This window comes from Meriones unguiculatus, chromosome 15 (genome assembly GCF_030254825.1).
Source record: "Meriones unguiculatus strain TT.TT164.6M chromosome 15, Bangor_MerUng_6.1, whole genome shotgun sequence".
Taxonomy (NCBI): Eukaryota; Metazoa; Chordata; class Mammalia; order Rodentia; family Muridae; genus Meriones; species Meriones unguiculatus.
Window position 1 is genome coordinate 1829772 of NC_083362.1, and position 65806 is coordinate 1895577.

The 65806-nt window shown below is 50.5% G+C and overlaps 8 protein-coding genes and 2 long non-coding RNA genes across 19 annotated transcripts in view; 4 read left to right on the forward strand and 6 right to left on the reverse strand.

Moving 5' to 3' along the window:
• Positions 1-3537: 3537 nt before the first annotated feature.
• On the reverse strand, positions 3538-4862 carry Mblac1 (metallo-beta-lactamase domain containing 1). The gene has a single exon (XM_021661807.2). The coding sequence runs from the start codon at positions 4685-4687 to the stop codon at positions 3869-3871; it is 819 nt and encodes a 272-aa protein (XP_021517482.1). The 5' UTR covers positions 4688-4862; the 3' UTR covers positions 3538-3868.
• A 470-nt stretch (positions 4863-5332) lies between these two features.
• Positions 5333-11518, reverse strand: Cnpy4 (canopy FGF signaling regulator 4). The gene is made up of 6 exons (XM_021661809.2): positions 11278-11518; positions 8879-9005; positions 8695-8791; positions 7129-7251; positions 6261-6378; positions 5333-6176 (listed from the first exon to the last, which is right to left on the reverse strand). Exons 1-6 carry the CDS (start codon positions 11390-11392, stop codon positions 6028-6030), a joined length of 729 nt encoding a protein of 242 aa, XP_021517484.1. The 5' UTR covers positions 11393-11518; the 3' UTR covers positions 5333-6027.
• Positions 11519-11669: 151 nt separating this feature from the next.
• Positions 11670-20830, forward strand: Taf6 (TATA-box binding protein associated factor 6). 3 transcript variants are annotated; one of them, XM_021661798.2, is made up of 15 exons: positions 11670-11685; positions 14783-14995; positions 15360-15446; positions 15564-15717; positions 15870-15926; positions 16042-16161; positions 16720-16865; positions 16969-17046; positions 17157-17258; positions 17364-17546; positions 18088-18162; positions 18260-18385; positions 19512-19685; positions 19861-20058; positions 20318-20830. In XM_021661798.2, exons 2-15 carry the CDS (start codon positions 14840-14842, stop codon positions 20696-20698), a joined length of 2037 nt encoding a protein of 678 aa, XP_021517473.1. In that variant the 5' UTR covers positions 11670-11685; positions 14783-14839; the 3' UTR covers positions 20699-20830. The 3 variants fall into 3 exon arrangements, with proteins under 3 accessions (XP_021517473.1, XP_021517472.1, XP_021517471.1); XM_021661797.2 differs by lacking the exon at positions 11670-11685 and adding an exon at positions 11751-12262; XM_021661796.2 differs by lacking the exon at positions 11670-11685 and adding an exon at positions 11751-11932.
• Ap4m1 (adaptor related protein complex 4 subunit mu 1) lies at positions 20755-26068 on the reverse strand. Of its 2 annotated transcripts, none has more exons than XM_021661799.2 (15): positions 25816-26068; positions 25629-25717; positions 25144-25250; positions 24971-25067; positions 24119-24229; positions 23956-24036; positions 23303-23365; positions 23149-23215; positions 23013-23066; positions 22796-22902; positions 22605-22699; positions 22301-22345; positions 21519-21569; positions 21314-21425; positions 20755-21219 (listed from the first exon to the last, which is right to left on the reverse strand). In XM_021661799.2, the coding sequence occupies exons 1-15, from the start codon at positions 25871-25873 to the stop codon at positions 20995-20997; spliced, it is 1362 nt and encodes a 453-aa protein (XP_021517474.1). In that variant the 5' UTR covers positions 25874-26068; the 3' UTR covers positions 20755-20994. The 2 variants fall into 2 exon arrangements, with proteins under 2 accessions (XP_021517474.1, XP_060223948.1); XM_060367965.1 differs by having other exon boundaries at positions 25629-25721; positions 25816-25830.
• Positions 26069-26195: 127 nt separating this feature from the next.
• Mcm7 (minichromosome maintenance complex component 7) lies at positions 26196-33367 on the forward strand. Of its 3 annotated transcripts, none has more exons than XM_021661792.2 (15): positions 26196-26352; positions 27539-27618; positions 28298-28462; positions 28552-28676; positions 28749-28929; positions 29182-29319; positions 29493-29642; positions 29815-29929; positions 30014-30145; positions 30357-30440; positions 30549-30942; positions 31217-31300; positions 31852-32020; positions 32773-32882; positions 33024-33367. In XM_021661792.2, exons 1-15 carry the CDS (start codon positions 26322-26324, stop codon positions 33223-33225), a joined length of 2160 nt encoding a protein of 719 aa, XP_021517467.1. In that variant the 5' UTR covers positions 26196-26321; the 3' UTR covers positions 33226-33367. The 3 variants fall into 3 exon arrangements, with proteins under 3 accessions (XP_021517467.1, XP_021517469.1, XP_021517468.1); XM_021661794.2 differs by lacking the exon at positions 26196-26352 and adding an exon at positions 26907-27149; XM_021661793.2 differs by lacking the exon at positions 26196-26352 and adding an exon at positions 27161-27232.
• Positions 33368-34078: 711 nt separating this feature from the next.
• On the reverse strand, positions 34079-37016 carry Cops6 (COP9 signalosome subunit 6). The gene is made up of 10 exons (XM_021661787.2): positions 36864-37016; positions 36540-36662; positions 36221-36352; positions 35773-35861; positions 35621-35683; positions 35208-35255; positions 34813-34927; positions 34643-34735; positions 34452-34552; positions 34079-34326 (listed from the first exon to the last, which is right to left on the reverse strand). The coding sequence occupies exons 1-10, from the start codon at positions 36952-36954 to the stop codon at positions 34186-34188; spliced, it is 996 nt and encodes a 331-aa protein (XP_021517462.1). The 5' UTR covers positions 36955-37016; the 3' UTR covers positions 34079-34185.
• LOC132648016 (uncharacterized) lies at positions 37017-40834 on the forward strand. 2 transcript variants are annotated; one of them, XR_009586366.1, is made up of 3 exons: positions 37017-38718; positions 39602-39693; positions 40154-40834. It is a non-coding gene; the product is annotated as an uncharacterized LOC132648016 (long non-coding RNA). The 2 variants fall into 2 exon arrangements; XR_009586365.1 differs by having other exon boundaries at positions 37017-37208.
• LOC132648015 (uncharacterized) lies at positions 39684-44017 on the reverse strand. Its single transcript, XR_009586364.1, has 4 exons — positions 43812-44017; positions 41952-42805; positions 41101-41197; positions 39684-39846 (listed from the first exon to the last, which is right to left on the reverse strand). It is a non-coding gene; the product is annotated as an uncharacterized LOC132648015 (long non-coding RNA).
• Positions 44018-44078: 61 nt separating this feature from the next.
• On the forward strand, positions 44079-58846 carry Znf3 (zinc finger protein 3). 3 transcript variants are annotated; one of them, XM_021661810.2, is made up of 5 exons: positions 44079-44206; positions 47152-47284; positions 49120-49211; positions 49650-49776; positions 51031-58846. In XM_021661810.2, exons 2-5 carry the CDS (start codon positions 47230-47232, stop codon positions 52068-52070), a joined length of 1314 nt encoding a protein of 437 aa, XP_021517485.1. In that variant the 5' UTR covers positions 44079-44206; positions 47152-47229; the 3' UTR covers positions 52071-58846. The 3 variants fall into 3 exon arrangements, with proteins under 3 accessions (XP_021517485.1, XP_021517486.1, XP_021517487.1); XM_021661811.2 differs by lacking the exon at positions 44079-44206 and adding an exon at positions 44519-45441; XM_021661812.2 differs by lacking the exon at positions 44079-44206 and having other exon boundaries at positions 47158-47289.
• Positions 58847-61601: 2755 nt separating this feature from the next.
• The window catches only part of Zscan21 (zinc finger and SCAN domain containing 21), a 12737-nt gene continuing 8532 nt past the window's right edge, over positions 61602-65806 (reverse strand). For both annotated transcript variants that reach the window (XM_021661789.2, XM_021661790.2), the window contains exon 4: positions 61602-62840. In XM_021661789.2, coding sequence (XP_021517464.1) covers positions 61996-62840 — 845 coding nt within the window. In that variant the 3' untranslated portion in view covers positions 61602-61995. The remainder of the gene's footprint in view (positions 62841-65806) is intronic.

Sequence of the window (65806 nt, forward strand, 5' to 3'; positions counted from 1 at the left end):
TAATAAATAAATAAAATAACAAAACAAAAAAGCAGCAAGCAATGTGATCGATCAGAGCTTCACTGCTGTGTGTCCCAAGTGGCTTAAGGACCCAGAAAAGGCTGCTCTATCTGCTGTATGGTCAGGGTGATGGACAAGTTAGCTTGAAGGAGAACCATGGCTCTAGGGGACTAGGGGGCTGCGCCCAGGCTTCTCTGCCCTTCTCAAAGCCCCTTGAAGGAGAGATGTTTTGGAAGCACCAGCACAAGATGAGATGTGGTGGCACACACCTGGGCATTCCAGCACTTGAGAGGCTGAGGCGGGAAGATGGAGGCGGTGAAACAGGAGGACCTGAGTTCAGTTCCTGGAACTCACATGGTGGATGGAGAACACAGACTTCTATAGGTTGTCCCCTGATCTCTACATACTTGTCATGCCACATTCACACCAGCACACACACACAAAACCCCCCCACATTTATAAAAATATAATTCAAAAATTTAAAAGAGTTCTTGAAGCCTATAAAGAAAATGAAAGAAGGAAGGGAGGGAGGAAGAAAGGGAGGGAGGAAGGAAGGGAAGGAGGAAGAAGGAAAGCTTTTCAGGTAGCCAGAGAGGTTGTGGCATTGCCAGGCAAAAGAGGATACTGGAGCATGGAGCCCAAGAAAAACAAATGCTGACAAGTGTCCATAGCCTCAGGACAGCTGGCTTCCTCCAGAGGACAGGACAAATAGTTAAAACTAACACAGAACTCGTTTGCCCCTAACATCTGGGCTTAAAAAAAAAAAAAATCCACGGTCTCACATTGCTTGGTCTGGCCTCAAATTCAAAAATTGCTAAACCGGGGGTGGTGGCCCACACCTGTAATCCCAGCACCCAGGTCCCAGAGGTGGTCAGATCTCTGTGTTCCAGGCCAGCCTGGTGTACAACTCGGAGTCCAGGACAGCCAGGGCTACACAGAGAAACCCTGTCTCTAAAAATCAAAATAGTGATAATTAATATAATAATAACTTTTAAAATTGCTGAAGATAACCTTGAATTTCTGATGCTTCCACCTGCCACCGTGCCATTTTAGGGAGTGCTGGGGAGCCAACTCAGGGCTTTGTTCATGGCAGGCAGGGACGCCAGCAATCAAGACACACCCTCTGCTCTCCTGCTGCCTTTGGGGAAAGATAAAATCTCACTGTGGAGCTCAGGCTGGATTTGAATGTGAGCCTCGTTCAACCTCCTGAGCGCTGGGATTCCAAGCATGAGTGACCACCTGTGCTCCTTGTTCAGAAAAAGAGGAATAAATCCTTTTTGCATTGTTGATAGGAAATAAAGTCACGGTCTAATCCAGAAGCAGCCGCAGCCGGTCCTGTGCTGGGAAACCCTCAAGAGCACGGTTTCCTCCCTGCGCCAATGGTCATCATGTCTCAATTACCATTTAGCTCACTCTAAGCCAGCGGTTCTCAACCTCCCCATGCTGAGACCTTTTACTACACTTCCTCATGCTGTGGTGACACCCCGACCATAAAATTATCTTCGCTGCTACTTCATAACTGTAATTTTGCTGCTGTTATGAATCATAATGTACACATCTAATATTTCTGATGATCTTCGGTGACCCAAGGCTCTAACATTCCCTGCTAATTACCCAATCCTGTTCTTACCTCACACTAAGGCCTTTTCCACTCTGATCAAACGGTTGTTTTACTTACTGGTTGCACATAGTCCAGGCTGGCCTCAAACGCACTACGCAGTTTGAGGATAACTTTGAACTCTTGAACCTCCTGCCTCTACTTCCTCAGTGCTGGGATTAGAGGAGTGAGCCACCAGGCCCTGAAACAGTGATCATTTGAAAACACATGAGATCACTTGTTATAGCCTGTTTTCCAGCCAGCGGCTCCCGTGTTACTTGATTACAATGATTCCCAGGTTTGTCCAATGTGAATCCCCCAAATCTTGCCACTTTCCCCTGGCCCTTTGCAATGGGTCTTCATTTATTTTTTTGGCTTTTCGAGGGTTTGTCTATGTGGCTCTGGATGTCTTGCTTTGTAGAGCAGGCTGGCCTCGGGACTCATGAGATCCCCCTGCCTCTGCATCCCTAGCGCTGGGATTAAAGGCATCCACCACCACACCTGGCTCCTTATTTATTTCTGAGACTAGGTGTCCTGTTGCCCAGGCTGGCTTCATACTTGCTCTGTAGCTGAGAATGACCTTAAACTTCTGATCCTCCTGCCTCTACTTCCCAAGGCTGGGGCTATGGGTGTGTGTTGCTACACTCAGTTTTATGCCATGCTGGAAACTGAACCCCGCACTTTGTGCATGCTGGGTAAACACTGTACTGTGCTACACTCAGTTTTATGCCATGCTGGAAACTGAACCCCGCACTTTGTGCATGCTGGGTAAACACTGTACTGAGTTACTTCCCAGCGCCCCACAGGTCTTCCTGCTGCTCCAATGGGTCAAGCTGCTGCGGATGGGCATGATCTGTCCACTGCTCTGCTGACACACACACACACACATACACACACACACACGCTTCCGGTGGATCCCCTAGGAAGCAGCTTTCTCCGCCTTCCGTTCTTTGGTCACACACCTCAAAAGCTGGATGTGGTGGCCCACCCTGTAATCGAAGCAAGCAGAAGGCTGAGACATGGGGACTGAGAATGTCGAGGCCAGCTGGAGTTACACAGTGAATTCTAGGCCAGCCTGGGCTACAGAACAAGACGGTCAAAGAACGAAAGAAGGAAGTTATGGTAGTATTCATCTGTAATTCCAGCACTTGGAAAGTTGAGGCAGGAGGATCAGTTCTTCCTCAGCTACATGGCAAGTTCAAGGCCAGCCCACTACAAAAGACCCTAATCTAAAACAAAAACCAGTGGCCAGAGAAATGGCTCAGCTGATAAAGGTACTTGCCGCCAGGCCTGATGACTGATGACCAGAGTTTGACCCTCCTGCAACTGGTCCTGGCATCCATGCACAAGCCATAGCTCACGTGTGCCCACACACAAGCACACACACCGCAAAACAAATAAAAGCAAGAAGCAACATCTTTCAGAGGCTTCTGTAACCTCTCAACATCAAGCCAAGCAGCCTCTCTCCACCCTGCTCTCCATCCTTTCCTCATCCTGCACATACGTGTGTGTGTATGTGTGTGTGTGTATGTATGCATATTGCAAGCCACAACCTATAATTATTCAGTTGCTACTACTGTTGTCTGTCTCCTGAATGGAATGTGACTCTCCTGTGGGGCAGGGAATTTGTCATTTGCTCACTGTAATAGACACAAGACCTACATCAGTGCTTGGGACGTTACAGGTGTTAAGTAATTATCCACCGAGTGAATCAATGAATGAATTAGTCAGGTGAAAGCCAGGTGGGGCAGCACATGCCTGCAATTCCGTAATCCCAGCATTTGGGAGGTTGAAGCGGGAGAAACCGGAGTTCAAGGCCAGCCTCAGCTTCAAAGCCGGACTGGAGCACATGAGACTGTCTTAAAAAAAAAAAAAAAGAGTCAAGTGATTAAGAGGTCATCTCTGTGTCTGTGTTTTCCAAGGAGAAACAAGCTAGTGGCTATTAGGCCCAAGTCCCTTTATTACAAGTTCGAGCTCAGGCCTACACCATCACTGATGCAAATATTCGTCAAAATGGCCCCGTGGGTAAAAGCGCCCGCTGCCAAGCCTGATGATCTGAACTCAGTCCCGGGTGGGACGCTCAGGGTGGGGAGAACCGACTCCTCCAAGTCGCCTGCAGCGCTCCACGGACACACACATATTCCAAATAAACATTTTAACTAATGTTTCCCAGCACTGTGCTGAGGCTCACAGAGGTTGCGCGGCTGAGCCAGTCTTCCTCCTGGGAAGGCTGCACGTGGCGAAAACCTTGCTGGCTCTGCGTCCTCTGGTTCAGTCCTGCTGGAGGGGCTTTCCCGGCGGGGGTCCGGTCGAGCGGCTTCCGTCGTCACTCATCAGATCCTCCGCGCTCTCCGCGGCGGCCCTGACCACCCGAAAGGGGGCCCCGTGGCCAGGCACCACCACGTCGGCCACGCTCAGGACCTTCTCCCGGCTGCGCTGCTGGGCCAGCGGGTCTTCGCTCAGGGCCTGCCAGGAGTCCTCGTCACCCAGGCGCTCGAACACATCGCCGGCCACCACCACGGTGCCCAGGCTGGTGCCCTCCACTACCACGCTCACGTCCCGCTGCCCCCCGTGGCCCGGCGTGGCCCAGACCTGCAGTCCGGAGCCCAGTACCAAGGGCTGCGTTTCACTCAGCCCGTGGGGCAGATAGAGGCCCCCGGGGAGGCAGAAGTCATGGGAGACTAGCAACGCAGCCCGGGGAAACAGCCCCAGGTTCCCGATGTGATCCGAGTGCCCGTGGGTCCCCACCACCAGAGTCACGTCTCCGGGGGTCACGCCCTGCCCGGCCAGGGCCTCCAGAAGCGCATCCCGGGCCCAGGGTCCCCCCGTGTCCACGAGGATGGGGCCCCGCGCCGCCCCCTCCAGGGCGGTCTCGGCGTCACCGTGTGCGGGCGCGGCCACTCGGCGGCTGGGGTCCGAGGCCCAGGCCCGAGGCAGGACGAGCGTCACCGAGCCGTCCGCGCGCACCGCACCACCCGGCCCCTGCGGCTCCGCGTAGCCGCGCTGCAGAACCAGCACCGAGTGGGAGCCGCTGAGCGCCAGCAGAGGGGTCTCGGCGGGCAGCGGCTCGGGGCGCCCCGGGCCGCTCATGGCAGGGAGGAGCCACGGCCGACCCCCGAGAGTCGGCCTCCGCGCTCCCACCGCTCTTTCCACCCCCACTTGTGGCACCGCCCGCCACCACCACCCCTGCCGAAGATGGTACGGTCCCACCGGCCTTTCCACGCCCGCCGACCTCCCCTTCCGGAGACGGTTTGGTCCGGGTCTCTGTAGGCTTGCGGTTGGTAGGTATTCACCTACCCACGTTTTAGGAAATTAAGCTATCGCTGTCCCCAAGTCTTTAAAAAAAAAAAAAAAAAACTCAAGTCGAGAAAACCGAGGAATTTTTGCCTTTTGCGGGCTCCCGTGCAAACTGGAGCCCGAGGCGCTAGCCACGCTGTATTATCCTAATTCCTGTGCAGTTCACACTGTGTTGCACAAATTTCAGGGATTTTTGCTTGTGTGTTCTGATACAGGGTCTCACGTAGCCTTGAACTTGTTACATGGCTGAAGACCTTGAAGTCCTGTCATCCACCTCACAAGCGCTGGGATTATAAACGTCTATGCCGCTCTGGATTTCAAGCCCTGTGCTGCAGCTTCCCCAACCATACCAACGCCACTACCAGCTAAGAGAAAGCGGACCAACGTCCCCACTAGTCCCCATCGATAACGTGCATGTTTGGAATGGGACCCCGCTGGTTCAGAGAAAAGGTTTAATAGCGATATAGAAAATACGGCACCTCTGAAGTATGACAGGCCACATGCCTACCCCCAACCTATGGGCACTGCTTCGCTCCCTTCCAGTATCCTGTGCTTGCTCACAGGCTGACAGCATACAACCTCATGTTCGCAGTGTCTGCTGGCTGTTGGGAGTCCCCTTTTTGGCTGCTTTGAGACACAGTCTCGTTTAGCTCCGTTTGGTCATGTGCTGCGTAGCTGGATGATGGCCCTCACTGTAGCCCTGCCTGCATAGATCTCATGTGGCCCAACTCACATCACCGTCCACTCTGGGCAGGCATTCTACCAACTGAGTCACATCTCCAGCCCTTCTCCGGCCCCCTGAAAGGATCTAAAATAGACCCTCCAAAAGCAAAGCGATTTCCCCACAGCTCGTACCATCACCGACCAATGGGTGCAGGTGAAGACCAGCGAAACGTACAGAAAAGTTTCAACACTGTCACCACACACGCTCAGCCAATGAAGCGGCTGCAACTGGCTCATCGCTGAAGCAAAACTGGCTCCCCTTCTCCCCCTTCTCTCACGTTGCCTCTCCCGGTCCCCAGGATCATGCCTGAGATCATATGAAAAGGACAGTTACAAGCCTTGGGATGGGGAAAGGAGAGTTCAGAGTTTAGAAAACTCTCCATGACCCTTCCTTGGGGTTCAAGTAAGGGTCACAGATCTTCTGGGTCACGCTTGGGAGTGCCTGAAGTCTTGGTTATCTCTTCTTTCCCCTCCTCCTCTTCTTCCTCCTCCTCTTCTCCTGCCTTCTCCTGCCCATCACTGATCTTCTCCTTTCCAGTCCAGGTTTCCTGGAGACAAGCTAGACACAACGAGAGAAAACAATGTCAGTGTTAATGCCGGGGACATGGAAGCTGGGGGAGCAGGGCCCAACCTCTACGCTTACCAGTTTCAGAGGCAGGAAGCACATGACCTTCGCAGAGAAAGTTCTGTAGGGGCTGCTCCTGATGGTGGAAGTACCAGTCTCCCACAACCTCTTCAAATTCTTCCAGCATGGTCTCACACTGGTGAAGAGCAAGGATAGAATCTGCCCTGACGGCTTTGGAAGGCCTCTGCTTCTCACTCCCTGTCTTCCTGCTCCACTGACTGCTTAGAGGCAGGCAGCCAGAAGGTTGCACTTGGCTTACTAGATGTGAGATTCTCTTTACTCAGCATTTACCAGTATCTGTTACTGTCTAAAAATCTAGAATACCTACTCTGCTAGGGGCCAAATGCATGTAATTCCATTTAGGAGGCAGAGGCCGGAAGGTCATATATTCAAGCACATTGTCAACCAAGTAGTGAATTATGTGTAATCCTGACTCAAAACCTCAGTATGTCTCAAATTTTAACCCACAAAGTGGGAACTGGTAATCATACCCGTGACCCGAGAGTTAAACAAGGCAACAGGCAGAGAGTATGTGGCCCAAAATCCAGGACATAGTAGCTGTCTAGTACACAGTGGTGGATATTATTACTATTCCTATTATTATTATTTGGTTTTTCAAGACAGGGTTCTCTGTGTAGCTTTGGCTGTCCTGGACTCCCTTTGTAGACCAGGCTGGCCTTGAACTCACAGAGATCCACCTGCCTCTGCGGGAGCTAGTGGTGGATCTCATTAAGCACCCAGTGTTACTTCTTGATGCGCTGTTGAGCCTGCTTTAATAAATGGCCCAGCCCTCACTCTCCGTCTTCTCCCTGCTTGGAGATAGGCATCCCCCACATCACATCACGGCCTTTAGGTCTTCTCGTGGGCAAAGTGGTGCCCATCCTACCTGCTTCTTGAGGAATGTCACCTCCACGCTGGGTTCGTCCCACAGCTCCAAAGGGATGCCCAGATCCACAGTCACCCCCTTCTGCACTAGGCCTTTCAGCGTTGCCATGGTCTGACTCTGACCCTGAGGGGTGGAAAATTTCCTGTTAGTCCAGCCCACACTCATCTCTTCTTTCATCACCACATCAGCTTTATCAGCTGCTGGAGACTGTGGTGTATACTGAGTCTGGCCGACTGGGTGTGATCCCAGCACTCCCAGTGAGTTCAAGGCCAGTCTGGTCTACAAAGCAAGGCCAGGCTAGCCAAGGTTACACAGAGAAACTTAAGAGTTTAAGTTAGCCTGGGTATAACTCCATTTTGAAATAAAGAGCCATCTTGACTAGGAGCTGAATTCAGGTACTAGGAAACATCACAGAATATGCACTTGGCAGAAAACAAAGTTAACTCTCCTAGCAACAGCCTCCAGGAAATATCACAGAATAAATACTTCATAGAAAATAGAGACAATCGACCTGGCAAAGATCAATGAGAATCAGTTGGGAATCTGCTGGGAAAATTCTTCCCAATGTTTCAGATATAGTTTAGAAGAATAGCATTGTGATCATATGCCTTAGGAATTGTGATTATGTGCCTCAGAGAAGGTCACCTTGCCCCTCTAACTTTTACCTAATCCTGTAACGCCAAGGCACGTGCCCCCCCTGCTCACAGACTTTCCCGTTAAAAACTCTGCTCACTCAGAGCTCGAGGTCCCACTTCTCTACTGCTGTGTCAGTGAGACTTGGGTCCCGAGTTCAATCGCTCTCGTAATAAAGATCTCTTGCTCTTGCATCCAGTCGTCTCCTGGTGGTCTCTGAGGGTCCCGTGATCCTGGCATTACAGAACCAACCAAACAAACATACATACATACATACATACACACAAAGTCTGAAGAGTCTGGCCATCATAGGGGACACTCAGGCTTGGGGGGAGACTGGCAGATATTCCCTGAGGATCTTGGATGACAACAGGTCTCTGTTCTGAGAAATAGGGCCTGGGCTGGCGAGATAGCTCAGTCGATGAAATGTTTGAGGACCTTAGTTCAATCCCCACATCCACAGTGAAAATAGAACAGGGCTGGAGAGGTGGCCCTGTGGTTATCAACACTGGATGCTCTTCCAGAAGACCCAACACCAAAATGGCAGCTCACACCTGCTTGTAACTCCAGCCCCAGGGGGATCTGACACCCTCACACATAGATGCAGGCAAAACACCAATGCACATAAAAATAAAAAATTTCAAAGCCTGGCATGGTGACACACACCTTTAATGCCAGTACTCAGAGAGGCTGAGGCAGGTGGAACTCAGCCTGGTCTACAATATGAGTTCCAGGACAGCTAGGGCTACACAGAGAAAACCCTGTCTCAAAAAATTAAAAACAAACCAAAAAACCCAAGGTGGATGTATCCAGGGAACAACAGCCAAGGTTGTTCTCCGTCCCCTCTATATACTCACATACTTGAACATAAAAGGACATATGCATGGCTTTCGGGGAAGACGGGGAAAGCAAGGCTCTTCCCAGGAGACTGACCTTGGCATATCTCAGCGAGCCCTTGCGCTCAGCATGCACACTGTAATCCAGGATCCGCTCACATAAATTCTCCAAAGCCTCCTCCAACCTTGTCTCACTGTGGGAGGAAGGGAAGTGAGACATCCTGATTCAGGCTGTTGCAGCTCCCCGGGGGCCGGCCTGAGGCGGAGAAGCCCAGACTCACGAGTGGCTGTAAGGCACGTGTCTTTTCCTCTTGCCCGTGTCCAGCACCTGCCCCAGCTCCAGCACTTCTCGAGAGCGGCCAGTTCGACTCAGCTCTTCCTGCAGCTCCGTGCTCAGCAGCTTACACACTGGTGGTAAGGAGACAGCCAGGGAGGTGAAGAAGGCCAGTGCTCACACCAGCAGCCTTCGAGCCAATGCGGCAGAGCGTGCAAGCATACACTCTGGAGCCAGAGTGAACAGGAAAGAACACTGACTCAGTCTTAGGAGCTGTGTGGCACGCTTGCTGTGTCTCAGCTTCTTCACCCATTTCAAGGGGGTAAGACTGTGTCTTTTTCTTTTTTCTTAGGTTTCATGTTTATTATATATACAGTGTTCTGTGCTGCATGCACACCTGAAGGCCAGAAAAGGGCACCAGAACTCACTACAGATAGTGTAATGTGCAACCACATTACAGATTACAGATGTGGTTGCTGGGAATTGAACTCAGGACCTCTCTAAAAGCAACCAGGGCTCTTAACCTCTGAGCCATCTCTCCAGCCCCCAACTGTGTGTCTCATACAGAGGTGTAATGAGGATTTAAGTACATCCATATATAAAAAACCCCCAAAGTCATGTCTGGCACACAGAAAACACTGTAAGTCCTTGGTGTCACTGTGATTTTATTTACTGAGCTACTTTCATCCGTACTTTAGAGTATAGAGAACATAAAGCCACCATGATCTGTCCATGAAACACTGCCTGGATAGTCTGAGACTGACAATGATGGTTTGTTCCAGGGTTACAATCAAGAAACCTGTTTCCATTGGGGGGTGGGGGGCTTTAATCCCAGAACTTGGGAGGCAGAGGCAGACGGATCTCCGTGAGTTTGAGGCCAGCCTGGTCTACAGAGTGTGTTCCAGGACAGCCAGGGCCACACATAGAAACCCTGTCTCGAAAAATCAAAAGGAAAAAAAAAGTGCCAAGAGAAGAGCAGGGACATAGGTGCAAAAGGAAGTGAGAGATTAAAATCAAGCTAAGAGTTAACAATGATAATAAAGTGCAGCTGGGTGTAAGGTGAAGTGATCCAACATAACTCAAACACCAGGTCAATGCAAATGACAAAAAGTTTCTGTAATGAAGCCAATACTGATCGACCAGAACAGACTTGAGAGCTGAACTGTGACCCTAAAGAGATGGTGTACAGCACATTTAGAGGATGAAACCATAGAGCAAGGGGGAGCAGGGTGGGCTGTGGCACTGTCCAATCACATTCTGACGTAAGGGATTGAGCATGGGAGTTTCCATCAGTCAGGATAGGAGTAGGTTCCTGGGCCTGGGAACATGAACTTAGTTTGATCCTGCCAGCAAGCCGGAGACGGAGAAGTTGTCTCCCACCCCATATCCCCAAAGACAGGGTTTCTCTGGGTAGCCTTGGCTGTCCTGGGCTCACGTTTTAGACCAGGCTGGCCTCGAACTTCGAGATCCGCCTGCCTCTGTCTGCCTCCCAGAGTGCTGCTGGGATTACAGGCCCCTCGAGAAGCTGTCCTTGGGACGCCACAGACAACAGTCTCCTTACAAGTTGTTCCGGAGGTGCCTGCACTCAGACAACTGTTTCCTTACAGCAGAAGCTGTGCAGCTATTGGAAGACCCCAGCTCTCCTAAGGGACCTTGAATTTCCTTTCTCCCTGTGATTAAATGGAGTCTGAAAACGAGATGTCAGTATTTTGCTTGTTCCCAACAAAAGAATCCAATGAAAAAAAGTGAATGTCCAGAAGGGAGCAACCCGGGGAGCCCCAGGGTTTTCGGTGACTTCCCCGCTCCCGGTTGGGGGCCCAGTTACTAGCGCAGCCCGAGACGACGCTGCTTGCTGTGAAGTCCCTACAGTGCACCCCATCTGCAAAGCCTCGGACGAACGGCGGCTTCTAAGGGGTGTGGCGTCTCCGTGTTCTGTTTATGAGCTTCGGCCGCTGACTGACTCACCTTTAAACCCCTGAAGGGGGTCACCAGGCCTGTAATTAGAGAGCGTCTCTGCCAGGGCGGAGCACAGGATGTCAGAAGGTATGACCCTTACACCCCACCCATGCAGGCTGTCCAAATTTGGGTCTGGAGGTTAACGAGGCGGGAAACGCACTGAGGAAGATGCTCTAAAGAGTCAGCTTTACAGGGTCTCGAACTACAATTCCCACAGTCCATTAGGGGCCAAGTCCGCAAGAAGAACCTGGCTCCTTCTGGATGCCGCCTGGGAAATGTAGTGCCCTGACTCCCTCCCCTGTTCCCATTCAAGTGTTACCAAGCTCCACAAGAACCTCTTTCAAGGCGGTCGAGTGACCCATCTATCGTAGTCCATTTGGTCCAGCCTAGAGTTAGAGAGGCGGGCGGCGGGTCAGGGAGATGCACATGGGAACTGCTCCGTCTCTGTACCTTCGCATTTGCTGGGCAAACGTTCTGGGTCGTCGTCCTCCTCTTTCGTCGTCCCAGCCCAAGCACCGTACGCTGCCAGGAGGAAAAGCAGTCCTTCCAGCCGCACGGATGCCATGGCAAAGCACAGCCCACACAGCCGCGCAACCGCCGCCGGCCTCCGCACCAACTTGGGGAGGACGGCGGGCCCTTTAAATCCAGGCGCAGGCGGCCGCCGGCTCCTGGAGGGCGGGGGAAGCCCGCGTGGAACGGTTAGCGCACGCGCAGAGCTAGCCCGGGAGTGGGTGGGGCGTCGGGCGCTGGGCTTCCCCGCCCCGGTTTTGTGGCGCGTCCCGACGGTCCTGGCAGCTGAGTAGTGAAGACACCAACTGAAGGAACTGGGAGAGAATGATGCTGTCTCTGCGCACCCGCGTACGGCGTAATTTTTGTGTAATTGTGGACTGTGGCACGGCGCGGTTGTCTCTGACGTGGAGAAGAGCACGGAAAAGCTCCTGGCCTCTGCCAGGACCGCTCCTACCGGGGGGCGGGGCCAAGATGGCGCCGAGCGCCGGGTGAGCGGCGCTGTGGCGGCGGAGAGAGGCGTCTTCTGCTCCCGGCGCTCGGCTGGCGGGGGACGCTCTGAGGTGTACCCGGGAGGAGAGCCTTTGGAGGGGCCCATGTGAGGACTGGGAAGAGGGCGGTTGGTTGTGTGTCAGTGCTCGTGGGGACCCTGTGCGTTTTCTCACTGGAAGGATGGTGCTGGGGAGATGGAGTGGATTGTGCACCTTCTGTAGCGCTGCCTGGGGAATCTTCGGATCGCTTCTCCGCTGAGGAAAAGGATGCACAGATCTAGCTCAAGCTATCGGTCCTCTGAGAAGTCTTCCTGTCGCCCCCACGGGTCTGAGGAGCTCCCGAGGCTGTGAGAGTGTTTTATGAACACTTAGTGGCAGAGGGTACCGCGGGGGACTGGGACCCCGCTGCTCCTTGTATGCCAGGCGCCAGGCACAGAGTATGTACTGAAGAATTCTATTTCCTGTAGACAAGATTTAACAAACGTCTGACAAGACTTGGGGTGGCTTGAAAAGAACCGGTACCCTTGGGCCTCTTTTTCCCCATCTCCTTAGCACTCTGAACACACTTGAGGTTGATCTTCCTCATCCCTGGTGTCAGGCAGGCTCCTTTCCTTTTGACCACAGAGTAAACTCCAAGCTTGAGTCTGTGTCCTTTTCATTTTGGTAATTGCTATTCCAAGTATTTATTGAACACTTACACCTTTAAGATGCATTTATTTAACAATGCCCCAGGTATCAGTCTAGGCACCAGATAGGTCAGTGAACATAACAGACATATTCCTGTCCACTGGTGGGTTAGGGATGATAAACAAGAAAGGATATCCAGGCTCCATGGTTCACAGCCGTAAAAGGCAGGAGGAGCTCAAATTCATGGCTACAGAGGGAGCTGCAGACAAGCCTCAGCAACTTACTGAGACCCAGGGGTAGAAGGGTTGCTTAACATGTGGAAGGCCCTGGATTTAATATGGAGTAATTTTATGTATGTACATATATACACTTGGGAGGCGGAGGCCAAAGAACCAGGAGTTAAGACCAGTGTTGTCTCCATAGTGAATTTGAGGCCAGTCGGGGCTACGGGCGGCCCTGTCCCTAAAGAAAGGTAGGTGGGGTCAGCTAGTCAGCCAAACACATTTAGGAAGAACACAACAAAAGCTATAAAACTGCCAAGTGTGGTGGCCCACACCTTTAATCTTAGCACTCAGAGAGGCAGAGGCAGGCAGATTGTGAGTTGGAGGCAAGCCTGGTCTACAAAGGGAGTCCGGGAGAGCCAAGGCTACACAGAGAAGCCCTGACGAAAAAAAAGAAAAGAAAGTGTGATAAAACCAAGTGCGTGTCTGTCAGATTTAAAGGACAGCAAAGAGAGTGATGTGACAGGATAAAGTGGGAGAAGGAATCAGAGATAATGATGAGAAAAGTGAAAAGGAAAAAACACTTTAGACAAGAACTTAACTGCATAGCCCAGGTTGGCCTCAAACTTGCTGTCTCCCTACTTCAGCCTCCACAGTGTTGGGATTACAAGTGGATACCATGTAGGAGCTCACTCTGAAACAGTCTGCTAGGAAACTCAAGGCAGCCCACTGAAATGAGAAGTCTTAACCCCATGCCTGGATAGGAGATAGATTTTAAAGGGAGAGCCTTGGAAGGGATTTGGTTTGGTTTGTTTGTTTATTTGTTTTCAAGACAGGAATTCTCTGTGTAACAGCCCTGGCTGTTCTGGAACTCACTTTGTAGACCAGGCTGGCCTCACAGAGATCCACCTGCCTCTGCCTCCCAAGTGCTGGGATTAAAGGTTTTACACCACCGTGTCTAACCTTGGAAGGGTTTTTATGGCAAAGGAGAACAATTACAGCAAAGAAGTAGTAATCTAGTTTATTTTTTTTTCTAGTTTATATTTTGACAGCAACACTTTGGTTTTAAGGAGTAAATGCAGGAAAGCTAAGAAGTAAACAGCAATGCCTTTTCCAGGGACTTAGAGTTCAGCAGGTGATAGGTGATGGTCACCTAGGCCAAAAAGGGTCTGGTTAGGCTGCCTGGCAGGTTTTGAAACAGTGCTGGAAGTCAAACCCAGGCCCTTGTGCATGCTAAGTACTCTACCACTGAGCCACATCCTGCAGCCTTTACCTGGTGGATTTGACTCAAGGGTCTAGATAGGAATGAGTTGTGTTGGATGTGGTGGCACATGCCTATAGTCCCAGCACTTAGGAGGTAGCAGTACCAGGAGTTCAGGGACATCCTCAGCTACATGTGGAGTAAGAGACTTGCCTAGGCTACCAGAAGCCCTATTTAAAAAAACAAACAAACAACAACAACAAAAAAAAAAATCCAGAACTGAGCATGGTACAGTTCCTTAATTCCAGCATCCAGGAGGCAGAGGCATTCAGATCTCTGAGTTTGATCTCTGAGTCTGATCTACAGAGCAAGTTCCAGGTCAGCTAAGGCTGTACAGAGAAACCCTGCCTCTGGTGGGGATGGGGGACAAATTGGTCTGGAGATGAACCTCAGTTGTTCAGAGTATTTGCCTAGCACACACAAAGTCCTGAGTCTCATCCCCAGCACCACAAAACTGGATGTGTTGACGCATGTCTATAATCCCAGCATTAGGAAGGTAGAGGCAAAAGGACCCAGAGTCAAGGTTTAAGGTTCTGGCTACAGAGTTTAAGGCTGGGCTACAGAAATCCTGTCCCAAAGTAAGACAAAACAAACAAAAATGTCCCTGGGCATGTTAATTCATGCCTATAATCCCAGTGCTTGAAAAGCAGAAGCAGGAGGCTGGAATTACAGTGTTTGGGCTACATAGTGCTCCCCTGTGTCAAAAAAAGAAAAAAAAGGACAAACCAAGTTGTTGGATTCCTCTGCTTTGCTTTGAAGATGAGCTGAAGTTGAAGCAGGCAAGGAGGGAACTCAGATTTAGGCTTTGAATTGTTTTTCTTTTTATCCTGCCTCATCCCGTTTACCAGGCTCTCCATCTCCACCCTGAGTGGCATCCTTCCAGAGACAGGAGCTGACATTCCAGCATGGCTGAGGAGAAGAAGCTGAAACTCAGCAATACCGTGTTGCCCTCTGAGTCCATGAAGGTGGTGGCAGAATCCATGGGCATTGCCCAGATTCAGGAGGAGACTTGCCAGCTCCTGACAGATGAGGTCAGCTACCGCATCAAGGAGATTGCCCAGGTAACCAACCCTTGTGCCCAGCTTTGCTTTGTGTTAAAGATCCAACCTACTCTGCAACTGAGGATAACCTTGCGGTTCTGATCCTTCCCCTCCATGGCTTTGGCATGATGGTGGGGACCGAACTCAGGTTGCCTGTGCACGCAAGGCATGAGCTATACTCACTGAGCTATATTCCTCAGGGTCTCTCCTCAGCCCAGGGTGGTGCACATCTTTAATTCCCTACTCACAGGCAGAGGCCTGGATCTCTTGAGTTCAAGGCCAGCCTGATCTACATAGTAAGCTCCAGGACAGCCAGAGCTACACTGAGAAATCCTGTCTCAGGAGGAAAAACTAAAACAAAACAACTCTTTCCTTCCTCCTCTAGGATGCTTTGAAGTTCATGCACATGGGGAAACGACAGAAGCTCACTACCAGTGACATTGACTATGCATTGAAGTTAAAGAATGTGGAGGTGATTTGGAGAGACTCAAAGGACTCAAGAGGCTTGAGAGTGGGGAGACAACACGCCTGTAGCTGTGTCTCCCTCGAGCTATTCCTCATGTCTTTCTCTGCCTCTCTCCTGATACAGCCACTGTATGGCTTCCATGCTCAGGAATTCATTCCCTTCCGTTTTGCCTCTGGTGGGGGCCGGGAGCTGTACTTCTATGAGGAGAAGGAAGTGGACCTGAGTGACATCATCAACACCCCTTTGCCTCGGGTGCCCCTGGATGTCTGCCTCAAAGGTTGAGGGAGGGTGGAGCTGGGGTGCAGGGAGGAGGGCAAGGAACATCCAGTGTGAGATCCCTGGGGAGTAGAACACCACAACCCTTCCCTCAGACTGGGTGACTCTCCAGTGTGCGTGCCCAGCCACTCAGCTTGCCCATCTTCCTTACAGCTCATTGGCTGAGCATTGAAGGCTGCCAGCCAGCTATACCAGAGAATCCACCCCCAGGTAAGTTTGTCCATGCCCAGATTCCCCTTACTGCCCTTGTTCTCCTCCCTGTCCCTGGTCCCATAGGGTTCCTTCTACCTTCTCAGTGCCCCTACTGTGACCGCTTTCCCTCCAGCTTCCAAAGAGCAGCAGAAGGCTGAGGCCACAGAACCCCTGAAGTCAGCAAAGCCAGGTCAAGAAGAAGATGGACCCCTGAAAGGCAAAGGTCAGGGGGCAGCTGCAGCTGATGGCAAAGGTCAGTATCCAGGCCAGGTCTCTTCCTAATCTCATCCCAAAGCCAGATGGTCCTCTGTGAATGGGTGATGTCAGGGACAAAGGGACCCCGGAAAAGCCCGGAAGCCTGTAGAGGGGCCACACGTTGTAGTGAGGGTTTGTCCTATACAGAGGCCTCTTCTGGAGCCTTCTGGTTAGGGTACGTGTGTGTGTGTGTGTACCAAACATACGTACACACACACACACATATGAGTATGTACGTTCGTGTGGGAAGGCCAGAAGATCCTCACAGCCATCAGTTGTCATGTGCTGTCTGCCTTGTTTTTTTGAGACAAGTCTCAATGGCCTGGAAATCTTCAGTTAGGCTAGCTGGCCGGCCAGCAAGCCCCAGGGATCTACCTGCCTCCACCTCCCCAGCCCTGGGATTACCACCATGTCCACCTTACCTTTTTGTTTTTTAAATGCAGGTTCTGTGCAGTGAATTCAGCTTTGTGGTTATAGGGTATAAGGCAAGCATTTGACTGAGCTGTCTCCCCAGCCTGAATTTTCTTTTTCAAACCTGTCTCCTCACCCAACACAGGAAAAGAAAAGAAAGCCCCCCCTTTGCTGGAGGGGGCCCCTTGCCGCCTGAAGGCCCGCAGCATCCATGAGCTGTCTGTGGAACAGCAGCTGTACTACAAGGAGATCACAGAAGCCTGTGTGGGATCCTGCGAGGCCAAGAGAGCAGTAAGCCTGCCCTCCCGGCCTGCCTGCACCAGAGGGAAAATCCTGGAGCAGTGGTGGTTTTCCTACAGTAAATGGTGCACCTAACTCATTGCCCCTCCCACAGGAAGCTCTGCAGAGCATTGCCACAGACCCAGGACTCTATCAGATGCTGCCACGGTTCAGTACCTTCATCTCAGAGGGGGTGAGAGAACTGGGAAAGGCCCGACCACTGATGAGGCTCCAAGGGAGGGTGAGGCAAGGAAATCTATCTGAGGGGTCTCTGCACCTTATCAATCCCCCTCACCCCTCCAGGTCCGAGTGAATGTGGTTCAGAATAACCTGGCCTTGCTCATCTACCTGATGCGCATGGTGAAGGCCCTGATGGACAACCCCACGCTGTACCTAGAGAAATATGTGAGTGGTGTTGCCTACCTCTTTCCAGGGTCAGGGCCCCTCTGCCAGCTGCAGCACAGGAGGTCGGGGCAGTCAAAATGGCTGACAGAGCCTGGTCTCCCGCAGGTGCATGAGCTGATCCCAGCAGTAATGACCTGCATCGTGAGCAGGCAGCTGTGCCTGCGGCCAGATGTGGACAATCACTGGGCACTCCGGGACTTTGCTGCCCGTCTAGTGGCCCAGATCTGTAAGCATTTCAGCACAACCACTAACAACATCCAGTCCCGAATCACCAAGACCTTTACCAAGGTGAGTGCCAAGGATGTATCAGATAACGCAGATCACCCCTCCAAGGCCACCCCAGGAGAGAGAGCATCTACCCACCTGGCAATGAAAACTAGCCCGTAGGGCAAATACTAGAGCCAGGGAGATTGGGTCCAAAGGACTTGAACCCCTATGCCTTGATCCTTTATAAATGTTTATAGATAATTGTCAGTCTGTAGCAATTAGCTCGTTTTCTTTTTTCTTTTTTTTGAGACAGGGTTTCTTTGTGTAGCATTGGTTGTCCTGGACTCCCTTTGTAGAGTAGGCTGACCTCAAACTGAGAGATCCGCCTGCCTTTGTCTTTGAGTTCTGAGTGCTGTGAGGTGCGTGTCACCACCGCACAGCAGCTTTTTTTTTCCTCATCCGGGCTTTAAACTTGCTGTGTAACTGAAGGTGGCTTTGAACCCCTAATCCTCCTGTCTCTGCCTCTGGTGTGCCAGGACTACCATCATGTACCACCAGGCCTGGCTCAGCAGTTAAAGCCTTTCCAGACCTTTTCATCTGGGTCTGTCTTCTCTCTCTGCAGAGCTGGGTGGATGAGAAGACCCCATGGACAACTCGATATGGCTCCATCGCAGGCCTGGCAGAGCTGGGGCATGACGTTAGTCCCCTGGGGGAGAGCTGGGCGAGGGGCAGCCCCATGCGGTGGGAGACTTCTGCTGACCTGGCCTGGGCTTTCTCCCCTTCCTTCCTGCCAGGTGATTAAGACGCTAATTCTGCCCAGGCTGCAACAGGAAGGGGAACGGATCCGCAGTGTCTTGGATGGACCCGTGCTGAGCAACATTGACCGTATTGGGGCAGACCACGTGCAGAGCCTTCTCCTGGTGACGAAAGAACCCCCACCATGCTCTTCCCTTCTTCCTACCACCCCCAGCTCCCACAAACACAGCTACAGTGTTTAGCAAGCACGAGGCACATCTTACTCTTTTACCCTTCAGAGGCCAGCACTGTTGTGCACATGGGAAGCTAGGCACAAACAGAAACAGCCTTGATAGTCACTTCTGGACTGCCCTGCCCTCATCCTGCCTGTCCCACCCTGCGGCTTTCTGCACGAGCACATAAGCACCCCATGTCTTCAGTAGACACAGCAAACCTGCTCCCACCAGCTGACCCTTACGGAAGGAAAGGGTCTTTGTTTTGTTGACTCTTACAGTGGGAACTTGCTGCATAACCTTGGCTAGCTTGGACTTGAGAGGTAGACCATGCTGGCCTCACGGCAGTCGCGCCACCTGTCTGGGGTGCTGAGATTACAGGAGTACACTGCCACGCACGCCCACTGAAGTCATTCCTTTTTATTTTTAAAAGGGTTTTTCCCCCCTTGGTATGTTTATGAATGCACACCATGTGCATAGGCGCCCACAGAAGCCAGAGAAAGGTCACAAATTGGGAACTGGAGTTCCAGGCAGCTGGGACCAACCAACCTCTGGAAGAGCCTAAACATAAGCTACCTCTCCAGCCCCCGTTTATTTATTTATTTATTTATTTATTTATTTATTTATGTAATGCTGCTGGGGATTGCACATAGGGCCACATGCATGTTTGCAAAGCACTCTACCACTGAGCTATACTCTTGACCTCCCCCTTTTTTTTATTCTTTTGAGACATGCAATCTGTCTGGGCTAGCCTAGATTTCAATGACCCTCCTGCTTCAGCCTGAGTGCTAGGACTACAGGCACAACCTGCCACACCCAGCTCAAATACACTCCCTATGGAAGAACGGTTTCTCTGTGGAACAGCCCTGGCTGACCTGGGCTGGCTTTATACCCCAGGCTGGCCTTGAACTCACAGCGATCCACCTGCCTCTGACCCCCAGAGTGCTGGGATTACAGATGTGCAACGGCTGTGCCCGGCTGAACCCCACTCTTCATTGTGGCTTCTAATAGTAGGAGTGGATAAGCTCATCTCTCTTTCGCCAGAAGAATACCAGCCCTCACTTTGTCTTTTCTGCAGAAACACTGTGCCCCAGTACTGGCAAAGCTGCGCCCTCCACCTGACAATCAGGATGCCTACCGGGGAGAATTTGGGTCCCTTGGGCCCCTTCTCTGCTCGCATGTGGTGAAGGCCAGGGCCCAGGCTGCTCTACAGGCTCAGCAGGTCAACAGGACCACGCTCACCATCACACAGGTCAGCTGAGGGAGGAGGCTGACAGGAAATGTACAAGGATCCAGGTTTGGGATAGGACTTGTCATAGTCAACAGTGTCAGGGAGCCTGACCCCACTACCACCCCTAATGAAAAGCTACTAAGAGCACAAGCAACCCAGGTCTACCTCCATGTTGACATTTCTTCTCTCTCCACAGCCTCGGCCCACACTGACCCTCTCACAGGCCCCTCAGCCAGGCCCTCGTACTCCTGGCTTATTGAAGGTCCCTGGCTCCATCGCCTTGCCTGTCCAGACACTGGTGTCTGCACGAGCTGCTGCCCCTCCTCAGCCTTCTCCTCCTCCAACCAAGTTTATTGTAATGTCCTCATCTTCCAGTGCCTCAACGACCCAGCAGGTATGTAGAGCCAGGGTGAGGGATGTGAGAAGCACCCTGGAAGCCTCCAGGTGGAGGCCTAATCCCTCCAGGCCCAGACTCAGAAGGGAGAAGGGCTGCTTGTCAGGATCTTGGAGGCAGCAGTCTCCTGGAACTTGACCACTCACTGGGGGCCGCAAGGGAAGGTGGGAGTAGAGGTTTTGGTCAATAGCAGGCACTTAGAAGATGATTCTGGGGGAAGCAAGGACAGCCTGACCCCAGGCCTTCCTTTCTCCCCCAGGTCCTGTCCCTTAGCACCTCAGCTCCTGGCTCAGGCTCTACCACTACCTCTCCTGTCACCACCACGGTTCCCAGCGTGCAACCCATCGTAAAGCTGGTCTCCACTGCCACCACTGCACCCCCAAGCACAGCCCCTGCTGGTCCTGGCAGTGTTCAGAAATACATTGTGGTCTCCCTTCCCCCAACAGGGGATGGCAAAGGCGGCCCCCCCTCTCATCCTTCTCCAGTCCCTCCTCCATCTTCTTCACCATCCCCACTTGGGGGCAGTGCCCTCTGTGGGGGGAAGCAGGAAGCTGGGGACAGCCCTCCTCCAGCTCCAGGGACTCCAAAGGCTAATGGCTCCCAGCCTACTGGACCTGGCTCCCCTCAGCCTGCTCTGTGATAATGTCACATCTGCAGATTCCTACACGCACAGAGAACGCGTGAGGGAGGAGGGAGTAAGCTGTTTCCCCTAGTGACTTTTCTTTTTAGATACTGTACAGTAAGTTCCTCAGAATAAAAGTTGGATTTGTAAGTTCGTGAGCCTCCCTGAGTCACGTAACAGCAGAAGGGGTGAGTCCATGGAACCTTCCTGGTCTTGGGACTCTTCCTGTCCAGATCCAAAGTCACGAGAAAGAAAATGTCTTCTTCCCGTTCAACTGTGCTGAGATTGCTGTTCATATCCTTGTTTGGGGAGCTTCAAATCCGAATTACGTAGGCATTGCTGTGGCTCAGATGTCGTACCCACTTGTGAGGGTTGGCACTACCACAAGTGCTAAAGGACAGTCTGAGGAACCGAACCTGGAGGCCGGAGCATGTGTGCCGAGGGAGTTCAAAGGAGAGGCTGGCAGGACCCAGGCCCAAGGGTGGCGCCGAAGGGGAGGGCCCATGGCTGGGAGGTCCCTGCAAGCCAGGGACATCCATCTGTAAGTAGAAGATGTCAGGGCAGATGGGAGGCTGGACAGCCACCTGGCACCAGCGAGACTGGGCGGCAGCCAGCAGCACTAACAGTGCGTACCTGGAAAAGGCCTGAGAGCTGAGAGCCTCCTTGTACCCGGGGCAGGTCCCAGTGGAGGGCTCCTTCTCCCAGCTCTGCCTTCTGATCTGGGCTGCTCAGTTCCTGGGACAGGCTAGGGTTGGACAGGGAAGATGCTCAACTAAGAGGCTGCTTCCTTGGGAGAACAGAGGCCGCACCCGGGAGTCTTCCCAGCGAGCATGCTGACCTGATTGCCCCACGAGGTAGGGGGAGATGCAGGTGAACATTGAGGGCTTGGCTGAAAGGAAGAAAGGCAGAGTCAGCCCAAGATGGCAGGGTCTCACCCTGTACCTTTTTGTTTGCACTGTTCTTAAGACAGTCCTAAGCAACTGAGGATGGCCTGAAACTCATGTTTCTTTCCTCTGGTGCTAAGATTACAGGAATGCACCGCTACACTGTTTATGTGGTGCTGAGGATCAAACCCTAGGCTCTGTGCATGCTAAGCAAGCATTCCACACACGGATCTACAGCCCCAGCCCCTGCGCTATTCTTCCTTAATAATACCTCACAGGAGTGCAGCACAGATGCCTTCTCATCTCTACCCCAAATGCCACAACCTCTGACTCAACTGGAATTTAAAGTGAGTGGAAGCAAACACTGGTTTATTTTGAGATGTCTCACTGTGAAGACCAGACTGGCTTCAAACTGGTGAATCTCCTGTTTTTCCAGCCTCCCAACTGCTGTCCACACTACACAACAAAGCTGTAGTAGACCAATCAGGAGGACAAATTAGCAGGTCGTTGGGCCCTGTTCTCTGCCCTATACAGTTGAATTGGATAGGCTTGACTAACCCGACACTTTTGTGTGTGTGTTCTGTGTGCTAAGACAGGGTACTATGTAGCCTAACGAGGCCTCAAACTCCCCATGCATTTGAGGTTGGCTTTCAACTCGTGATCATTCTCTGTCTCCCAAGGGCTGGGATTATAGGTGTGTGCCACCATGCCCAATTCGACCAGCTCCAACTCTTACCTCTTTGGGGGCAGGTCACATCGTAATTTCAGGTAAACCTGGAGTCTGGAAAAGGCGGCATACAATCACTTACTTCATAACCTACTGGTGCCCCAACACTGCTTTCCAGGGGCCTCCAAGGAAGGCTGTGTAAGTTGTACCCCAAGAGGGAAAAGGACTGATCTTCATCCCAAAAACACTAGCCAATACTTTTCCCAACCTGCACCCTATTTTCTCTGCCACTACCCTTCCGTACTAAGCCCTGGGAACATGTGAGCCTCAGTATGGCTCACAACAGTTCTAAAACATCAGGAATCAGTCTCACCTGCCTGAGCCCCGGTCCCACTGTATAGAGGGAAAGAGCCGAAAGGGGAGTGGTGAGGGGAGGTCATCAGAGAGTTGGTACCTCATCACAGTCAGCTGCAGCCAGAGAAGAAGAGGTCAGCTTGGTCTTGCACAGGCACTGCCTCCCTCCCCTTGGTGAGTGGAATACACCAGGGCCACCCTAAACCTGACCTCGCCCTGCGGTGGCTGCAGGCGGAGGATCCGATGAGACTCAAACTTATCTAGATTGACAGAGCTGTGGAATGACACCTCATCAACTCGAACTCCTGGCCCATAACCTGCAAGGTGAAGGAGATGTCTCTCCTGACCCATGTCCTAGCAGGGACAGACAGTTCCAGCTTCGCTCCATAATAGTTTTTGAGAAAAAAAAAACTTGTGTCCTCCTTACCTCTCAGTTCCGACTTTCCCACACAGAATTCTTCTGTCAAGCCAATGCACATCTCTGTGGGAGGAAAGAACAGGAGAAAAGGGCAACAGATAACACATCCAGGGGAAGCCTGGACCACACCTAACCAGGGCCTCACCAGAACCGCTGGGAAGGAAGCTCTTGAGCCGGATCTCTCCTTGGACATCCACCTTCAACAATGAGCCCTGGGGGGCGGGGGGAGTAGGAGGTTAACACTCAACCTTCTCCAAGTAACATTTTCCTTCCACACCAGGGTGAGAGCCCAGACTTACATTAGACGCAATCAGCACAGACAGCCTCTCCACAACATCTAAAAACACTTCATTCTTCTGGCTCTAGGAGAGAGAGGTTTGAGTTGTGGAGGCTGAAAACCTGTTTTAAAATAATCAGGCAATGTTGGGCACAGTAACACAGGTCTGTAATCTCAGCGCTTGGGAAGCTGAGGCAGGAGGACTGCCAGTTCAAGGCCAGCCTGGGTTACAACGGGAGAGCCTTCGAGACTCTGCCTCAGGAAACAAAAGAACAGGGACTGCAGAGATGGCTCAGTTAATAAAGAGCTTGCCGCAGTGCAAACCCAACGATCTGCAAATCCCTGTGAAAAAGCCAGAGGTGGAGATGCCTCATCAGGGAAATGAAGACAAGCAGATCCCCGAAGCCAGTCCAGCCTAGTCGGCAAGCTCCAGGCTGTTTCAAAGAAGCTGGACAGCATTCCTGAGGATGACTTCAAAGGCCTGGTCCTTTGGCCTCCACACAAAAGCATGCACTGTGCACACACACACAGCAGAAGCAACAGGGTGGCTGAAATAGAGCCCTGGAGTGGGAATCCAGGGCTAAAGGAAGGGAGTGAAAAGAGAAGCCAAGTTCTTAGACCCTGGGATCCTAGGATTAGGAAAATCCAGTCTGGCCTCACCAGACCCTCCCTTACCTGGTCAGAACGGCTGGACAAGACCGGGCGACTGGCTGCACTGCTTGGGGCCACTCTGCTCTGCTGTGTCTCCGCCCCAAACTGTAAAGCACCCAAGACAACCAATCCTCAGTTCTGATGCTCTTGCCAATCCTCCCGAACCTCCTCTTTTCCTGCAACTGACCAGTCCCACACTGCTGAGGTCAAAGAGGCTGAAGGGCTTGCTGACCACGGCTTCAGTTTGGATGAAGTTCCTCAGCATTTCTGTGGATGTAGTCTGCACATAGCCATAATCCTAACGGACAGAAAGAAATGTGGAGGACTTAACCTCCCAAACTCAAAACTCCATGGCAGAGGAAAGGGCAACCCTTCAGAGGAGCACAGAACAAGAGAGGATCATCCTTGTGGCTGGGGAGATGATTCAGTGAGCAAAAGGCTCTCCAGACAAGTGTGGGAACCTCAACTCAATCCCTAAAATGCAAGTTAAAAAAAAAAAAAAAAAAAAGGCTGGACATGACAACAAGCACCCGCAATTGCAGTGTTCCCATTCAAAGATGGGACAGGAGAATCCCAGGAAGCTGGCCGGCCGGCCAGCATTGAAGAGCAAAGGCACCTTGCCTTTTTCTTTTGTTCTGTTGTTTTTCAAGTCAGGATTTCTCTGTGTAGCTCTGGCTGTCCTAGAACTCAATCTGTAGCTCAAGCTGGCCTTGAACCCAGAGATTCACCTGCCTCTGCCTCCTGAGTATGCTGCTATGCCTGGCTTCTTTTTTGAGATAAGGTCTCACTATGTAACCCTGGCTGGCCTCAAATTTATTCTGTAGACCAGGACTGCCTCGAAATCAAAGTGATCCAACTGTCTCTGGGAGGTGGTATCAAAGGCATGCACCACATGACAGCCAACACCAAGGTAAGGGCTGACACCCGCTACTGCACAACGGGGAGAGCGAGATCCAGGGAGATGGCTCAGCCGGTAAAGGTGCAGGCAAACAGATACACAAAAAGTGAATGATTTTTTTAAAAAGGGAAAGAGCTTTACCAGCACTTCATCCAGAAGTTCGTAGACGAGAGCCACATTGCGTGAGATGGTCCCCTCACTGAGCGAGCCACAGTAGTCACCCAGCAGCGTGGCTAACCTAAAGAGGAATACGGAGCGGTGTGTGAGTGCACCTCTCTGACTTCCTTCCTAGGTGCCTGGCCAGCCCCACTCACCGGGAAAGCAGCTCCAGGAGACTGAAAGGAGAGACGTTTTCTGAGGTGGTGGCCACCAAATAGAGACCGCTGTGTCTTATGTGAATGAAATGACGGTCATCGTGATACTGGGGCAGCGGTGGGGAGAGAGGAGTTAATGAAAGACCACAGCTGTAACATAGCCCAAGAGATGGCACCCTGAGGTCTTTCCTAGTGACAGTATAAAGCGAGGCTTTGGCCGATCCCTGAGACCTCTCTAAGGTCTGGCCTCCTGAAGTGTGAAGCGACAACGGTGGCGCCTACCTCGAGAGTTGATGACAGTCAAGAGATGGGGGTGCCAGGCTCTGTACCTGTCGTCTTGTTAGCACTCAACTCGTTTACCTCAATGGAGAAATGCATCCCCTCTTCCTGAAAGCTTCCCCTCACGCAGACTTTGACAGGGAGAGAAGGGGTGCCCGCCCAGCTCCACAGGCCTAAGCCCCTGCTAGCCCGCCAAGAGGAGTTACCATGACAACCGGGGACTCGCCTCCAGGCAGTCCCGTCAGCTTCCGGTAGAAGAGCTCGGCCACATCACGACCACCGCTGTCCCCGCGGACTGGCCGGGTGGAAGGACAGTTAAGGAGCGGGCGACACAGACTGTCTGGGCGCGATGCCTACCCAGCTACTCCGTCCCGTCTCGCGGGTCAAGGATACAGTCTTTGTAGATGAGCGGGTCCCCCTTGGACGACAGAATGAAGAACTGGGAAATCATGGCCGTTCCGGAGGGCAGACAAGAAGACGGGGAAAGTTGAGCCACCCCGCCCTGCGGTCGCGGAACAAAAGGACACACGGAGGCTGGCGCTTTAAGGAACACTCCTCCCACACACACACACACACACACACACACCCTCGCGAGCAGTAACTTCAAACCGCGGGAAGCCAGCTGCCCGCCCCGCCAGGGCCCGGCAGTCTTCCTCCGGCCCGCCCCCTCGCCTCCCGTCACTCAGCCTGGACTCGGCCAGTGACTGGTCGGACTCGGGGGCGGGCCGCGGCTGGGAGCCCCCTCTCTGATTGGCCCGTGCTCGGCGGCGCGGGTCACATGGGGGAGGACGTTTCGCGCCAATTTCGGTTGGTCGGCTGCATCGCCCTGCGCGCTCGCCCCGTGCCTCCCGCCGAGAGACTCCCGCGCCCGCCGACTCCTGCCGCGCGGCCCGGCAGCGATGGCGCTGAAGGACTACGCGATCGAGAGAGGTGCCGCTCTGTAGGGCTGGGGGGCGCGAGGAGGCGAGCCTCGCCCTACAGCGGCCGAGGGGCGCCGCGGTGTCGGGGCGGGGTGCGCCCGGGACAGGGGAGGCGGCCGTGCCGCGGAGGGCCCGGCCGAGGGGCGCCCCGGGAGGCGCTCGGGGACGCGGAGCCTTGGCGCGGGCCCCGGGTCCCGCACCCCGCGCCAGCCCGTGCGCCTCGGGCACAGGCGAATTCCCGCGTCTGCTCGAGACGCGCCGGAGCCCAAGGGCGGGGCCTGCCGGGCCGCTGCGCGCCGCGATTGGCTGTTCGCGGCCGCTCTGCGGGCGGAAGCAGGGGCGGGCGGAAGTGGCGCTGCTCCGCCGGAGGGAACGGCGTGTGTAAACAGTGTCCTTCCGCGCGGCGGCCTCGGAGCCGTCCGCTGTGGGTAGGGGCGTGCCTGGAGTTGGGGCGCTGAGCGCCGGGCGGCGGGAGGTGGCGGCGAGGCGGACCCGAGCGGCCCTGGGCGTCCTGGCCAATGGCCGCGCGGCCGCCCGCCGCGGGCGGAGGAATCCTGGGCTGTGAGGCGGCTGGAATCCGGGCCCATGTGCTTCTTTGTTTACTAAGAGCGGAAGCTGTGGCGGGAGCGGGGCGTGGGGTGCGGAGGAGGCCTGGTGGCCGTCGGCCTGGCGGGACCCGAAGGGGAAGTGCCGTGCTGTGGGAGGGAGAGCCGAGGGTCTTGAGGGTCGATTGTGTGCGAGCTGAAGGAATTGAAACTGGGATTGCTACCTGAGGCAGAGAGTGGAATTCTCTCGAGGGAAGCTTGGGTAAGACTTGGAGCTGCCTGGGGACCTGCGTTCTCCAGGTGGAAGCGCACTTGTGAAAAGGAGACTGCCTACTTTGGGGATAGGTAGGTAGGCTGGTTTTGAATGGTCATTTAATTGATTGGTTCATAGGTCCCGTCTTATTTGAAAGTTGGTTTCATAGGTTTCCGTTAAAAATTTGAAGAATCCAAAAGGAAGATTGTTTATGAAATGTTTGGCTTTGTTGGGTGAGACCCCGTGCATGTGTTCTTGTTAGCTGGACACCGGCACGCAGCTGTTCTCTTCCAGCCTGTGGGTGGGCCAGGGGTTGAACTCTCGCCCTCAGGTTTGGCAGCTGTGGTTTTCACCACTCACTGCCCCTAAACCTTTGTTTTATTGTTTTATATTTGTAGAAAAAGTTAAGAAGTTTCTACAAGAGTTTTATTATGAAGATGAACTTGGAAAGAAACAGTTCAAGTATGGGACCCAGTTGGTAAGTACCAGGATTGGTTATGGGGGCTGGGGTGTCATGTAAGAACTTGTGTGATGTGCTCTCTCGTGTTAGAGCAAGTATGGCTGTCTGTGAATGACTTGGTTTTGAGTGTGTTGTGGATTGTTTTTTTTTAGCTTACCTGTTTCATTCATGTCTGGAGGCCGCTCACAGGGCATGCCATATAGCGTGTGTGGAGGACAAAAAGGACAGTTTGTGGGAGTCTGTTCTTTTTCCATGTGTGTCCTGGAGATAAAATTCTCATTTTTAGGCTGGATGGCAAGTACCCAACCTGCTGGGCCATCTCATTCATTCCTAGCTCTTGGTTTTATAGATAGTCTTTGTGTGGCGCAGACTGGCCTCAAGAATGCCCTGTGTAGTTACATAGTTGAGGTTGGCTTTGAGCTTCTGATTCTCCTGTCTTCCACATCCCAAATGCTGGGATAGCAAACACCACCATTGCTGGGCTGTGGTGACTAGTTTAGCAGAGGACTTGACTGGTACGCAAACATGACACCGTATTCATAAACACAAGGTATTTGTAGGAGTCAGCATGTTCTAAAAAGTGAGTGTCTCTCTGCTCTGTTCCTTCCCCCCTGAGGGATGGCCAGTGACTTCAAAGGGCTTTTGTGGGTGCCGTAAACTTGATTTTTAAAGTGTTGCTGTCTCTTCCTCACCTCAGGTTCGTCTGGCTCATCGGGAACAAGTGGCATTGTACGTGGACTTAGATGATGTCGCCGAAGAGGACCCTGAGTTGGTTGACTCAATTTGTGAGAATGCCAAGCGCTACTCGAGGCTGTTTGCTGATGTTGTACAAGAGCTTTTGCCTGAGTACAAGGAGAAGGAGGTAGGTGGCTGGTTTCTGAGCTTCTCTGCCTGGTGCCCTCTCATCTCCTTTGTTTTACATGCTGCCCCTTGCTTTCCTTTCTTCTGTAGGTGGTGAATAAAGATGTCCTGGATGTTTACATTGAGCACCGACTGATGATGGAACAGCGAAGCAGAGACCCCGGGGCAGTCCGCAATCCCCAAAACCAGTATCCTTCTGAGCTCATGCGTAGATTGTAAGTATCTCTGTGGGAGAGGTCAGGGAGTTGTTCTCCAGGGCCTTGCTGACAAACATTTCCTTCTCCTAGTGAGCTGTATTTTCAAGGACCAAGTAGTAGCAAGCCTCGAGTGATCCGGGAAGTGCGGGCTGATTCTGTGGGGAAATTGCTAACTGTGCGTGGGATTGTCACTCGTGTGTCTGAAGTCAAGCCCAGGATGGTGGTGGCCACATACACTTGTGATCAGTGTGGGGCTGAGACCTACCAGCCGGTATGTGCACCGTGGGGAGCAGGAAAGCATGCCTGTGCTAACTGTCCTAGAGAAGGCTTATTCTGATGATATAGTCTGTATCTCACAAGGGTTGCTTTGGCGCTCGTTTATTCTGTGGTAGTGATCTGATCTCTGTGGTCATTTTGTTTTCTTGATGTTTCTTGATTGGTTTGAAGTGTTTCAAGAATACAGCGGAAATGGTTCTTGTGATTGGGAGAGGCTTTTTATTTCCAATCCCTTCCTCCTCTCTAGATCCAGTCTCCCATGTTCATGCCTCTGATCATGTGCCCCAGCCAGGAGTGCCAAACCAACCGCTCAGGAGGGCGGCTGTACCTGCAGACTCGTGGCTCCAAGTTCATTAAATTCCAAGAAATGAAGATTCAAGAGCATGTAAGTTGGGGGAATAAATCCTGCAGTTGGCTGTGAAATGGCAGGAAGAAAGACGAGGGAAGAGCTGGGGAAGAGAAGTCCGTAGTAGGAAAGAGGTTTATTGGTCAGGTGGGTCTGGTGCCTCACTTTGCCCCTTGTCTCATGTGTTCTGTGTCATGGACCCCAACCACTAGAGTGACCAAGTTCCTGTGGGAAACATCCCTCGTAGCATCACCGTGGTTTTAGAAGGAGAGAACACAAGGATTGCCCAGCCCGGTGACCATGTTAGTGTCACTGGTATCTTCTTGCCAGTTCTGCGCACGGGGTTCCAACAGATGGCGCAGGTGAGCATTTTTTGAAATGAAGTGCATTTCCACCTCATCCACCCACTCATTCTCTTCACACCCTTAGAAAATTAAAAACACACACACACATTGAACTTGTAGCTGTTAAAAAATTTTTTTTCCCAGAGATTCTGGATCTGGCAGTTTAAAGGGAATGTGTTCTTTTGCCCAGGGTTTACTCTCAGAAACCTTCCTGGAAGCACACCGGATTGTGAAGATGACTAAGAGTGAGGATGATGCAGTCGGGGCTGGGGAGCTGAGCAGGGAGGAGCTGAAGCAGATTGCAGGTGAGGGCCCACAAGGCTCCATTTGATAGTTGGTTTCATGTCAGCTGTTGTCCTGAAGAAAATGCTGGCTTAACTTTCCCACAGAGGAGGATTTCTATGAGAAGCTGGCCGCGTCTATTGCTCCGGAGATCTATGGTCACGAAGATGTGAAGAAGGCACTGTTACTGCTCCTGGTGGGTGGTGTGGACCAGTCTCCTCAAGGCATGAAGATACGGGGTAAGAAGGACAAGAGATGGGCTTGGAAAGGTGGAGTCATCTGGGAGGGTGAAAGAGGATCACAGGCGTTAGTGTCCTGTAACTGACAACTTGAGCATTCACGACTTGGTTTTTTTGGCTGTGGGTGTCGTTGAAGAGGTTTCAAGTGCTCTTCACTGTTGGACAACTTCTGTTGCATGTCACATCACTCCGGCTTCCTTCACGTTTTCAGGGAACATCCACATCTGCCTCATGGGAGATCCTGGTGTGGCCAAGTCTCAGCTCCTATCTTACATTGATCGTCTGGCCCCCCGAAGTGAGTGTGGGCAGGGACAGGGCTTAGTGTTTGATTAAACACAGCAGCCTCTAGAAGGCCTGGGGAAAGCAGTTCCTTCCTTTGGCAGTTTGCTGTTTCTCTTTGCAGGTCAGTATACAACAGGCCGGGGCTCCTCCGGAGTGGGCCTCACAGCAGCTGTGCTGAGAGACTCTGTGAGCGGGGAGCTGACCTTGGAGGGAGGTGCCCTGGTGCTGGCGGACCAGGGCGTGTGCTGCATTGATGAGTTTGACAAGATGGCCGAAGCTGACCGCACAGCCATCCATGAGGTCATGGAGCAGCAGACCATCTCCATTGCCAAAGCAGGAATTCTTACTACACTCAATGCCCGATGCTCTATCCTGGCTGCTGCCAACCCTGCCTATGGGCGATACAACCCTCGCCGCAGTTTGGAGCAGAACATACAGCTTCCTGCTGCCCTGCTTTCCCGATTCGACCTCCTCTGGCTGATTCAGGACCGCCCCGACAGAGACAATGACCTCCGGTGAATGAAGTACAACACCCATAGGAAAACAGCCCATTGCAGTGGTTTGGGGGAGGGAGGTAAAATCAGAAAGCTGCTCAACTTGCCTGGGTACTGGCACATCACTTTTCCTTGCCTGAAGTTCATAGGAATGTGGAAGGTTGTGGATGAGATGTTGAGGGTTTTCTGGGAAGCCTGTCTGCCATGCTGTGGATAAAGAGGTGGGGCAGAAGGGACTGAGTCAGAATCTAAGCAGGGTTGTAGCTCTGAAGAATTACGCCTGTGTTCTCTCCAGGTTGGCCCAGCACATCACCTATGTCCACCAGCACAGCCGGCAGCCTCCTGCCCAGTTTGAACCTCTGGACATGAAACTGATGAGGTAGGAGACGTGGGAGGTGTGCAAGTCTCAAGAGAAGGCCTCGTGTGTGGCATTGCCGTATATATACGCCAGGTGTCCCTGAAAAGCTTTCAGTCCTTGGGAGGACACTGTACCCAATCCTCCCTCAAAGTGGCTGAGGCTAAGATTGAGCCCGGGTCTCACTTTGTAGGCTAGCCACATAGATTTTTTTCTGGTTTGGGGTGATGCAGCAGCAGGCTGTTATCCTAGCTACTGTGGAAGCTGAGGCAGGAGGCGCTTTAAAGCTCTTGGGGCTGCCTCCCCACAAATCAGGCCCTCCCTTCCTCGCTATCGTCCTTTCCTATGGTAAAACGTAGTCTTCAGGTTTCTAAATTTTTCACCAGGTCTTTAAAGTCTGTCCCTTTGTGTGACGTGTTCAGAGCGCTTTAAGTCTGCCCAGTGCAGATGGGTTAGTCTTGCTTTTGAAGTTGTTCTCTTGGAAAGTTGGACGTCACTTGACGTACACTGGCAGCCCTGTTAAACTATGAAGTAGGGGATCTTCAGTAAATCATGTCTGTTCTGCTTTCCCACAGACGGTACATAGCTATGTGCCGTGAGAGGCAGCCCACGGTGCCTGACTCCCTGGCTGACTACATCACAGCAGCGTATGTGGAGATGAGGCGAGAGGCCCGGGCCAGTAAGGATGCCACCTATACCTCTGCCCGGACTCTACTGGCTATTCTCCGACTTTCCACTGCTCTGGTGAGTGCTGGGTTCCTGTCAGCTGCAAGGCTGACCCTTGCCTGCCACCTCACCTTAGTGACCCTCAAGCTGCCTCCTCCCTTCCTCCCACCAGCCCTGCTGGGGCTAAAGTGCTGACAGTGCAGATAGTGGACCTCTCTGTGCTACCGCACTGTGGGTACTTGCTGCTCCAGCAGGGCACGTGCAACATCCATGGAGGGAAAGGCTGCTTGCTGCTTAAATCCATGAGGGCCGGAAGGACTTGCTGAATTCATGATGTCCTAGATAAAACCTTAGAAATCTCCATTCTGTCCTTCCCTCGTGGACCTTAGTCCTAGGGGCTCCAAAGTGCTGTTCGTGCAGGTAGTGTAATTACCCGACCTACTGCTGAGCCAGCACTTCCCGAGCCCCCAGGACACAACCTCTCTGACAGTGGCCCTAACTGAGCTCCCCAGGCTCCATTTGTCATGATGAGGAGCCTGGTGGAGTTCAGAGGGTCTGGTCTCCCTCACAGGACAGCTGAACACCCACCGGGACTGGCCAGTGTTGAGAGGCGGAGACTTGGGCAATTGCTGGACGCTGCCCCGGGCATTGCACTTGTCTCGGTCTGACAGTGCCGGCCCAACACTGCAGATGTGGGGGCAGGGAGGAGTCCCCAGTTTCGTTCCTATACGTAGGCAATTGTGGCTTGCCCAGCCTTAGCTGGAGCAAAGAGCTTTGACTTCATTCCTCTCCTCCCCTCCTATCCCCAACTTCTCTATGCCTTCCCTTAGGCTCGCCTGCGAATGGTTGACATTGTGGAGAAGGAGGATGTAAACGAAGCCATAAGGTTGATGGAGATGTCAAAGGACTCCCTTCTCGGTGAAAAGGGGCAAACAGCTAGGTGAGTATCTTAATGAAATTGGACTAGTCACTAGCTTGTGGCTTCTATGCTGAAAAACCTTCACTTTTTCCAGAATTTTCATGCCGATTGCTATTGTTTGCATAGCCCTGCACCTTAACCTTTTCCATCCGTGTGTTTCAGGACCCAGAGGCCAGCAGATGTGATATTTGCCACAGTCCGCGAGTTGGTCTCAGGGGAGCGAAGTGTCCGGTTTTCTGAAGCTGAACAGCGCTGCATATCACGTGGCTTCACACCAGCCCAATTCCAGGCAGCTCTGGATGAGTATGAAGAGCTAAACGTCTGGCAGGTCAATACTTCCCGAACACGGATCACCTTTGTCTGATAGCCAGCTTTGAAGCCCTGCTGCCCGCCCTATGTGTTGCTGGATGCCTATTAAGGTGTCAATGATGCCCCCAGAGGAAGACCTCATTTTCCCATGCTGCACTTTTCTATTCTGTATTAATAAAGTGATTTGATTGCCTGCTGCTGGGCCTCGCTTGTTAAGGTAGCATTGGGGACAAGCTGATGTCTGTTCCACTGTGAGCATCCTACCTAGTCCATCCACCAATGCAAGTTTCCATTGGCCCTGCTACATGCAAATAAAGTGTGGTGAGGACTGAATGGAACTTGTTGGGTTCTTGGTGCTTTCTTTCCTCCCCTGTACTGAGCCTTCCTAGGTGCTAGTCAAGTTGGGAGGGACAGTGTGAGGATGAGGCACAGCATTTCTTGAAGTGCTTCCATTTTGCTTTGTTTTCCCCATCTCCCTTAGAGGGTATTGAAATGGGAGATGAATGCATAAAAAAGCAAAGCCTGACAGGTTAAGTGTAAAGGATGAGGCTCACAGAAACCATTCCCAGTGGTGCCTTCAGTGTCCATGATAGCAAGGATTTTAGCCGTCCATAATCACAAAGACAAGCTTGGTATCCCTCCCAAAACACTTGCTCTGAAATTACATCACTGTAATTTCACTGTAATGTGTAGTTCACTTCGTAAACTGATCATCACAGAGCAGAATGAAGAACTGCAAGTAGGCAGCCCTACCACATTCTGCCTATCTGGACAAGGGTGATTAAAAAGTGGGCAGGTGGCTGAAAAACGCTGAACAGATTCTGCCTCTGAGCAAGGCTGCCAGTTGAGGATTCTATGTTGAGAAACCAGTGTGGTGCCTGCTAGGACAAAGCCACTGGAAGGGCGGCTGAGGGGCTGCTCTTTTATTAATGACAGTTTCTCTAAGGGGAATGTGGTGCCCAGTCCCATGGGATAGTTGTCTGAGCACTGTACATCATCCCTTCCAGAACCCTCATCAGAAAAACAGTCCCCGCATTCGCCTGCCGATGCCTTGTCGGTCGTAGAGAACGTTGAACTTGTTCACAAACTGGTTCATTGTGTTGCACGTTTTGGTGATGGTGCCGAGGTAGGCCATGAGCCCCACGTCATTGCATTGCTGGGAGGGAACAGAAAGAACCAGTTCCCCAGGGCTCCCTCACATGAGCTGAGAACAACTGAGTTTGACCTGCCTGCAAGAATGATGGTGTGAGCCCCACCTCCCCGTCGGGCAGCAACACTCACATCGTAAAAGTCTGTCTTGAACTTGTCTGTGCTGAGAACCGGAAGACAGTGACATAGGGCATAGGCTTCCCGCAGGATCTCATGGTTGAAGGGAACCTCTCCTAGGGGCACAATGAGGCTGCACTGATGTGGATGCTGTCGCTTCTCCAAAGGGAGGAAAAAAGGTTAAAAGTGACTGGCACCTGCCCTACCTGCTTCAGAGGCCTTGACATATTCTAAAATGAGCTTCACGCGGCTGTGCAGCATCTTGATGGCACTATGCTGAGCTATCAGGTGTTCTGCCACTGCAGGAAAATGGGAGAAATGAAAGAAGGTACATGGCCACCCCCAGCCCACACTTCAAAGAATTCACCTCCCTTACCAGTGGAGTTCTCCCCACTGCCTGTGGCAGTCATCCGGGCCACATGGTCTACACCGATGCGTTCAGCTTCCTCAGTGGCCAGAGTGTAAGTGAGCTCAGCGAACAGCATTGTGGCCTGCAGAGAAAGGGGTTCCCGTATAGAGTGAGGAAACAGGGCTGGGGAGATGGCAAGTCTGAGGATTTGAATTCAGAGTCTCAAAACCAAGGTTAAGCTAATGTGGCAGTATGTGTCCCAGCACTCCACAGCGAGATAAGAAGTAGAGACAGAAGAATTCCCACAAGCTCACAGGCCACCCAGCCTGGCAAACCAAAACCTGTCTCAAGGTAGAAAGTTAGGACAGATGCGCACAGCATGCAGGAAAAGCAGGATTGGAAGGTTGCAGGGCAGCTATTACCTCTCCATTGACTATATCGATGACAGACTCAAAAACGCTGACAGGGAGCTGTGAAAACACAGACAGAGGCAGAACAGCTCTTATTCAGGGCAAATGCACTTGAACTTACATAGGTGCCAGACTGGCCTTGTACTCACAACCCTCCCGCCCCAACCTCCTGAGTGCTAAGATGGATTATAAGTTTGTCACTGCACTTGGCTCACATATTCCCCCAAAACCCTACTGGAGGCTTTACCCACATTACAAATGGGAATGCCCCGTTAGAGAAGGAATCAGGCAGCTGATGGGTAAATAGCAGCATGGAGAGCCAACTCAAGCATTCTCTACTAGAGATGATGTCACAGAGTAAATGAGAGCTGAGGCGTGGTGGCAGACCACCAAGACAAAGGGGACCTAGGGTCAACAATACTCACATCCGTGTGCTTGGTCATAGGGTTCAACTTCAGAAAGAGAGGACTCTCAATTATCTCGCATACCTGGAAGAAAAGACAAGGCCCAGAAAAATTCATCATGTTCTTCCCCTTAGCTGTTCTCTTCCCAGCATGCACACATTTGAGCTTTATACCTGCTTGTGGACATGGATGTCGGAGGGGTCAGGCGGCCCCCCTGTGGTATACCAACCCAGAAACTCCAGCTCCTTGAAAACCTGTTTAACTGGAGAAGAAGAGGCCAGAGTAAATGTTTCTTTAAACCTCTCTTCCTCAGTTTGATGGGCCTGGTGTATTTCCTCACCAGCTCTTCCCTCCCTCCTCAAATTCTGGGTCAGTTTAGAATAACTGCACCTTTCTATTCTGTCCTCTCATCCTTTCCTTGCTAAAGGCAACCTTGAGCTTGTAATGCTCCTACCTCCACCTCCCGCTTTATACAGTGCTGAGGACCGAACTCCCGGTTTCCCGGCATGTTAGGGTAATCACTCCACCCACTGTCCTTTAGCCCCAGCCCTTTAATCCTTAAGACAAAAAAGCAAAGATCTTCCCACTTCTCTTTCCCACCCACTTCTATTCCCTGCTCACACTGCTCCTCCTTGGTGTAATAATACTCCTTGTCAATGACAATCTTCTCTTCCACGGTGTGGGACAGCAGCTCAAAGGAGTTCATCACTTCGATGTTCCGCCCCTCCTGCTTCCCGATCAGAGCCCCAATCACTACCGGGAGAGAAACACGAAAACAGGTGAGGACTAGTCATAGAAGCCTTTCCTAACAACCCGAGGCTCCGGGTCAGGGGGAATCAATGATTGGGGAAACAGTAATTTGGAAGAGAGATACGGGAGGGAAAGGGTGGCTGGAGGGGGTCTCCAGAAGCAGGGTTCGAGATTTACACACAACACTCACCCTGCATAGGCCGCCCCTCCTGGGAGCGCATGCGGATCCAATGGTCTGAGATGTTGAGGATGACAAGGGGGTGAAGAGCGACGGAAACGCTCCCAGTCACTCCAGAGGCCATCACGCTGGGGACTATCAACGGAGACAGGAAAACATAGCGGGTGAGAGCTCGGGCCCACATATTCCAACAGGGAGGCAGGGGACCCGCAGCACCGGGCCGTCCGTCCCTGCCCTCAAGTTACCCTGGGAGAGATGCCGCTTCCCCCAGGTTCTTAAAGTACTGGAGACACTCCGCAAGGGCGACTCCAGACGTCGCTCCGCATAGCCCGTTACCTGCTGCATCCACCTCCATGCCGCTGCTGCCTCCGCTCCCATTCGCCGCCACCGCTGGCGCCGCCGCCGCCGCCGCCGCCGCCGCCGCCATTTTCCCCGCGCCCGCCAGCCTCGGCCCGCCCCCTCCCTTCTCGGCTTCCGTCGGCGCGTGCGCATGCTCAGCGCGTGCTCGGCGCTGCTGGAGGGCGGGCCCTCTGCCAGGCCTCGGTAGTCCGGGACGCTGCGATTACAGGTGCGCAGCGGGCAGCCCTGCTGTTTCACGCCCGAAGCCCCGAGGTTCTCAGTCAGCCACAAGTCGCAGGAGAGAGTAGGGCTCGGTGGTTTGTAGAGCTCGATGGTTGCACTGTGAGTACCGAGCAGAGAAAATTGCCACCAAAAAGAGGAAAGGCTGCCGGGCGGTGGAAGGCAGAGGCAGACAGATCTCTGAGTTCGCGGCCAGTATGTCCCAGGACAGCCAAAGCTACGCGGAGAAACCCTGTCTCCAAAAACCGAAACCAAAAGAAAGAAAGAAACAGAAAAGAAAAAAAGGCTTTAGGAACAGGGGAGGCAATTTATTCAAGATATTAAAATTTTTCATGTTGCATATCATCTATAGGGACTTGATCACTTTTTTGTTGAGATAGGGTCTCACTGTGTAGCACAGTGAGTTCCCAGCTGGCTGGGAACTTGCCATTAGACCAGGCTGACTTCAGTGTCGCAGACATCCACCTGCCTCTGTCTCCTGAGTGTTGAGATTAAAGGTGTGCTCCATCGTGCCCGGCATGCCTAGCTTTTAAAAATGTATGTACTGGGGATCTAAACTCAGGTCCTAACACTTGAAAGGCAAGCACTTTATTCCCTGAGCCATCTTCCCAGCGGTCTTTTGCTGGGAGCAGTTGCATGCTGGATTGGCAGAAGCAAGCAAGTGGGCTTCCTGGAGGCAGCCCACTCGTTTTTGTTTTTTTGTTTTGTTTTGTTTTGTTTTGTTTACAGCTGATGCATGGGTGTGTCCCTGGTTTAGGCAAGGCCCCAAGGATTTTGTCTCAAGACTGCTTATTATGCTATACTGCCAGTCCATTCTTGTCTCATATATCTGGCATGGCAGAGACCCTCACTGCTTACTGCTTTCACTCTGTTGGGCAGGTTTCCTGTAGATGATTTTGAAGATGTACCTTCATGGCTAGTGCTGTTTAAAGGAACTGATCATTTAATAATCCCTGATGATGATTTTAAAGAATTTCTGACTTGATTTAAGTAATTTAAAAACCCTCCTGCAGTATAGCAGAAACTAGGAGCTAGGAGCTCTATGAACCTCCATATATCAAGCACTTGATATACATCTAGAGGGAAAATAAGACTGAAACAAATTAATAGTCAAAGAGATGGATTCACTCTAGGTTTAGTCCAAGGATAAGGCCCAGTTGTACACCAAGATGAGAAAGACCATATGAATATAGAAACAAAGAATAAATTGTTAGCTATACAAGGCAAGACAGATACCTGTTTCTTAGGAAAACCTTGACATAAAAAAACTATCCTTTGAGGGGGCTGCAGCTGGGATACAAAATGAATAAACTATAATAAATTAAAAAATTTAAAAACTATCCTTTGAAATAATAATGAAAGATAACTAGTGAAAGATAAAACTGCTTTGAACTCATAATAAGCATGTAGATAAAACCACTGCTTTAAACTTACAATGAAAGTATCTAGTTAGTATAGTTCTAATGAAAGAACTTCAAATCAGGATTCCTACTGTAACTCTCTTTCTGTGTGTCCATGTATCTATTCTTGAATGAAATAATTTTTTCCATACATAGAGAACCTTTGTATTAGACTGCATACAAGTCCAAGACAGAATTAAACATTTGTCGAGGTGAGGCCACCTGCTACATCCAAAAATGTAACTATTTGTCTGTTTGTCTGTCCAATTGTCTGCCTATATTGTCTATATGTATGTATATATGTATATATTTATGTAAGTATGGTTACATGTATGTGGATGACTGTGTCTTTGGGAGCTCCCTTGTCTTGTCTGTTGATTGTATGTGTGCATATGTGTGTGTGGTTTCTAAAAATCTTCTTACTTTGTCTGCCAAATATGTACATTTTTGCATGCTTCTAAGTTTGGAAGTTTAGTGATAAGCAGTCGGAGTGTCTTATCGGCCTTCGTAATTAGGACTCTAGCTTCCAGCAAGCCGCTCTTCACCGCTGAGCCATTATGTTAAACAGAACTAGGGTTTTTCTTTTTACAACCCCTTGTATTTACAGCAAGAAACTGTCAGGGCTGAGGCCACGCTAGTGCTCTCCATACCATGACTACAATAAGCTGACCTCCTCGTGTGCCGGGGGGTGGCGGCGGCGGCAGCACACGCACGCCTTTAATCCCAGCACAGGAGGCAGAGGCAGCTGGATCTCTGAGTTCAATCAACTCCACCCTGGTCTACAAAGTGAGTTCCAGGATAGCCTAGGCTACACACACACACACACACACACACACACACACACACACACACCTATCTTGAAAAAGCAAAACAGCAGCTGAGCGCAGTGGCACAGGCCTTTAATCCCAGCACTCGGGGAGGCAGGGGCAGCAGATTCCTCTGAATTCGAGGCCAGCCTGGTCTACAGAAAAGTTCTTGGCCCACTGTCATTCATATTGGGCCAATCACAGCCATTTGTTTACCAGTCACAGTCACTGAAGTGTGTATTTTAGACCAGGCATAGCTTTGCACCATTTCACAGTAGTTCTTCCACAGGGGAAGGGCTCTCTTCCTGTCAAGGTGGACACGTTTGCAGGTTCATCTACAGTTCCTGGAGGCCGATGACATCTGTTAACTGTGTCAAGCACGTAAGTGGGGCTGTGTCTTAAGATGCTTGGGAAATCAGCTACGGTCTTTGCACAGCTGTCTCAAGGCCCCTGTTGTGTGTCCCAGACAGGTGATGATGGTGCAAGGGTAGTCTGGCTAACGTTGAGACTTGTAGTCCTTCTGTTAGGAGTTGCCTGGGCAGCAAGGGGGCCAGAGTACAATAGATGGTAACTAGGGAGTTAAATTGCCATATTCCCAGTGTCTGTGGTTATTTACAGGAAAATAAACAGTGGGTGTTTAATACTATGAACTTAAGAAAGTTACCTTTAGAAGAAAAACAAGATAAAACATCATCATTAATGCTAACAGCAATTTAATAATATTTTGCCAATGTTCAACACCTGTCTAGGGTCTTGGAATGATTTTTCCCCCCAGATTTTAGCAATTTTTGAAGATGGCTTCTATTTGTTTGTTTGTTTGTTTATGTGTTTATCTATTTAGAGGGGCATGCGATGGCACAGACCAGAGGAAAGCTGCAGGACTTGGGTAGGTGGAAGCTGGCATCTATCCGTGGGATGCCAGGCTTGGAAGAAGTGTCTGAAGAGTTTGATTGACTGATTACAGCTACAGTGATGTGGACAGTTTAGAATGTTGCTGGTCCAGAGTCTGATTCCCCGAATAGCCCCCGAAGCCATTTCTCTGTGCCCACCTCTGTGTCAAATCATCCTGCAACTTATAGACTAAACTAACGGACATCTAGCTTCCACCAATCCAGAAGCGAAGAATGGCCTCAGATGGCCTGTGAGGCCTGTGGGAAAGCTCACTTCAGCTTTCTGGAGCCCTCTCTTTGATATATCCACCAGCGTGTTTTAACTTGCCATAATATGTTAATGTAAGACTGTAACATTACATGAAACTGCTTCCACGTGGGAACATGGAATTGGGGTAACCTATAGCCGGGTTCCCATGCCATGATCGCTCAGTTAGGACTTAGAATAAACTATCTCCTACTCCCCTTAAAGTGAGAGCTGTGGTTGTACAGCAGCAGCAGCAGCAAAGGCTTCCATTCCCTAAGCCATCCTACTAGCCCAGCGATGGCTTTTTTTTCTGGTGGGGGGGTAGAAAGTTTTCATAGCGAACTTTCATAGACATTTAAAAAATAAAATCGAGGTAATATCTGTCTTTGTTGCTGAGGTGTGTTTTTTTTTCTTTATTTTAAATTTTATTTCAGATTGTTTACTTTACATCCCAAGGATCCTCCCCCATTCCGCTTCTTCCCCTTTCCTTTCTCCCTTTCCCCCCAGAAAAGGGGAGACCCCTGTATGAACCCTCCCCAGCACATCAAGTCACATCAGGACTGAGCATGTCCTCATCCCCTGAGGCCAGGAGGAAGTGATCCAAAAGCAGGTAAAAGTCCATGTTAGAAACAAGCCACCCTGTCTACTCACCAGGCACGTCCCATGAAGACCAAGCTGCCCGTCCACCACATATGTGCAGGGTTCCTCGGTCCAGTTCATGCCTGCTTCTTAGTTGATGTCTCGGTCTCTGTAAGCCCCCATGAGTCTCGGTTAGTTGTCTGTGTTGGTCTTCTTGTGAGGTTCCTGCCCCACCCCCCAGGACCTTCCATCTTTCCCCCAACACTTCCACAGAATCCCCGGAGCTCCGCCCCATGTTTGGCTTCAAGTCCCAGCATCCTTCTTGATCTGCTGCTGGCTGGAGCCTCCCAGACTATAGTCAAGTTAGGCTCCTGTCTGCAAGCACAGCAGAGCATCATTAATAGTGCCAGGGGCTGGCTCTCTACCATGGAGTGGGTCTCAGGTTGGGCCAGTTATTGGTTGGACTGTCCCTTGATCTTTTTTTCCCTCTTTATCCCTGCACTTCTTGTAGGCAGGGTAATTTTTGGATCAAAGGTTTTGTCCCTGGGTTGTTGTTCCCCTCTTTCCACAGGTCCTGCCTGGATAGGAGGTGGCCACTTCAGTCTGCATGAGCCCTCTATTAGGAGTCTTAGCTAGAGTCACACCCACATTCTCCCAGGAGCCTATCCTGTCGCAGGCCTCCAGCTTGACAAAGAGATGTCCCCCTCAGTTTCCCTTCTTGTTCCCAGCCCTCTCACCCCCATTCTATCTCCTGTCCAGTTCCCTCTCTTCATTCACTTCTGCTGTCTATTCTATTTCCCCTTCTGAGCGACATTCAGTCACCCTCCCTTGGGCCCTCCTTGTTACTTATCTTTGGACCTGTGGATTGTAGTTTGGCTATCCTGTACTATAGGTCTAATATCCACTTATAAGTGAGTACATACCATGTGTGTCTTTCTGGATCTGGATTACCTCACTCATGATGATCTTTTTTAGCTCCACCCATTTGTCTGCAAATTTCATATCCTTGTTTTTAATAGCTGAGTAGTGTTCCATTGTGTAAATGTACCACAAGTTCTTTATCCATTCTTCGGTTGAGGGACATCTAGGTAGTTTCCAGTTTCTGGCTATTAAGAATAATAGCTGCTGTGAATGTAGTTGAGCAAATGTCCTCATTATATGGTACAGCATCTTTTGGGTACATGCCCAGGGGTGGTATAGTTGGATCTTGAGGTAGAACTATTTCCAGTTTTCTGAGAAAGTGCCAGATTGATTTCCAGAGAGGTTGTACAAGTTTGCACCCCCATCAGCAATGTATATGAGTGTTCTATCTGCATTTACATCTGCCAGAAGAAGGAATCAGTTCACATTATAGATGGTTGTGAGCCACCATGTGGTTGCTGGGAATTGAACTCATGACCATTGGAAGAGCAGACAGTGCTCTTAACCACTGAGCCATCTCTCCAGCCCCTGTTGTGAACTCTTGCTTTAGCTCTGTAGCACATTTTTTAATTGGCCAAGGAGAGCTTTTTATATCAAACAAAATGTTTGTTTGAGAGCCAGGCATGGTAGTGCACACATTTAATCCCAGCACTGGGGAAGCAGAAGCAGAAGGATCTTTGTGAGTTCCAAGCCAGCCTGGTTCATATAGCAAATTCCAGGCCAGCCAGAGTTGCACAATGATACCCTGCTCAATTATTTAATTAACTAAAAGTTTTATTTGAAAATGTTAGGCTTGGGCTAGGGACTAGTGAGGCCATGCTGACTTGCAGAGTTCCTTTCTCCATCCTCAAAGGCACTGTAAAAAAAAAAAAAAAAAGATATGATTCAGCCTGGACTGTGAGTCTGTGCTCTTCATTTCCCCTGGAAAAGTACCAAACCAGTGGTTAACAGTGGCACATCTCATAGGATGGGGACACATTAGCTAGGGGCCAACTTTCCTCCTTCCCTTGTGCATCTCTCCAGCATGCACTATTGACTGTTCCTTAATCACGTGGAATGGGATTACCTTCCTCTCTGAGGCTGTAAGATGGGACTCCACCACTCCCAGTCAGTCTCCCACCACAATCTCTGTGGCGTCAATCCTTTGGATAATTTGTTTTTTCTAAGTAGGGCGCAACTGAGTTTCCAAATAAACCAGAAACTTCACTTCTGCAAGCTCATTTTAAATATGTAAATCAGATAATAATTATTGTTTGTTTTGAGACCCAGTTTTATTCTGCAATCTTGGCTGGCTTCAAACTCTTGGCTATTCTTCTGTTTCAGCCTCTGAGGCGCTGCGATCATAGGTGCGAACACCCATGCCAGGGTCATAAATGAAAAATCATCTATTATTTATGTGAGACAGCTCATGTAGCCCAGGCTGGCTTTGAACTCAGTATGTACTGAAGAAGGATCTTGAATTCCTGATATTCCTGCCGCTACCTCCCAAATGCTAGGCATACAGCCCATGTCGTCTTGTCTGTTCTGTCCACCACCAGGCTAGCCAAGCACTCTAAAAGCAAAGCTAAGCCGGGTGGTGGTGGTCCCAGCACTAGGGAGGCAGAGGAGCCTGGACTACAGAGTGAGGACAGCCAAGCCTACCCAGGGACACTCTGTCTCCAAGGACCTCGAAACAAAGCGGAGGGCTGGAGAGATGGCTCAGCAGTTAAGAGCACCGGCTGGTGTCCCAGAGGACCCGGGTTCACTTCCCGGCCCTCACGATGGCCGCTCATGACCGTGAGTGACGTGAGTGATGTGGTGACGTCATCTGACCTCCACCTCCATCGCGTGCACATACATGCAAAACGGGAAAACACTCTTACCCACAAAATAAACCTCTTTTTTTGCACTGAGCCCACGGTGCCCATGTTTGCTGCGGAGGTCTGGGTGACGCGTGGGCCCGTCCCTGGTCCTCCAGCTTCCTCCGCCTCCGCGGCGTCCCCTCCGGACGTGGCCGGCAGGTGGCGGCCTGGCCGCGGGCCTCCCGGCTCAGCGGGCCTCCCCGCGTCCGCGAACCATCGAGAGGCCTCCCGCGTTCCTAGAGAGAGCGAGGGGCGTTCGGCCCCGGGGCTGCAGTCGGGTGCGGAAGCCCGACCCGGAAGCGACGCGGGGAGGGCGCTTCCGTTCTTTGTTCTGTGGTCGGTTGTGGGTCTGTGACAGGCTCCAGCGGGGTCTGGTTCGTGCCCGGCCCCCTAAGCCTTACGTCCCTGTCCCCAGGGTGAGTGGGGCCGCCTCCCGGACTCGGTGAGGCGGAGGCTGCGGTCGCCGGGGAAGGGGGTTGGCGTTCCCACCTCTGCGGCCCGCGGGCCCGGGCCCAGCTCCGCGCACGCAGCGTGGTCCCGCGTGCCCGGATGGGGACTCCGGGTCTGCCTCGGTGTCCCCGCTGCCCCAGCCCTGGTGTTTACAGTGCGCTGCAGATGTGGTCCCTCTCTAAAAGCAGCTACGCCGACCCGGTACTCCGTGCACCGGTGTCTGTGCTGGGGCAGGAAAAGGAAGTTTGTTTTCCCCCGTAACTGGCTCGGAGAAGCAGAGAGAGCAGTGCTGGCTCGAAGTGAGAACTAAGGTTTGGGAGGAGGTGCGAACTCGGGTCCTCGGAAAGATCGCGCGGGGACCTCACCAAGACCCAATGTCCTATGACTTGGTTTAGCTTACTGCCTGTATCAGGCCTCCCACAGAAGTGACTGTGACCTAGATGCACACAGAACCTTCAGTTCATTTCAGCCCTCCAGGGTGCAATGAGAAGACCGTCTGTGATGGTCTCTGCTGGTTGTTAATGGCATTTGTCCCTTTCCTCCCCTCACCTCGTGAGTGTGTTAGAAATACACCTCACCTGATGTTTCCATTTGCCCACTTTCCTTCAGCACCGGTAACACCTAAAGCAGTGGCTCTCAACCTTCCTAATGTTGTGACCCTTTAATCCACTTTCTCATGTTGTGGTGACCCCAACCAGAAAATTATTTTCATTGCTACTTCATAACTGTATTTTTGCTGCAGATATGAACCATAATGTAAATATCTGTGTTTTTCCATAGTCTTGGGTGACCCCGGTGAAAGGCTCCTTCAACCCCCAAAGGGATCTCGACCCACAGGTTTGGGAAACGCAGACCTAGAGTGAATCTCCTGCAGTTAGCCAGCCTTGCTTACTCACATCTGTAATCCCAGCACAGAAGCAAATGAAGCAGGGGTGTGATATAAATTCGAGGCCAGCCTGTACTGCACAGTGAATTCCAGGCTGGTCTGCCCATACTCGGAAGTCCTATCTGAACCCCCCCGCCCCCCAAAAAAAAATGCCAGGAACTGAACAAAAGGTGCTAAATTTCCAATCATTGCTACTTTAATCATACAGGATTAACTCCAAAGAAGGAAGAAAGGGTCCAGGAGTTGAGGCTACCGTTGAGCTGTCAGGTGGAATTTCTTGGTCCTCTGTAGCCATTTGAGTTGGCAACAGGACAGGTAAAAGGCCCTGCCCACAGCCCAGATAGCAGGGTTACAAAAGATTCTATTAGAAAAGTTGTTTCCTGACTCAGACACAGAAAGCTTGTTGGTTTTTTTTGAGACAGGAGATCCCTATATAGTCCTGGCTGTCCTGGAACTCTATGTAGATCAGGCTGGTTTTGAGATCTGCCTACCTCTGCCTCCCAACTACTGGGATCGAAGGTGTGCCTCACCATGCCCAGCCTGCCTTTTACTTTGGAGTCAGCTTTTCAGTTACGTGTGTTTTGTGTTTCTGTTTCAGGCCCATACCACCCACCCCAAGTTGCTGGTTCAGGTTTTGTTTTGTTTTTTCTTGAGGCAGGGCTTCTCTGTGTGGCCCTGGCTGTCCTGGACTAGCTCTGCAGACCGGGCTGGCCTCCAGCTCACAGCCTGCCTCTGTCTCCTGAGGGCTGGGATTAAGGCATGCACTACCACCACCACCCAGTAAAATGTTTTTGGTTTTAGTTTTTTCGAGACAGGGTTTCTCTTTGTAGCGTTGGCTATCCTGGACTTGCTTTGTAGTCCAGGCTGGCTTCAAACTCACAGATCCACCTGCCTCTGCCTCTCTAAGTGCTGGGATCACAGGCATGCACCACTGTGCCCAGCACAATATCAACAGTATACTTTTTTCAATTTTAACTTTATATGTATGGGTATATTGCCTGCAAGTATGTCTGTTCACCAGTTGTGAGCTAGGAATTGAACTTTGTTCCTCCGGAAGAGCAGCCAGTGCTCTAAAACCACTGAGCCACCTCTCCAGTACCTTTGATTGTCCTTTTTGTAATGAGGTCCACATCAGATTGCTCTGTCTCTGTTTTTCTTTTATGTGTGGGTGTTTCCCTGTGTGTGTGTCTGGGTACCACGTGCATGCGGTGTCCCCATAGGCCAAAAAGGGGCCTCACATTCCCTGGGACTGGAGTTAGAGATGGCTGTGAGCTATCATGTGAAGGCTAGGAATCAAACCCTGGCTTCTCTGGAAGAGCAACCAGTGCTCCAAACTGCTGACCATCACTCCAGCCCCTTGTTTTGTGAGACGGGATCTCTTGAAGGGCTAAAAGAAGCACAATTGTTTTTGTTTTTGTTTTTTGTTTTTTGTTTTTTGAGGTAAAGTTTCTTTTTAAGATTTATTTTTATTTTATGTGTGTGGGTGCTTTGCTGCATATATGTCTCTGCACCATGTATGTGCCTGGTGTCTGTGAAGGTCAGAAGAGGACATTGGACTCCCTGGAACTGAAGTTCCAGATGTTGTGAGTTGCAGTGTAGGTGCTGGGAATTGCATCTGGGTCTTAAGGAAGGGCAACAAGTGCTCTTAGCCACTGAGCCATCTCTAGTCTCAGGGTAAGGTTTCGTATGGCACAGGGTGGCCTTGAATTCCTGATCCTCCTGCCCCCTCCTCCCTAGTGCTGGGATTACATGTGCAGGACACCATACCTGGCTCAGGTCAGTCATGTCATTCTAGTGAATGACATCCATCTTATTGCTACACTTGTCACTCAGAATGTTGGAGCACGGTTTGGAAATCTGGATTCCTTGTGTGGTCTCATAGGGAGGAAGTGTCATATTCACAGGGATCTAAAAGAATAGCCCTCTGTGTTTCTTCTTGCTCTTCCTGCATAACTGAGGTATAGTTCCCTCTTTCTGAAATCAGGAGGCATTTAAAAATTCAGCTTTGATCTCTTGCTTCTACAGTGCTCCTTCTCCTCCACATCCCGCTTCCTTCTGAGTCTGCAGCTAGGAGAGCAACGACCAGAACATTTCAGTCTCCCCATGGAAACTCGGGCAGCCCATGCACCTCCGGAACCTCAGCCCCTGCTAGAGAGTGGTAAGGTACGGGCTTGGGAGGGGGGTTATTTCTGTTTTTTTGTTTTTTGTTTTTTGTTTTTTTTTTTCTCTTGCTTGTGTTTCTGTTTTTCTTTGAAATAGGATTTCACTTTGTTGCCATGGCTGGCCAGAAACTCACTTTGTGACTAGGTTGGTCTGAACATAACAGATCCACCTGCCTGTGCATCCTGAGTGCTAGGATTAAAGGTGTGGGCTAGCACACTTGGTATGCTTGTTTGTTTTTTGAGACAGGGTTTCACTGTGTAGCCCAGGCTGGCCTTGAATTTTCCATGTTCTTGACTTGTGTGTGGAGTTTTGGACTTAAACAGATGTCTATTGCCATGCCCTGCCTGATTCATTCTCTGCACCCTCCTCTCTCTGTCTCTCTCCCATATTTATTTATTTATGTTGAGGCAAGGCCTTGCTGTGTAGCCTTGGCTGGTGGTCAGGGACTTCCTACACTGAAGGACTTCCTATATCTGTAGACCAGGATACCCTGGAACTCCTAGTCATCTGCCTGCTTCTGCCCCCAGGATGCTGGCATTAAAGGCACATGGTACCACACCCAAACCAAGATAACCTTTTACTGAACTAATTTTTTTAAATCAAACTTATTTCCTTTGTATGTGATATGTACAGACATGTGTGCCACAGAGCGCCAAGGTTCACGTGCAGAGGTCAGAGAACCCTCCGAAGTTGGTTATCTCATTTCCCCCATTGGCTGTGGGGTGGGTAAACATCAGGCTCAGGCAGTTAGCTGATGGCAAGTGCCTTTGCTCACTGAGCCCTCTCACCTGGCCTGAACTCCCCGTTTGAAATATTTTGTACTATCATACAGTACATATATATAATAAGGGGTTTCATTACATTTTTGTCCTTTTTCTTAAACATTAAAGGGTTGTGGGGTTGGAGAGATGGCACTGGGTAAAAGCTCTTGCCACAGAAGCATGAGGACTTGAATTTGAATCCCAGAAGCCACATTAAAGGCAGACATATAGTGAGACTGTAATCATGCAATCCCAGCATCCCTGTGGAGAGGTGGGAGGAGAGACAGGAGGATCCCCAGAAGCTCACAGGCCAGCTAGCATGGCACACGTAGCAGGGCAACAGCAAAGATACCTGTCCCAAACAAGGCAGAGGCAGGGACTGACACCTGAGGCCATCCTCTGACCTCCACATGTGCACCGTGGCATGCCTGCACCCACAGTCACCCCCGGCCCCCAAGAAAAAACAAATTCCCCAAACACTAGAGAGTTTTGGGAGATAGGACTTCTGGGTAAGTACGTACGCTAGGTCAACATTCAGCACCTCTGGCTGCGGTTCCCATGTTTACCAGGAGAAACCACTGATGACCTTTCTGTCAGATGGGGTTATGTGTGGTGGGGTAGGTGCTGAGAGACAGCAAACTTTGGCTGGCGAGGAAGTGTGTGGCCACGTGCAGAGGCAGGAAGCATTCTATTGAATAAAGACTGGTCTGCGGGTGGAAAAAGGTGTGGGTGTTGTGTTTTCTGTCGGGGTTGAGGGAAGATGTTCATTTTCCTCTGTAAGGAATTCCTACAGGAGTTTGCATTCATGGAAGGGGAATGGGAACACAGCTGGTTCCCGGCCCAGCGCGAGGCAAGGGCTTGAGTAGTCAGAGGAGCTGTCGATGGAGTTCAATGGGAGAAACCTGCGTACGTGCCCAAAGCTGTGGGTTTGCTCTCTAGCACCACCTGGGGGGGGATATGGATCTAGAAACATCTTTCATGAAAGCAGAGACGGGGCGGTGTTTTGAGCCGCGTGACTGTGGATCACAAAGCAGGTAGACTGATTCTTGGACCTGGTATTGTCCTTCAGCTCTTGCTTCTTCAAAAGTCCCTTCCTTTACTGACAAAGACAGTCTGGGGGACAAGATGTTGGCTGCTGCGCTTCTAAAGGCCAAGTCCCAGGTAAGCCATGGTTTCCTTTGTTGTGTTTCTTTTTGTTTTGATGTCTCAGTCAGCGTCCTAAATTCTTAACTATGTCCATCAAGACCACGGTTCTGGGGCTGGTGAGATGACTCAGTGGGTGAAGGTGTTTGCTGCCAGTCCTGCCAACCCGAGTCCAATCCTTAGACCCACATGTTAGAGAGAGAACTGACAATCACAGTGGTACCCTCGGCTACACAAATGGATGTTAGTTTAAACACTGCTTCTGATACGGACTCTCCGAGGGCAGTTAGGCTTTCACCACACCATCAATGCTCTTGTGGACGCTCACGCTGGCGCTGCTCTCACCTCTCCCACTTGCCAAAGAGGTATTGCTCAGTGCCATCCTGGTTGCTGTTTGGTATTGCCAGTCCCATCCCTTGCCCTGAAATTGCATGTATGGCCATGTGACTGTTTCAGGAGCTGGTGACGTTTGAGGATGTAGCCGTATACTTCATCTGGAAGGAGTGGCAGCGGTTGGCACCTGCACAGAGAGACCTCTATAGGGATGTGATGCTGGAGAATTACGGGAATGTGTTCTCCCTGGGTAAGGACCTGGACTCTCCACAGAACCTGCTGCCTCTTGGCTTCAGGGTGTGCTTGTGTCAGTGCAGTGTTGGAAAGCTCTGATGGTGCAGAAGACCCAAGTTCAGTTCCCATTACCCACATGGAGGCTCAGAATTGTTTGTAATTCCATTTCAGGGACCTGAAGCTGTCCTCTGGCTTCTGAGGGCACCAGACACACACATGGTGCATACATACATACATGCAGACAAATAATCCTTCACCTTAAAAATAAGGAAATGTTAAAAAGAAAACTAATAACAGTAAGAATGATAACTCTTATGTACAGGGAGGTTTCGTGGATATCCTTGCATTTAATCCTCACAGTAACTCCATAGCGGAGGTGGTTAGTCTGATCCTCGTTTTATAGGTGTGGAATGTGATGTCAAGAAATGCAAAGCAGGAGTAGAGAGATGCTCGGTGGTTAAGAGCACTGGCTGCTCTTCCAGAGAATCCAAGTTTGATTCCCTGCACCCACATGGCAGCTCACAACCTTGTGTAGCCCCAGTTCTTGAGAATCTGATGCCCTCCTCCAGCGTCCACAGACACCAGGCATGGGTGTGATATACACACATGGAGGCAAGACACTCATCTATGGAAAAAACACACAGAGCCCCTTAGCAGCCAGCTGGGCATGGTGGCATATACCTGTAATCCCAGCACTTGATAAGTAGAGGCAGGAAGACCAGCTGTTTCGTGATCACTACATAATGGGTTTGAGACCACCCTGGACTACATGAGACCTTGCCTCAAACAAACAAGCAAACAAAGAACTTAGATGCTTTCTCTGTGCTGCTAGAGCTGTTGAGTTCTTGAGCTCCGGTGTTTTTTCTTGTTACTTATGTCTTTGTGGGGGGGTATGTGTGTGAGTTTGTGAGGCAGGGTTTTACACTGCAGCCTAAGCTGATCTGGAACTGATTAAGTAGACCAGGATGGCCTTAGGCTGTGTAATCCTTCCACTTCAGCCCCTCCAGTGCTGGGGTTATAGGTGTGAGTTACCTCCTCTGGCTGAGCCCCCGTGACACCTGGTGCTTATGGTCCCTCAAGAGACTTTTCTTCAGCCCAACTGCCTTACTTTGCTTTAGTTACACATACAAGTTGGAAGGCCTCTCTTCAGGCCAGCAAAAAGGCATGTGCTTCAGGCACTGTAAACATAGACACATGACTATCTGTCCTCTGCCTTATTCATTTTCTCACAAGCATCATATGACACTTGCATTTTTTTTTTTTCTTTTAGATGGTGAATCCAAAACTGGAAATGATCAAGTAATCTCTGAGGGTATGGGGTTATGTGACCTGATATTGGGACGATTCCGAAAGGATGTTTCTCAGGGTCTTAAGTTTGAAGACACTTATGGACAGGAAGTCGGTCTGAAGAGGCAGCTGGGGGACTCCTCTGTCGGAAGACGGAACAGGAGAATACAAGAGCTTCGCCAAGTGACAGTTGAGGGGAAGCTTGCTCGTATGGGGAACAGCTTCCCTGTGAATTCCAGACTTACTTCACATCAGAGATTCCCCATGGGAGGCAGACCCCATAAGTGTGATGAATGTAGCAAGAGTTTTAATCGAACTTCAGACCTTATTCAGCATCAGCGAATTCACACTGGGGAGAAACCGTATGAATGTAGTGAGTGTGGAAAGGCCTTCAGCCAGAGCGCGCACCTCATTCAGCACCAGAGAATCCACACTGGAGAGAAGCCTTATGAATGTAAAGATTGCGGGAAGACCTTCAGTTGTAGCTCTGCTCTCATTCTCCATCAGAGGATTCACACTGGGGAGAAACCTTACGAATGTACTGAATGTGGGAAAACCTTTAGCTGGAGCTCCACCCTCACTCACCATCAGAGGATCCACACTGGCGAGAAGCCCTATGCTTGCAACGAGTGTGGGAAGGCCTTCAGCAGGAGCTCCACCCTCATTCACCATCAGAGGACCCACACTGGAGAGAAGCCCTACGAGTGTAACGAGTGTGGCAAAGCCTTCAGCCAGAGCTCACACCTCTATCAGCACCAGAGAATCCACACGGGCGAGAAGCCCTATGAATGTATGGAATGTGGAGGGAAGTTTACCTACAGCTCAGGCCTTATTCAGCACCAGAGAATCCACACGGGGGAGAATCCCTATGAATGTAGCGAGTGCGGCAAAGCCTTCAGGTACAGCTCAGCTCTTGTTCGCCATCAGAGGATTCACACTGGAGAGAAGCCTTTGACTGTAACGGGTGTAAGTGAAAGTTCTTTCAGAGGGTCTACGGAATTAAACATCAGAGAATCCACATGAGAGAGCCATGTACCATTTCTCTCACTTGCTGAGTCTACAGAGCTCTTGCTTTACTTTTTAATAGGACCAATTCAGGATGTGTCCCACCTTAGACCATTCACTTAGAGAAGGAGGGACAGATTGGGAAAATGAAAATCATCCTGGCACAGTGATCACCAGGATTTCTTGAAAAATTGTGAGGCAAGTAGCAAATTAAGCACTGGGAACAGAAGGAAGCTTGGAGGCTAGTCACCCCTTTTTGGAAAGGGGTTTGCACTAAACCATTTTCTCAAACCAGAAGAGCCTTTCTTTCCAAGATGGGATGGAAGCTCATTAGCAACAAAGTTCCAAGGATTCAGCTAGTTGGAGTCAGTCTAATAAGCACAGAAGGCAGAAGGAAGAATATTCTGGGTCATCGTAAGTTCTGGGAAAAGAAACAGAGACTAATTTTTGTTTTGTGTTTTTGAGACAGGGTTTCACTTGTAGCCCTGGCTGTTCTTGAACTCACTATGTAGACCAAGCTGTCTTTGAACTCAGAGATCCAGCCTGCCTCTGTCTCCTGGGTGCTGGGGTAAAGGTGCTCACAACCGTTCGAGGCCCCTACCAGCTGCATTTCAAAGCCGCTCTTCCTAACCCAGCTTTAATAGTGGACAGAGAATATGCTGCTTTGATACACGATTCCGGGAATTCAGGAAATTGGGTGCTGATGGGTTTATTTTATTGGGGGGAAACAAAACAAACAAAAGACCCCAACAGGGGTTTCTAGAACAGTGAAACCATGCTTTCAAGAGGAGTCTGGCTGTGCCGTAGGCAGACCCCACATCTTCCCTTGTAATAGGACTGACTGGGAATCTCAGAGCAGTACATAGCCTGAGGGAGATCAGAAACATTTAGCACTGGCCTGACTCCTGTCCTCTTTTCTTCCTATTCCTGTGGTGAAAAGTAATGTAATGTCAACCTCTAGTTACTAGAATGTTCTCAGGGAACTCACCTACCCAGCTTGTCCTGCCCTCTCACACCCAGGTTCTGGAGCTCTAGATTCCACCTCTCACAGACTGGAAAGCCGGAGAGGGACTGGGGTGCTAGCTTTGCAGCAGGCTCCTCACTGGGTATGGGTGGTGCTTCCTGAGTGTTCCCAGCCCAACGGATAGCTTCCCATAGTTGCCCAACCCTGCTCATCCTGTAGCATAAATGAAATGCACTGTTAAACAGAACAGGTTTTCAGAGGGGAATGTTCCTGTATGGGAGTCAAGTGTGAGTTAAAACAGCACAGTGAGTGCAAATGGAATCCAAAAGTGAGCTTTGAAAAGTTTATTTGATAACCATTTTTTGGTGACAAATTTGAGGTTTTCCTGTCGCAGCTCTCTCAATCTCTTGTACACACTGTTGTGGGCTGTTTAAATACTTGCAGCTATTTCCACCTTCATTCCTCATTTAGGGATTTGTGAGCTGGAGACCCTTTTGTGTGGTATAACGTCAGACTGGCGGTGAAACCTAAGAAGGTGTGCTTAGCTCCTGTGTGGCAATGGGCAAGTTGCTCTGTCTTGGTTTGATTGTAGAAGGATGTCACAGCCACAGAACAGGAAAGTTAGGAAGAGACTGATGTTAAGGTGGATGTGATCTCACTTTCTTTGTAGGGTATTGTAACAGATCATCTAATGAGTGTCTTTAATTTCACAGAATTAGGGAACTGGTCCTTTTGGCTCCGTCAGCATTTGCCAGGCTTGGTGGTTCAGGTGGTTCAGCTACTTGGGAGGATCACAAGTTCTAGGCCTGCCTGGGCTATAAAGTGAGGTTAAGGCTGGCTCGTGCATGTGAGTAGGAGGTCCATTCCATTGCTGGCACTCTCATTACTAGAGATTAAACTGAGCCAGATTCTGCCTCCTTGTCAGTTTTACTATCAGCCTCCAGTTTGTCTTTTTAAGCAATACAACATAATTTTCTATCAAAGAAAAATTTGAAGAACATTTTCATTTATAGCAAAGGAAGTTTTATTTCCCTTCTTCTGGAGATTAAACCCAGTATCTCACTCCTACTGGGCAAGAATTATGTATCTCAGCCCAGGAGTTTTTTACATTTATTTTTGGTGTGTTTATTGATGCGTGCATACACATGCCATGGCATGCACATAGAGGTCACAGGTTGACTTGCAGGAGTTGGATTTTTCCTGCCTTGTGGGTTCCAGGGATGAAACTGAGGCTTTACTAGGCATGGCAGGAGTAAGGGTCTTTACCATCTCTCTGATCCAGGATTTTTATTTATTTATTTTTTTAATTTTTGAGGTTTTTTTGAGACAGGGTTTCTCTGTGTAGCCCTAGCTGTCCTGAAACTTGCCTTGCCTCAAACTCAGAGGTCTTACCAGCCTTTGCCTCGTAAGTGCTGTGATTAATGGCAGGTGCCACCATCGCCTGGCTCAGGAATTTTCATTTAATTTTGTGGTTCATTTATGAACCAGGACTGACCTTGAACTCCTAATCCTCCTGTGTCTACCTCCCAAGTGCTGGGATTACAAGCACATGCTACCAATAGCTGGCTAGGAATTTGCTTGTAAAGCCTTCCATCTCCAGTGACACCTCTGAGGTCCAATTCAGATGGCTGTGATAAAGGTTCTAAGCCCAGAGCCTAGTTTCGGGTGCACTTCTCAGGGAAGAGGACCAGCCGTGCTAATGATTGGCGTCTTACTGGATTGTTTCTTTCTGTGTATCAGAGTTTCTCTGTGTGGCTGTGACTGTCCTGTAGACCAGGCTGGCCTCGAACTCACAGAGAGCCACCTGCCTCTCTCCTGAGTGCTGGGATTAGATGTTTAGATTGTTTATTTTTGACAAACAATACGAAACAAAGAAGAAAAGTTGTTTTTCTTCTGTTTCTGTTTGAGGTGGGACCTTGCCATGTAAGCCAGGCTGTCCTTGAACTCCATCCTACTGCAGCATTTTCAGCTTTGGAGATTACAGGCTGATCTGTTATGACCAATGTAAAGATAGTTCTTAAAAGCTCTCCGGGGGGAAGGAGGGGGGAGAGGCAGGCAGATCTGTGTGAGTTCAAGGCCAGCCTGGTCTACAGAGCAAGTCCAGGACAGCCAAGTCTACACAGAGAAACCCTGTCTCAAAACACCAAAAGCTCTCCAAGGACCTTTTTACGTAAATAACTTAAATAGGTGTTTCTCCCCACTTAAAAAAAAAAAAAGGCCTGAGGGCCAGAGATGTAGCTCAGCTGGCAGAGTGCTGGTCTCACTTGATAAAGCCCTGGGTTTGACCTCCAGCACTGCAAGGCTGTTGTTGAGAGCTACATGAAAGCCTGTCCCTTTCCCACCCCCAGTAAACCCTATGGTTTTGCTAGGTGCATTGGTGCATTATTCAAACTATGTCAGTAATGACTCAAGAAGTGTATAGACTATTTTCACACAAATGTGATTGTGGTTACTAGGATAGTTTGTCCTTTTCTAGAACAGCAATTTTCTTAAGATGCTCTTTTTATGTCTGAGTTTAGGCCTGAGAAAGCTGTAGAAGGGCCCTGGATCCTGTGGAGCTGGAGTTACAGGCAGCTGTGAACTGTCTGACAAGGGTTCACAACTGCCAAACTTGGGTGCTGTAGAACAGTATCTTAGTTACTGTTCTGTTGCTATGAAGAGACATCATGGCCAAGGCAACTGTTGTAAAAGAAAGCATTTAACTGGGGGCTTGCTTTTAGAGCATTAGACCGTGATCATCATTTCAGGAGGAACTGGAGCAGGAGCTGAGAGTTTTACATCTTGATCCACGGCAACAAGCAGAGAGAAAGGGAAGAGAAGGGGAAGGAGAAGGGAGAAAAAAAGAGACTGGTCCTGGCGTAGGCTTTTGAAACCTCACAGGCCACACCTAATCTCTCCCAAACAATTCACTGAGCAGTAAGCATGTAAGTTTATGAGACTGTAGGGGCTATTCTCGTTCAGACCACCACAGTATCTACGCTTACTGATGAGCCATCTGCCCAGCTTAAGTGATGATTCTTAGGGCCAACTGCCTATTAAGCCAAACATGGAATCATCCCAAAGGCCGTGTTTTGTTCCTTCTCCTCCCTATAGCTTCTCAGTCAACATCTGATCCATTCTCATGACTCCTGAATTGGCCTTTGCCTTCGTTAACTCTTTTGAGGACTTTGGTGCCAGCCTCACAGTGGGTCTCTGCAGGCTGCTTTCCCCATACACTTTCTCCCTGCCTGTGTATACTGTACTGTTGCCCTGGCCAGATAACTGACCTGGATAAAACATCTATGGGTAAGCACCAATCTTAGCTCACAGCTTCACCTATTGTGGATTCCTCTTTTCCCAGGTTATTCATTTATTCTACAAATTGAGTATTACGTGATGAAATGACATTGCCTTTCCAAATGTCGGACATTTTAGAATCTGTTTAATGTTGCTTTCATATGTGAGCATTTTTAGACTAACTTGAAGATCATCAAAGTAATTCCTCTGTGGCCAGTACACAATCCATTCCACCTGTGATGCTCTTCAAATTGAAATACAGGGGTTTGCGCTATGGCTCAGTGATCAAGAGCACTTGCTGCTCTTCCACAGGACTGGAGTTTGGTTCGCAGCACCCACACTGGCAGCTCACAATCACCTGTAACTCTAGCTCCGTGGGATGTGATGCCCTCTTCTGGCTCTGCTGGAACCTGCACCTGTGGGGTGCGCACACAGAATTCACAAGGTTGAATACCTTATAAGACAAATGAGCAGGACTTGGACATCCGTTTCTGGCCCTGCCATGACTTCAGTGACCTAAGGCTTTCATGGGAGGTGGTAGAGATTACTTAACCGAAATGGAGTTGATGCTAGTCCCTGGTGGCCTTTGTGATGCTGGGATGTCCTTACAGCTGAACAGGTAACATTTGAATAAACAGTCCTTTACCTAAGCTACAGATCCACAGCTGATGTCCTTCAACAAGCCCACCTACTTGCTTGGTCCGGCCAGAAACCAATCCTTGACTCATGAGGCTGAACATGGTGGTTAAACCGTACGGTGAAGACTTCACTTTGTGGCGACCAGGAAGACAAGACAGATGGCATCTGGGACTAGGTATCTTCTAGGGATGGATTCTGCCATCCATTTCCTCCATCTAGGCTTTCCCTCCCAAAGTTTCCACCATCTCCCCAAGTGCCGTACCCAGTGAAGACCAAATACACAACACATGAGCTCATGGGAGATCACGTACTGTAGCACTGTGTGTGACATGGGTTTCTGTGTTGTTCCCTGGAAGAAATGCCTAAATTATTTATTTTTTCTGTGTGTATCACAGGAGGTCCCATGTAGAGGCCAGAGGTCAACTTTAAGAACTGGATCTCTCCTTCCACTACACTGGTCTGAGGGATCAAACAGCTTGCTATATTTGTGCCTCCATCTGCTGAGCCTCTCACTGTGCAGAGGGCTGAAATCTTTAACCTGCCCTCTTCCCCCTCCATCCCACAGACCTTGCCTTGATGATACAGAAGTACCATAGTTACTATAGAACACTATAGAATTCGTCTTCCTCCCCTAACCTACCTACCTAAGAAATTCCTGTGGGAACCTTACTGTATGTTCATTGTAATTATTTTGCCGATGGGGATTGAGCCCAGCCTCCGACATGCCAGCAAGGAGGCTACCCCCAAACTCCGTCTCCAGCCCCTTGGTTACTGCTGAGACGGGGTTTCTGGCACAGACTGACCTTCAGGGGGTGCCGCCTGCCTGGACCCGGACCTGGGCAGGCACTGCTACTAGGGCCTGGGATTGCCAGGCCTTTCTTACACGTGACATTTTCCATGGAGCCTTTTCCAGCTTACTGTGCACACCAGCTTCCACCCTACCATGTTAATCTCCCCCAGGTGCCTGTGCAGTTACTGCATGAGCGTGTGGCTGATACCCACTGCTCTTTGACTCACTCACCGTGGTGGATTAATCCCCCCCCCGTATCTTTACACACCACATGCATCCACTTCTTCCACAGCGGGCAAGAAACGGTGGAGCTTTTTGACCTGTGGTCCTGACCACATCAGTCCAGCTCCACGAGCCTGATTAAAGCTTCGTGAAGCAGTGCACGTGACCCCAGCAGTCCTACAAGTAGGACAGCGGTGACAGGGAGAGTGCCTCGGGCCACGGGCCACCTTGGCTGGAATACAGACCTCCGTACAAAGTGGAAGGCTAGAACTGACTCCTGCAAGTTGTCCCCCGACTTCGGGACCAGGCAAACCCTCCCGCAGACACACCCTGCACACACAAAGCGGGGCTGCAGCCCTGTTCACAGAATACCTGCCTTGCAACCATGGAGCCCAGGGTTCTACCTCCACTGTAAACAGTGTGGAGGTTCAGGCCTGTGATCCCAGAACTTGGGGGCTAGAACCAAGAGGATCAGAGCCTTTGAACATGGGGAGCTCAGGGCCAGCTTGAGTCAGAGTTATATGGAGAATTTTTCCCCCCAGAGCTGAGGACCAAACTCAGGGCCTTGCAACTTGCCACTGAGCTAAATCCCCAACCCCGGAGAACTTTAATGATCCAAGCGGACCTAAATGAAAACTGTCCATGTTATGCAGTTTTCATTTACTTATGTACATGTACATGTGCCTGCACATGCGCACTAAACTCAGGCTTACAGGTGTCTGTAGGCCAGAACAGGGTGTCAGTCCTCTGGCACTGGACTTAATGTGCTATATGACTGCTGGGAACGGAATTCCAGTCCTCTGAAGAGCAAGGAGAGCTCTGAGTGTTGAGCCACCCAGCACCTTTAATCTTACTCTTTAAGTTGTCGTTATGCTGAGGGACACACACATCCCATGTCACACATGTAGAGGCCACAGTACAGCTTTCAGGAGCCAGTTTTCTTCTGTCACGCAAGCGCCAGGGATCGAATTCAGGCTGTCACACTCACTGGGCCATCTCACTGGCCTCCTGCCTGTCTGTCTGAATACAGCCTTTTTATTTTCTGTGTGTGTGTGTGGAGGTCAGGGCTGAGACCTCAGCTCTCCACCGCAGCCCCATATAAGATGGGTCTCTCTGCTGCTACAGGCCAGCTTGCCTGTGAGCTCTGGACACACCTGCCTCTCCTGTCTTGCTGTCCTCCTGTCTTGCTGTAGCATGCTGAGATTACAGATGGGTGCTACCCCACTGAACTCTTACACAGGCTTCTGGTTTTCAGGCTTTTGTACAGTGACTGTTTTTACCCAGAGTCAACTCTTTTTTGCTTATCTTTTGAGGCCATCCTGTTAGGTGTGGACTGCTCCCCAGTACACTGATTTTTGTCTTCAATACTCCTTGTCTTGTGATCCTTTTGCCAGGCATTGATAGAGATGCAGAGCTTCCTTTGGCTAGTACTGTACACACACACACACACACACACACACACACACACACACACACACCTGCTGCCTGAAGCCCGATTCCTCTGCAGGCCTCTCTTACTGGGAATGAGTGGTGATCACTGAGTTTACTGAATTTCAGGTTCTGGGAGGACACCAGATACATTCCTCCCGAGCGACTATAACAAGAAAACGCCAGTTTTCATCTGCAGTACCCCACCCTCCCACTTGGCTGGTACATGAAGACTCAGCGTGTGTGGCCGAATCTGCCCTTTGTTTTATTCAGATATAAAAGATGAGAGCCTGGCAGCCGGGAGACTCCTTCAGAAGAGACTTATCAGGAGAGGGCAGGCGCAGCTCCAGGGTGGGGGTGGGCAAGAGTGAACCAGAGCCTTCAGTTCCCCACGACAGGGAATACTGCAGACTTCTGGGCGAAGGAGGGCTAAGTTCCCAGTGCCATTACCTAGCCTACACACCCGGATAAACGAGCTGAAAGGGCAGCAGAGAAAAGCCAAGAACTGAGGACCCAAGTTTGTTCCCAGAATCCCCATCACGCAGCTCGTAACTGCCTGTTAACTTCCATCCCAAGGGATCCCACAGGCATGTTCTCTCCTGTGCACACACCTGCACAGATACACACACAGACGGAAAAATACAATCTTAAGGACAAAGTTAAAGTTGGGCAGGGAATGGTTATATATACCTTTATTCCCAGAACTCAGGAGGCAGAAGCAAGTGCATCTCTGAGTTCAAAGCTAGCCTAGTTTACACAGTAAGTTCCAGGCCAGACAGGGCTGCAGAGATCTGTCTCAAATAGCTAACAATGACAACAACAAATTAAGTTAAAATTCAATATGTCAGCCTGGCGTTGGAATGAACACCTGTAATCCCAGCATTCAGGGAGGCAGAGGTAGGCGGATTTCTGTGAGTTCAAGGCCAGCCTGTTCTACATTGTGAGTCTACCACAACCAAGGCTATACAGAGAAACCTTGTCTTGAAAAAAACAAACAAACAAACACCAATATTGCCAGGATTGGAGAGACAGCTCAGTAGTTAAGAACACACACCGTTCTTATGGAAGACGTTAAGTTTTGTTCCCAGCACTTAAGGCTTGGGGGAGGGGCGCGCAGCTGGCCATCTGTAAATTTAATTCCATGAGGGAATCTGACAAATCCTTAAATTCCATGGTAGAATGTGACACCTCTAGCCTACGTAGGCATCTCCTCACACATAGTACATACGTGTGCATACGTGTGTGTACACACATTAAAAATACAATTGTCTTGGGCCTGGGTAGAGAAGTGTGGAGAGGGAGGTTACAGCTGCGGGGAGAGGGAGGTTACAGCTGCGGGGAGAGGGCTAGTGCCAAGGACACAAGAAAGTCTGGCCTCTTGTGCACAGAGAGTAGAAGGGAGGGGAGGCTTGACTGCTGGGATCCTGGGAGGTTACAATAATCTTCGGGTCTGGTACAGCACGGGAAACTTTCTGACCACCCAATTCTTAGCACTCAAGGTCAGTGAAGGTATATATGTGTGTATGCAGGTATGCATACTTTACTCAGTACTTTTTGGAGGAAAGTGGCAGAAGGAAGGAGCGCAGTTGGGTTCTAGGCAGCAGTGGACTAAGAAACCGAGGATGTCTTACCAGCACAAAGAATGCATTCAGATCTTGCCAGGAAAGACTGAAGGTAATCCTGTGAGTTTCGATTTCTGCAGTTTTCAGAAGGACACTGCTTGCACAGAGCTGATTTTTCAGACCCTGGCACAGTCAGGATTAACATAAAACTCACAGGCTGACGACATGACCCCAATAATGCAAACATGTGCTCATATGTCAGGGACACAGCACAGTGCAACCATTAGGCACCTGCCGGCCCTACCCGCCCAGGACTTCCTCACACACTCACACACACCCGACTGGACACTGCTGCCCCTTCTTTCCTTCCTCCACTCCCTTTCCTTTCTTTGAGACATGTGGCCAGCCTGGAACTTACGACCCTCCCAGGTGTTGGAAGTATGAGACTGGAGCCCACTCTGGCCAGTGCTTTACCCACAGGAACGTTCAGCAGCCACGGACACTGACAAGCCTCGGTGGATAAGGAGCTTGCCCGACGACATGCGTTGGACAGTCGTTTTCTGGCTGCCACAATGTGCTGCTGGGAAAGCACACATGTCCACCCTCACCCAATAAAATGTAAAAAAAAAGTTCTCTAACAACATCATCACAATAATAGTCCTGAGGCATTACATGATGCTATACATTTATTCTCAAACAGACTGTTAAAGGCGGCTCAATTCTTCACAGACTACAAGTGTGGGATACATGTTAAAACACTTAAGCAATTTTAATGTTTCTTCCTTAACTATACTGGACACACATCAGCTTAACTATGCAGAAGGCAATGTGAGCACAGTCCACTGGGGCCTGGAGCAAGGAGGACCCTGCTGGTCGAGGCGGGCAGCGAGCAGGCCCCTGCTGCTCTGCAGTCCTCCTTTCGCCCGCTCACGGCACAGCTCTCCCTCCATGGCACCCGATGACTACAGCAAAACCTACCACCACACGTCACTGCATCACAGAGCTTCTTCCTACACTCACGTTCTAACGTTTACAACAGCAACAACAGAGGAGAACCGACACCTACAGAACCTCTCCCTCTCCAGTGTGGACCTTCTGATGTTTGGAAAGATTTGACTTGCTACAGAAGGATTTTCCACACTGGTTACACCAATAGGGCTTTTCACCAGTATGGATTCTGTGATGCTTGTTAAAATTTGAGCTGTGGTTGAAGGCCTTGCCACACTCCTTACACTTATAGGGCTTCTCCCCTGTGTGCAGGCGCTGATGGGAACTGAGACCTGCGTGCTGACTAAAACTCTTGCCACACTCGTTGCACTGATAGGGCTTCTCCCCTGTGTGGATGCGGTAGTGTCGGATGAGGCTGCCCTTCCCACTGAAGGCTTTCCCACAGTCTTTACACTGGTAGGGCGCCTCCTCGGTGTGCATCCTTTGATGTTTGAGGAGGTCTGAGCTCTGCCCGAAGGCTTTCCCACACTTGCAGTCATAGGGCCGGTCCACCAGGTGTGTCCGGTAATGAAGGGTAAGGTTGGAGCTGTGGCTGAAAGCCTTCCCACACTTTGTGCACACATAGGGCTTCTCCCCAGTGTGTGTTCTCCGGTGTTTAGTGAGGTTTGAGCTATTGCTAAACGCCTTCCCACACTCTGCACATATGTAGCGCTTCTCCCCTGGGGCAGGCTTAGCAGACGCTGGTTCTGCCCCTTTCCTGAAACCTGGGGCATCAAGAGAGGCTTTTGCTCCCCTCTCCCGTCCCAGATTGCTGGCCCACTGCCTCTCTGACCTCGGCCCGTACTTATTGGCAGATATCACGGGGATGACATCCTCTTTGAGTCCGTCTGCGTGAGCTTCTTCTTCAGAATTCCTCTGCTCATCTGCCGAGTCCTCCTTCTGGGGATTCGATTTAAACCCTGCAAACAGGCAGGTTAAGGTGCATCAATTATTCCTATCCTGAGGACCCAGCTGTTAGAGGGGAAACAGGTTCACCAGAGAGGTAGAAGGATTTGAAGGGATGGTGACAGGTGTGAAAAAGCTCCAGCAGCAATACAAATAAAACTGCTCTCACAACTAGTCTATGGTGCTGTGCACTCACATCTGACCCCCCCCCCACTACCTGATCACCTTATAATTCTTACTCTCGCCCCCTCACCCTGTACGCTCTCAAACAGTCTAGAATGCACTGGAATATTCTGTCTGTGGCTTCACATCTGCTTCTGTAACATACTCAGAGCCAATGTTCGTGAATGGTTTCTGGCTTGGAAGGGGCTGGGCCACACAATAAAAGAAAGTCAGAGCTCAGCTTCTCGAAGGGTGGCACCAGGTTTCTGGGCCTGAGAATGACTGAGTTCTCTCAGCTCAGGCAGGCTGGCCAACTTCCCCTGTTCACTCTTCCAGTCCAGCACGCCTTCTCAGGGGTGCTTAAGCCTCTCTGAGACTTTAAGCAAGGTTATCAGGGCCAACTTCTCTCCCTTAAGAGCACTTAAAAGCCTTTTCCCCAGCTGGGCATTACAACCTGAGCCTGGGCCAGCTGAAGCACTGCATGCATGTAATCCCAGCCCTTGGGAGCCAGAGACAGGCAGACCAGGCACCCTAAGTTTACAGAGTTCTAGGCCAGCTACGGTAGAGACCAAAACAAAACAAACAAAGACAAAAACAAAATTAAAATCAAGTCAACACCAACTCAACAACCAAACAGAAAACCCACAGACACAAAACACCCACAACAACAAAAACCAATACAACAGCCCATTTTCAGCTCCAGTAGTGCTTCCTCTCAGCTCTCCACTTCGTGTAGAACTGACAAGTGACTACGAAAGGGGAAATGTATGTAAGAGGATTCAATTTATCCTGTTTTTCTTTCCACTGTCATAATTTTACTCGTAAGTTCTTACAGCTGAATAAATTGTTGTGTACATGTTCATTCTCTTTACCTACGGGCGCCTAGGCTGCTTCTACAGTTTCTGCATTATGAACAGAGCTGCAGTAAAGTTAGCCCAGTCTCTGTGATATGCTGATTTACAATCCAACAGAGAGGAAGCTGGGTGTGGCGGCCATCTCAAACCCTAGCACCTGGGAGGAAGTGGAAGCAGGGCCTGAAATTCAGGTCACCTTCATTTCCACAGCACCTTTGGGAACTGTGTCCTTTTCTTAAACAAAAACGAGTTCTGTGTATTTGTAAGGTGTTTTGCTGGCAACTACTTAAGTGTGCTGCATGCATTCCTAATAATCACAGAGGCCGATGGATCCCCGGGAAAACCCACACACTGTTTCCAGCTGCCATGTGGTGCTGGGAACTGAGGACGGGTCCTCTGCAAAAGCAGCAGAAGTTCTTAACTGCGGAACCAGCTTCCCAGTCCCAATTACCCTAATTTTAAAAAGATTTATTTTTATTTATGAGTGTGCTCACGTATCTGCTACAATTATATAGGTGCCTATAGGGGCCAGAAGAGGCCACCAGGTCCCTTGAAGTGGGAGTTACAGGAACTTGTGGGCAGCAGCCTTGTGTGGGCGCTGGCCGCCAGCTTTTGTCCTCTGTAAGAGCAGCACGTGCGCATATACTGAGCCCTCCCTGCTCCCTAAGATGTGTCAACGCAGAATGCGGTTCAAACGCTTAACCACCCTCAGAAAGCTGGGCTCCACCCAGATCCTCAGCATACGGACTTTCTCTTGGCCTGAACCTGTGTCCGGGTGCTCTTCTGTGGTGGATACCTCAAAACAGGTACGTGTGTCCTAGTGTGTCCTCAGACTCATGGTAATCCTCTGCTTCAGACTTCCAAGAGCTATGAGCAGTTCTAGTTTTGGTTTTCTTCGTGAATAATTACAGCTCTGGGAAGCCCAAGGTAAGTGGAAGATGGTATTGACAACTCTGAACAGTGAAACACTTAACATTTTACTTTTTACTTTTCCCAGAGAATGTGATTTTGTTGTTGTTTTTGAGACAGGGTTTTTTGTGTATAGCTTTGGCTGTCCTGGACTCGCTTTGTAGACCAGGCTGGCCTCAAACTCACAGAGATCCGCCTGCCTTTGCCTCCCTGAGTACTGGGATTACAGGCGTGTGCCACTATGCCAGGTTGATTTTTCTTGAATCAGTTTCAAATATAGCTCAGGTTGGCCTTGAACTCTTCTCCCTCAGCCTTTTGAGTGCTGGGATTATAGCATGTATGATACCATACCTGGCTGTAGAATGTGAGAGTTTTGTTGTTTTTACATGTATGAGTGTTTTGTCTGCACGTATGTACATGTGTCACATGTGTATTTGGTGCCTGCAGAGTCAGATGAAGGAACAGGATAACCTAGAATTAGAGTTAGAGATGCTGGTGAGAACCATGCAGGTGCTGGAACTGAACTCACGCCCTCTGCAAGAGCAACGAGTGCTCTCACCGCCACCTCTCCAAACCCCTAGAGTGTAGCTTTCAGGAAAACTTTAGATTAGGTGGGTATGGTGGTACACACTTTTAGGCCAGCCAAGACTACATACATAGCAGGACCCTGCCTAGGTAGATTAGACAGACAGACAGATACAGTAGGTAGGTAGGTTGGCAGGTAGACAGACTGACGGAAGGATTACTGTGTGTGCAGGCACTCCTGCAACTGCACGTGTGGAGGTCAGAGAACACCTCCCAGGGTTGGCTCTCTCCTGCCATCACAGGAGTTCCAGGGATGTACTTAGGTCTCCAGGTTTTCAGGACGACCACTGTAACTGCTGAGCCGGTCCCTAAGATGTCCATTCTTCAACAACTGTGTTCATTTACGTGCCTGCTTGTCTGTCTGTGCACCCACATGTGCGGGTGTCCTTGGAGAGCGTCAGTGGGTGCTGGAAGCATAGGAACTGGGGTCACAGGTGGTTGTGAGCCACTCCACACGGGTGCTAAGGAGG

Bases quoted from the DNA above. Each gene is read 5' to 3' on its own strand.
- Taf6 (XM_021661798.2), top strand. From the start codon at position 14,840: ATGGCTGAGGAGAAGAAGCTGAAACTCAGCAATACCGTGTTGCCCTCT. The intron at 15,447-15,563 runs GTGATTTGGAGA...CTCCTGATACAG, and splicing joins TGAAGTTAAAGAATGTGGAG to CCACTGTATGGCTTCCATGC. The intron at 16,866-16,968 runs GTAAGCCTGCCC...CCCCTCCCACAG, and splicing joins CCTGCGAGGCCAAGAGAGCA to GAAGCTCTGCAGAGCATTGC.
- Znf3 (XM_021661810.2), top strand. From the start codon at position 47,230: ATGGAAACTCGGGCAGCCCATGCACCTCCGGAACCTCAGCCCCTGCTA. The intron at 47,285-49,119 runs GTAAGGTACGGG...ATTGTCCTTCAG, and splicing joins TCAGCCCCTGCTAGAGAGTG to CTCTTGCTTCTTCAAAAGTC. The intron at 49,212-49,649 runs GTAAGCCATGGT...TGACTGTTTCAG, and splicing joins TTCTAAAGGCCAAGTCCCAG to GAGCTGGTGACGTTTGAGGA.
- Mblac1 (XM_021661807.2), bottom strand. From the start codon at position 4,687: ATGAGCGGCCCGGGGCGCCCCGAGCCGCTGCCCGCCGAGACCCCTCTG.
- Cops6 (XM_021661787.2), bottom strand. From the start codon at position 36,954: ATGGCGGCGGCGGCGGCGGCGGCGGCGGCGGCGCCAGCGGTGGCGGCG. The intron at 35,862-36,220 runs GTGAGCAGGGAA...CTTCTTCTCCAG, and splicing joins TTACACCAAGGAGGAGCAGT to TTAAACAGGTTTTCAAGGAG. The intron at 34,928-35,207 runs GTAATAGCTGCC...CTTTCTCTGCAG, and splicing joins TCGATATAGTCAATGGAGAG to GCCACAATGCTGTTCGCTGA.
- Cnpy4 (XM_021661809.2), bottom strand. From the start codon at position 11,392: ATGGCATCCGTGCGGCTGGAAGGACTGCTTTTCCTCCTGGCAGCGTAC. The intron at 9,006-11,277 runs GTACAGAGACGG...CCTTACCACCAG, and splicing joins TTTGCCCAGCAAATGCGAAG to TGTGTAAGCTGCTGAGCACG. The intron at 7,252-8,694 runs GTCAGTCTCCTG...TCCACCCCTCAG, and splicing joins GCTCGCTGAGATATGCCAAG to GGTCAGAGTCAGACCATGGC.
- Mcm7 (XM_021661792.2), top strand. From the start codon at position 26,322: ATGGCGCTGAAGGACTACGCGATCGAGAGAG. The intron at 30,146-30,356 runs GTAAGAAGGACA...TCACGTTTTCAG, and splicing joins TCAAGGCATGAAGATACGGG to GGAACATCCACATCTGCCTC. The intron at 31,301-31,851 runs GTAGGAGACGTG...GCTTTCCCACAG, and splicing joins CTGGACATGAAACTGATGAG to ACGGTACATAGCTATGTGCC.
- Ap4m1 (XM_021661799.2), bottom strand. From the start codon at position 25,873: ATGATTTCCCAGTTCTTCATTCTGTCGTCCAAGGGGGACCCGCTCATC. The intron at 25,251-25,628 runs GTAACTCCTCTT...CCGCTGCCCCAG, and splicing joins GCGAGTCCCCGGTTGTCATG to TATCACGATGACCGTCATTT. The intron at 21,570-22,300 runs GTAAGAGTTGGA...TCTTCCTTTCAG, and splicing joins TGTGACCTGCCCCCAAAGAG to CCAAGCCCTCAATGTTCACC.